Source organism: Haliotis asinina, chromosome 11 (assembly GCF_037392515.1).
Source record: "Haliotis asinina isolate JCU_RB_2024 chromosome 11, JCU_Hal_asi_v2, whole genome shotgun sequence".
NCBI classification, from domain to species: domain Eukaryota; kingdom Metazoa; phylum Mollusca; class Gastropoda; order Lepetellida; family Haliotidae; genus Haliotis; species Haliotis asinina.
Window position 1 is genome coordinate 9,286,312 of NC_090290.1, and position 72,089 is coordinate 9,358,400.

Sequence of the window (72,089 nt, forward strand, 5' to 3'; positions counted from 1 at the left end):
GAAGTGTTTTAATTCATGTCGATGGAAACATGTTGATTATGATAAGCAGCCTTTGTCATTGACAAAACTCAATGTCTGTTGTATTGACACCTGTGTGTCTGCCTACCGGTCTTCTAATGACAATATACAATGCACAACTTCGAATTCAATCATTGATCACATGCAGTTTGCAATAACACCTATCTGACTATACACCATAATAGCACCTGCGCCTGAGTTGTCTGTGTCACATTATGTAATAACACATACATGCAGATGTGACACTTGTACACGTGACATGTTATGGTGTCAGTTGATTGCAAACAAACTGCATCCATTTTACTCGGATGACTGGATCGGATGGAAACCCATGCAAAATCAGATTGTCACTTTCAGGTTCTGCCCTGTACTTGGACAGACGACATTTTCCAACCAAAAAGTCTCAGTATTTGTTGACAGGATCGACCTCAAATGCAGACAAAAAGGAGCACATATCAACAAAACCCATCATATCTATGTACACACACCTGAGCGTGCAGACAAATGAACAAGCCAGTGAAAGTCTCCTTTACACTTGAAAATCACGCCCACCCGCTCTGAGTGGGTTCGCTATCCTGGATACTTCGTTTCGAGGGTAGAAAACCCAAGTACAAAATATTGCACTCATGATTTGCAATTGTACGCTCATAATTTTGTATATTTGTTTTTTTATATAATATGAAATGTATATCACATGTCATGAATAAATTATGACTGTGATTTAATTCCATTTGTTTTGTGATTGCATGTAACGTTTAAGAGACGATTTAAGTTTTAAGAGTGGACGTATGAGTATTTTAAGATATCTTTAAATAGAGTAAGAAATAGGTATGCCTTTCGGTTCATCAAGCACTGAGCCCTTTCCAGAGCGGTTGGCTGTATATATTAGATATAAATGTTAAATTTAGACCCATGTTATTTCTTATACTCGTGAAAGTGTCATTACTGCACATACGTGGATCATCAACTTGTTTCATACCAGCGAAACTCATTATTAAATCCATATTGCATCGTTCCATCTGGAACCGTAATCCGGTAGCGTGAACTGCGCATGAACGTGTCATGTTATGTATTCCTCAGATAAGTCGTCCACAAAGACGGGTATCCTACTAAAAAGGTTCCCGTGTACAGAAAGAGATGAATTCAGATCAGACAAACGCTTTGTATTCAGCCAAATATCCCTATTTACCAAGCGAAAGGGTTAATTTTAAAGCTGGTCCACATCCTCCGCGGCGCTCAATACGAGATCGTGATCTGAAGCATGCCGACATCACCATATCAAGGCCCTTATATAATACTAACAATTGTGTTCCAGCTTGTCTGCTACAACTGTAAGACGCGCTCTAGTCATCCCCGGAAATCCTCTTCTACTGGAAACAGGAAGACCAGCGGAGACAGTTAGCTAATCTCAAGTCCGGAAAATATGTCCCTCAGATACGAGACCAATCGTTTTACAATAGATACGCTCCGAAGCTCGCCTGCTACGGCAATGGCACTGGCCCCAATGGTATCAGTCGGCCCCGTGTTTGCTTTGTGGCTTCACATCCTAAGTCCTATTGGAAAGATTTGAGATTGATAGAAGCAACCACATAAACGAATGATTAATACGAAAGGCAAAAAGTCATAACCGGGGGAAGCGCTTCTTTGACGCCGGTTCCAGACCAGCGCTCAAAATATTGAGTTTGAAGGCGTCTCGGCTCCGGCGACTTAGGAATTTGTGTGACATTTTTGATTGTGCAAATATCATATCCGCTCATGGCTGGCGCCTTTCCCGCCATCATTTGTAGCGGCAGACGTGTTTTACAAATGTAATAACGGAATAACAATACTAGTGCCTCTCCCCTACGTAGCCAAATCCTGCCCTCTGATTGGCTAATTGTATTACATTTGTCGCGTGCTATTGATTAGCAATTTGTCGTCTGCAATTGATCCCCTTGCTTATATGTAGGTGGCGGGAAAAGGTCGGACCATGAGGCTTAAATCATTCTTCTCCGACACCAGTTACCTCCCTCCTGTATATACATACATGATAGAGAAGGGCTTTAGTGGTTGGGTTTATTCGGGTTGGTAGTTACGTCATCCCGTCCAGTCCACAGGCCCATATCCAGACGCCGCATTACAAGAAATAAAAGGACAATGATGTTTACTGTATGACACAATAAATAAAAAGCCCATTAGGGTAAAACTCCGTAACCTGCCGTACTTCGTCTATCCATAATCGATCACGTTCTTGGGGCCAATAAATGTAGTAGTACTATTGATTAAGAGAGAGTATATTAACATCAGGAGATGGACGCCGAGAAAAATAACAATTATCTCTGGATTTAGGAGGTCATTAATTCGAATGGGGAAGTAACGTAATCAATGTAAATCTATTTCATTCCGCCATTTGTTATAATGAAATAGCATTTCCATTAACATTTGAGCATCGAAGCCAAAAGTTATTTACAATAGAATTACATGCCTTTCCCAGTCCGAACACACTGATACTCACGTGCTGAAAAAACGATACCAAGCAAAACAGGGAACACGTGGTAAAGCACCTAGGCAGAGGTATCTGGAAATTGTTGTGTTTTATCAATTTGTTTTCGTCTGAGAACAATCTAACTAACTTAGGAGCGATGGTAGTCTAGCGGGTAAAGCGTTCTCTCGTTAAGCCGAATACCCAGGTTCGATTTTCACAAACTCAAATGTAAGTGATGGTCGTGGCTCGTGTATGTAGAGATTTCAGGTTAAAACAAGACAATGTCTTGTTGTAAGAGATGACCAGATGGATCCGGTGGTCTGGTTGCCTGACACGGCGGAGTGGTTGCCATCGTAACAGCATCGCCTGAAGTGTTGTTCACAGTATCAATCACTGGGTCGAGTGACCTAGGCTCGACGCCGTCAGGTAACAAATATTGGTGAGGGCGACAACAAACAACGTTTAAGAAATACAGTTCGCTCTACAACCATGTACAGTATAATTGACCCAATTTCTCCCTGAACTACTTTAGTTAAAACACGAGGACGGTGGTTGTATTCCTTTTCTAAGATGCTAAATTTAATACTTACAGACTACATATGTAAGGCAGTAAACAAACAGAAAAGCGACCGTGTCGTTGACCTAAATTAACAGTCCAGGACTCCGTTTCACAAAGATCTCGTAACTTTTCTCCTAGCATTTGCATCTCCTATGTTACAGTATACCAGGTACAAACGATGTTAGGATTACGAGAGTATTGTGAAATGGGTCCTGGGCTGACTGACACGCTGTTCTGTTGACTCATCTGATCCCTGCGTTAAAGTGCACGTATCAGAAAAAAAACAAGTGATAAACATTTTTATGAGGGTGCAGGGTTAGGTTAAGTATCTTCTGTAAATTATTCTGCTTACACCTGTGATTAGTGAGTGAGTGAGTGAGTTTAATTTTACGCCGCACTCAGCAATATGCCAGCTACATGACGGTGGTCTGTTAATAATCGAGTCTGGTCCAGACAACCCAGTGATCAACAACATGAGCATCTGCGCTATTGGGAACTGATGACATGTGTCAACCAAGTCAATGAACCTGACCACCCGATCCCGTTAGTCGCCTCTTACGACAAGCACAGTCGTCTTTTATGGCAGGCATGGGTTGCTGAAGACCTATTCTAACCCTGGGACCTTCACAGGTCACACCTGTGATTAACTTAAACCATATGATGCAATATGAGCGTTGCATTTCTACTACTTCTAAGTGTAGATCAGTGCCCTTGTAGCTGTTTCAATTGTGTAAGTCGAACAGAGACGTTTTATCTGTGGGGAAATGTCCTCGACGAAACAGTATTTATTTTCATAGATTTTTCTTATAAATCAACATAATGAAATTGTTCGAAATTCAAAAGATCCGGGTGTGAATGCAGTCATCGGTTAAGGGAACTTAGTCCAGATTGAATCAATGTAAACCGATGCTTAGAGCTCATGTCACAAATCAATTGGAGCTAAGCAAAATTTTGCCCGATGAGCACTTGGATGATCTTGTTTGGCAGACTGACTCCCGAGAGTTTCAAGCAATTCAGTCTAGCCCCAGAACGAAGCACATGTGATACAGTCCCCTGTTCACCCAGCAGAAAGTGGGTACCCGGCGGGTTAAGTCACCGTGGCTATCAACCTTCTAGCGAATCACAGTTTATTCGACTAATAATACTCAGCTTGTTGGCGTATTGACCAGGATATGAAGCCTGGAAATATATTCTTAATTGACTGATTATTAAACCCGTTCACTCAATCTCTAACTCAATCATACGAGAACTTTTGATGTAAGTTAGACATCAAGCTAAGACTCAATTTAAAAAAAAACATTAAAAAAGCAACGGCTTTGAAGAATGTGATTCTCTTATCCAACAAAGCAATCAATCTGCCGTGTATCGAGTAGCTTACGCTAAAAACACTGGAGATTTTTTTTAATTTACCATTTCTACGATACTGAAAATTGGGAAAAGGGCGGCAATTTTTTCCCGAAATCCCACTTATCTGTGATTTGATGAAATTCTGCTACTACAGAAACAATTTCCTGTGTAAATAATTACTTTCTAGGGTACTGAGAAAGAATTCCATTTTGACATTAATTCTGTCTAAAAAGATGTGAAACTTCGATTGTCGATTCCAAATAGAGGCCTAGGTGTGTTTATTTATTTATAAAGTGTATCCAGCTGCAGAAAACATTTGTTAGTGCATTATGTGTTGCAAATCCCAACCTCAGCACACCGGGGAATAAAAAGCATTTTTCAGCAAATAGTTGTACAGTACTTAGGATTGAATCCAATTGATTTTTATCAGCTCATTCCCTGTATATTGCTAAAAAGTTGTAAAATATTGTGTAATTTTGTTTCGAGTACATTTGGAGAAAGAAGACGGAGATAGCGACTGGATGGCGACCAAATGACGCCTTCGGATAGTAGATGTGCACGGTGATTGACACATGTGATTGATCTTTTAACTCCAACGCACAACAGTTTAGAAGATAGATCGAGTACAATGGGTTTTTTTTATTTATTTAAATAAATGTCGCAATTCAACCGAAGGCGTTTGTCACATCCTCGAGGTCGTTCTCGTGCACATGTTCCTCACATAGAAAAATTGTTCAGCGAGAAGCGCCAGTGTATACAAGTAGAACACACAGGTCGTGAATGATAACTAGGGGTCATTTCGAGTAGACGTGAATGTTGCATGGTTTATACGATTAAGTTTAGACAGCTAGTTCAAAATATTGGCCATCTTGAGTCTTGTTATAGGAAGCTGTGCATCCTCAAGAATTCATGCCTCCTTTACTACGCCTTGGTTGTACACGTGTGAAATAGTACACCTTGGTTGTACACGTGTGGATTGATACAGTTTGATCCTACATGTGTGTATGTACTAATACAACTTGGTTCTACATGTGTGGACTGATACACCTTTGTTCTACATGTGTGTATGTACTAATACAACTTGGTTCTACATGTGTGGACTGATACACCTTTGTTCTACATGTGTGTATGTACCAATACAACTTGATTCTGCATGTGAGAACTAGTACACCTTGGGTGTACACGTGTGTTATAATACCCCTTGGTTATACATATGTGAACTAATTCACCACGATTCTACACGTGTGCCCTAATACACTTTGGTTCTACATGTGTATTATAATACACCTTGGGTCTACATGTGTGAACAAATACACCTTGACTCTACATATGTGAACAAATACAACTTGGCTCTACATATGTGAACTGATACACCTTGGTTCTAAATGTGTAGATCGATATACCTTGGTTCTAAATGTGTAGATCGATACACCTTGGTTCTAAATGTGTAGATCGATACACCTTGGTTCTAAATGTGTAGATCGATACACCTTGGTTCTAAATGTGTAGATCGATACACCTTGGTTCTAAATGTGTAGATCGATACACCTTGGTTCTAAATATGTAGATCGATACACCTTGGTTCTAAATGTGTAGATCGATACACCTTGGTTCTAAATGTGTAGATCGATACACCTTGGTTCTAAATGTGTAGATCGATACACCTTGGTTCTAAATGTGTAGATCGATACACCTTGGTTCTAAATATGTAGATCGATACACCTTGGTTCTAAATGTGTAGATCGATATACCTTGGTTCTTTATGTGTGTTATAAAACACCTTGGTTTTAAACGTGTAGATTGATACACATTTGTTCTACATGTGTTTTATAAAGACATCTTGGTTCCACATGTATGTTATAATACAGCTTGGTTCCACATGTGTGAACTTATAAACCTTGGTTCTACATGTGTGTTATAAAACACATTGGTTTTACATGTTTGCTGTAATGCACCTTGGTTCTAAATGTGCAGATCGATATACATTGGTTCTACATGTGTATCATAAAACACCTTGGCTCTACATGTATGTTATAATACAGATTGGTTCCACATGTGTGAATGGTTTTACATGTGCAGACCGAAACACCTTGGTTCTACCTGTGTGTTGTAATACACCTTGGTTCTACGTGTGTACTAATAAAGATTAGTTCCACGTGTGTGGACGTGTACACCTTGGTTCTACACTTGTAGACTAATACACTTTTGTTTGTCATGTGTGTTCTAATATGAATTGGTTCTACATGTGTGCGGTGGTGTTTGGTCCTGTACATAGACCTCTTGTCACATAGACCTCGATGGGCGCCGAGGGTTATTTAATGGGTGCTTGACAGCTTGACGCTTTAGAGTTTCAAGGACTTCAGTCCTGCCCCGCCAAGAAGCACATGTGATACATGTGGTCTCATCTTAGGCAAATGAATTAGTTCAAATTGCCTCTGTCCACACAGCAGTAGATAGGTGACCGGTGGGATAAGTCATATGACCATTACATGACTATTAACCTTCCATTTGTCGTTCTGCATGTAATATACCTTGGATCTGACCCGTGAAGGTCCGGGGTAGGACGGGCCATCAGCAACCTATGCTTGTCGCAAAAGGCAACTCTACTTGTCGTTAGAGGCGACTAACGGGATCGGGTGGTCAGGCTCGCTGACTTATTTGACACATGCCGTAAGTTTCCAATTGCGCAGAACGATGCTAATATTGTTGAACACTGGAATGTCTGGTGCACACTCGATTTATTTACAGACCGCCACCAAAGAACTGGAATATTGCTGAGTGGGACGTAACATTGAACTCACTCACTCACCTTGGATCTAATTCTCGTGTGTCCTAATACACCTTGCTTGTCCTTGTGTCTATCAGTACACCTAGGTTTGTACTAGTGTGTATGAATATACCTTGGTTCTGTTCGTCGCATGTCACATCCATGTCCTGCTTGGCAAAGGTGCAAGAATGTGCAACGAAAGGTCACACTCACGAAAAGAACACTTGATAATAATAACCTTCCAGCATCGCAAGTACCGTCTGCAGTGGTCATCACTACGTTGCTGATAATTGTTACAATGTCATTTTGCTGATAAAACACGTGTACTGCAATGTGCTTCAACATGCATTTTCCATGACATCAAAATGTCTTGCTATTTTCATCTTATTGGAAGAAACTCAACCTGAGCGCTTTCTTTTGCTCGTAAGTTTAATTTGTTATTATTGCACCCAACATGTTTGGGTTTTTTTGTGTGTAAAGAAGTAGTGTAACACTCTCCTCGGCAACAGCAGGTTGCAGCGTCCCCAATGACCTAACAGGTCTGATCACCTGCCTGCGCAACCTGTGTCCAGTGAGGAGCTGTTGCGGGATGAGGGGGGGCTGGGGTAGGGGACAAAATGTCCACTCGTGCAGACCGCCTCCGTGGTGTAGTGGTTAGCGCATCCGCAAGGTCGCGGATTTGATTCCCCGAAAGACGTTAAAATATGGCACTTGTTGGTCCCTGGCGCTCGGCATTCATTGGGCACAACAAGGACTGGTCGGTTTGGAGTCAGTATAATGATCTGAGTGAGGTATTCATGCTTATCTCAGTGAGCTAGCACTGTAAAACCAGCTCAAGTCTGGGCTAGTACAAGCTGCCACACATACACAGGAATGCATGTCGTCTTATTAGTAAAATATTATGCGACGTTAAACCCGAGTTCACCTCACATCTCGTGTACGAACTGACTGCAAAGTCGTTAGAGATGACCTCGCCTGACTCAAAGTCGCTGAACCGTATTATATAGCCCTCTCTGCAACGCTAAAAGCTCGAAATGAAGCCAGTCTAGGTTTCAGTTTAATTGGGTTTGTCTGTTACCATCAAATTATATATACACACACACACACACACACACACACACACACACACACACACACATATACATATAAATATAGATATAAAATGTGTATGTATGGATGTGTGTGTGTGTATATATATATATATATGTATGTGTGTGTGTATATATATATATATATACACACACACACATATAAATATAGATATAAAATGTGTATGTATGGATGTGTGTGTGTGTGCGTGTGTGCGTGTGTGTGTGTGTGTGTGTGTGTGTGTAATTCTGATGGTAACAGACAGACAACTTGTTGGTCCCTATATATTCAGGGACTAAGCGTTAATCTAGTGGTGAACCAGCGGTGCCACGATCCCATGTATGAGGCTGGTCAGTCTTCACCCTGATCATGACCCCGGTCTGTCAATGTTATACACGTGCATGTGGAGTCTATCGAAGTTAACTCCCACTTAACCCGGAAATTAAAATCAGTATCGAAAGTTCAAGGTTGGAAATAGTTGCCAAACAGCTTCAGACTTAATCCAAAAGACACATATGCTACGCATGTCAAAACGATCAACAGCACACAAAGTCAGCCACCTAGCCCGCTCAGCCACCACGACTTTGTGTGCTGGCGATTAGGTGCCTGACTCTGAGGGTTCGGGTTCGAATCCCAGATGGCACTCAACCAAAAAAGTACTAGAATTTGTACTTTACTAATAAAGTGAAATCCCAAATATGACATATGTTACATCTGACCACTTTCAATGGCATTGCGCACTCACTCACTCACTCACTCACTCACTCACTCACATGCCCGTGTCTTGTACAAGTCACACAGTTCACCCCTGGCAGAGAGACAGTTCGCTGGTTTTGGACTTGAATCCCAAATTTGTCTCGATTATGATATATGGTTTCATACTATTCACGAAAAGAGACACTGTATTCGTGTTCCGCAATATGAACAGGATTCTTATCCCATACGATTCAGTCGTGTCCACACATCCCATGAACTAATCATGTCGACCGTATTCTATGAAAGCCAGTGTGATATGATTCAGCCGCGCGCTGTGTCCGCACATCCCATGAACAAACAGAAACAACAACAACAACAACAACAACAACAACAACAAAACCCACAAAAAAAAACACTTACACAAATTTTATGTTTATTTCAGGATGACATTATACATACAACATTATTTAAAATGTGAGCATCAACTTCAAATTGCATTGAAATTGAGTGCTGAAATTGACACGTGTGTCATGTAGCACTAGGGGATGTCAATTTCACGTTGACACGTGAGAAAATGCGAGATTTACAACATTATGGAATATGTACACCAGGGGGCGCCACGGCTTAATGACGGACATCACAGGTGCCCTGAAAAAATTGCAGATCATCCGAAAAAGAAACAAATGAACTGACAAATCATGAAAAGTAGTATACCAAAAAACACCTACTTTATTATATATACACAACATCGCAGGGCAACGAAATGCGCCTTCAATATCGGGAAAAGTGAAAGAAGGAGTCCTTATGTGTTGTGTAAGAATAATAAAGTAGTTATCCATTACAAACGTGATCGTGATTACATCAACTTCTAACTGCTTGTAAAGATCTAAGCATAAGAAGCACAGAAGACCATCTCTATTGCATTTATCCTTTAAATCCGAAAGTGATAAGTTAATATTACTAAAGATTAATAACGCATGTTTCGTAAATAGTGAATTCTTAACAGGCGATTAAGACTATGAAAGAAAGGTGTTGGCAAGAGAGTGGTTGAACCACGCCTCGTACTCGTACAGTTGAGTGAGTAAAGCTACTCATATATATTACGAGACATTATTTCTAAAATACACCACTGTATGTTTTTGCACGCCAAATGGAATCAGTTTTGACGTTATCTGACGTTATTCCGGTGTTGGCGATCCATATCTATACAACATATAAAATGTTGATAAAGCAAGCGCGATGGAACTGAAGAACAAAAAACGGCGCGTCTAGTACAAGCAGTTGATTTTGACGCATAAGAAGATTTGCTAATGATGCTTGTTTCTTTAAAAATATATCAGTGGAAATGAGGCAAATTCAGTCGTTTTTTGCAAAAATAAGTCATATTCAAATTATTGAATTAAATTAAACTATTTTGATGAATACCGTCTGATCAGTACGAGAAGGTCTTCACGTCAGTTCGTTTTCGAATATGTAAACGACAGGTGTGAAAAAAGGTCTACAACACAAAGCCTTTCCGAAACATCACAGAATACCTTCACTATGGCACCGTGGATAAAGACAGCATACGATTGCATAGATATAATGAAATATATGCGACTGTCTAAACGATATGACATTTCCAATACGGCTCACGTCTTTTTTTATAACCATAACCTTTCCACGACATCAGACAATCATTCGTCTGTCGCCAGTGGATAAGCTTTTGGAGACAAAATATTATTAACGAGGGCAATTTGTCAAATCGTTTCGACATTTCCTACAAAATTGATTTCATATTTCTTATATCCGAGAACAAAATGCCAAGGAGAGGTTTGTGTAAAGATAGAAATAGACACATTGGGCTGACAAGACGACCTTCCGATTGAAAATGTCCCAAAACATGAATAATGGAAACCCTATCGTGGAATCATTTAGCATATTTGTCATGAACATAATACATTAGTGTTTCCACTGTAGGGGACTATTACCTAATGGTTCCGTTTTAAATACTGTACACATTCTAACGCCAGTATGCATGCTCATAATTTTTCTTCCAGATATGATCCAGCGTACGTGCCGTGACATTTATACCAGTTCTCAAAAAACTCGCATATCGTATCAAAACGAGAATTGACAAACAGATGATATATACAATATCGGTGAAGCTATTTACAAAGTTGTAGCACTGTCAGTGTGATGGGGAACATGATACTGTACTTTCTTCTACACATGTCAATGATATGTTTGATATGACCATTTTAATCACAAAAACTATGCTATAAAAGGTGAAATATTGGCATACAACGTTCGGCAAGGAGGTATACACGCTTTCGTGCACCGTAAGACTACATTCAAAAGACAGTATCCATGCCAACAATAGACAAAGCTTGATTCAACAAATGTACCGTTGAATCATTAGCTCACGAACGTTAACGTCAGGTTTTCAACAATGTTCTGTTTGAGCAAACGCATGCCTTTAGGCAAACTAATACTTGAGCTAAAATTGTTGCGAAACGTTTTCGGGTTTCCTTCACATCACCTCTCTCAAATATTTTCGAAAACTGATATGGTATCGATCAGTGGGGAAATCAACCAAAATCATAAACATAAACAAAACGTGAAGCTTTCTTCCGGTAAGAATCACACCGCGTTTCCGGTTCCGGTGTTTCAAACACTTCCTTAAGTTTTATTTTGACTCCTCTTAACCAAAACAAAAACAATCCAGCAGATAGAATCTGAGACGATGTGAAGGGAATCTTTACGATATTGGAATGATTTCTGGCAGTGTAATCTTCAGTTTCGGGAGGGAATACACATTGCCCTCATGACAGAAAATGGCGAAATATACACAATGGAGACGTCCATGTAATGTACATTGAGTAATTAGTTCGATACAAAACTTGTACACACACTCACAAATCACTTGAATACGTGGAACGCCGGTGCTGAAATATTCTACATATCCTCCTTTGTTTCAAATGTGAAAGATTTCATTTACTTTGATTGTATGGCATTTTCGTAAAAGAATCACAGTGAAACATTCAAAGCACCTAGTTGTTACTATACAAAATTATGGCACTTCATTCACTATTTTCAGAATTGTGGCACTAAACTTAATTTCAGTTTCTTCAAGTCATTTGATCGAATTTGTTTCTTGTGATCCAATAAGGTCTGCTTCGTGGTTTCGGTTAAAGTAATGGAATTTTAAACTTTACTTGAAACGTCAATCTCTAGCTTAAAGCTGAAATGCAAAGATTATAAATCAAATGTTGGCTTGATCCACTTTGTCCTGAGCACTGATTGTCTCTCCAGTATATTTCTTCACAAATGACAAAAACCCCGCGTCTCACTACGCTCCAAATACGCATGAATCATTCGTAAGCTTCGTTCATACTCTCGCGAGATCTCGTCCATTCACACGCGACCACACTCATCCGTCCTCGACTGTCCTGCAGTTCAATATTTCACAATAAATTACTCGTAGCATTAGATCCACACTGATGACAACACGCCTCTCTTTCAGACCTGCAAAAACAATTTTGTTTCACTCCCTGAGGAAGAACGTTCGCTGTCCGTACACCGGTTAACTTTCCCACAACTACTGCAGGTAGTTGGCGCTGCCTTCCGAGGGTCGCACTGTTTCTGGTGTAGCGCGGGGACATGTTCGTGATAATGATACCCTTCATAGTAGTCATTCCGCCTCCTTAACAAGTACATCGCGAATATGATGAGGGCCAGAAGCACACAAACGCCGGCAACTGGGACTGCGATGTAGATGGGGTTGATGATTTTGGCTCCGTCAGCGTTAGTCCGGAATAATGGATCTGAATCCGGGTTGCTGCATCTAGAGGGCGCTTCGTCTATTTCCGGTTCCGTTTTCTGCGTGATGACTTCTTTCTCCTCTGCAAAAATATAACTCTTGCTACAGAGAGTCAAGATAGATGTAATTGTGATTACTTAGAAAAATGATGACATACATTTGAGACTGATATGTTGTTTTAGGTGTCATGTTAATTCACAAATCAATATCGAAGCCTCATCAAACAGACATTTGTATTGAGCGCGCTACGTGATTAACACTAATTCGTGCATTCAATAAATGTAATGGGATACATCACATTTAGTTATGCAATCTGTACAAAATCGGTTAATTTATCTCATCGAACAGTGTACTGGTGAATTTAAACTCTTCGTTTATCATTTAACAGTGTTCTGATAAGTTTGAAGTCATTTATCTTCCACAGGAACCTTCTGCAGAGATATCACGCATGGTCGCCCAGAAGATATCGCCACAATTAAACAACATGACAATGTTGGAAAACGTCATTGGTTACCATGACACCAAAACGAAGGAATATCTTTGTCACTGAAATATATCAGTCAATACCTTTTACACACGAGGCACATATTATAACGTCTCACGAAATGAGAAAGTCGAATGATTTGGGATACCAATTACAATTTATAATAGCTTAATATCACAGATATGAATATCTGAATGGATGTGTTCGAATTGAATACATTTAATGGACAATAATATCGCCCACTGGGACCATTGTATGACGTAATTTATTCAGTTTTACAGATAATATGTAGAGTAAACATGTAATGAAATTCAAATTACTACACTCAGTATTTCAGCATAAAGCATAACCATACTTACTTTATACATATCATTTCCATCATTTAATGCGTTTTTGAGATTTCAGAGGAAAATGTTGTCCACAGTGAGAAGACCAAGTTCCAGATGATCCCCCATTACATTTTACGTACGCTTTAAGCAGATTCACGCTCTCAATAAAAAATGTAAACGAAATTCAGTGTATTCACTCATAGAATATTATTCGTAGAATGGGAACGCAATTCTTTTTTCACCTGACACGATATTTTGCCTTGAAATCCACCGTACTTTATACAGATGCACTACCGTCCAAAACAAAGTTCTCCTGGAACGTAACGTAGCGCGGCCTCGGGGAAGACTGTTTGCGCTCATTTTGACCAAACAGACGCAGTGGTATACACATAATCGCGACCGGTTGCGATCGAGGGAATATTTTGTTTTGGAAAGCAGTATACGAACCCCTATCAGTTTTTAACTATAAGAGAAAGGAAGGTTTACCTGTATCGGATGGCAACGTTGGAAGGACGTTCCTGTTGCAATCTTCACCTTTGCAGCAGTACATCACGGGCCATGGGGTGTTGGGAAGATTTGTCGGCTTACGATTGCCACAGTTAAGCGGGGTTGGGCTGTCAATGCATCCCCTGGTCAGAACGTCATGGAGATATTCGACGTAACAAAAGTGTTCCGCGAAGCAAGACGTCTCTCCTTCCATTCGACATTCTTCTGTGTTGCACTGGCATCGAAACGATGCTGAAAATAGAAACACTCCGGTTAGACTAACATGAAGCATCGAATCAACAGCGAATACGTGAGTCGTATCAACAACGAGTGAGTGAGTACGGTTTTACCCTTATCCCAACGATATCATGGTTGGGGATGCTGAAATGGACTTTATACGTTGTACCCCTGCACTGAATCCCACCGCTCTAAACACAAGGACTAGTAGCTAAGGTAGTACCTTAGCTGACACAAACGCTGCAAGGTGTCCCCTGTTGGTCGTGGAAACATACGCAACAAATACGTCCTTTAAATTCATGTGTTCGAGCCTAGCACTTGCATAACGCGTTTTTCTGCCCTTGGTGCAACAGTCGCTATATTTTTGGGTGGCGTTGTATTTGTCTTTTTTATTTTTATCTCTTACACAGTGAATGTGTAGTCATTATAGAAAACATTGCATTTTCTGAAAAGGCGTCTGAACATAGCTGGAACGCTGGATGTTGGAACTAGTTGTTTAGAAAATGTAACAGTAAAGTATTTGCAGTAAGTGATCTCCGATACTATCTGATGCCTGGTGTGAGCAAACCGGTAGCGGGAACTTTTCCAGGGCCCTGTTTTTACAGCCCCAACCATGAATACAATAATTATAGACGATCTGCTACACACATCCGTCTCATGGGCACAAAGTGCTAAATCTGGCTCTGATCTTTGGGAAGTGATTTTATTGGAAGATCGGATAAGTACGACTTTTATTTCCCGTGTTCAAACTGACAAGTTACATTGCAGCGGAGAACGTTGCCGGATCGCGTAATCAATAAAACCATGTACATTGCAGAAATCAACAAGATTATCCCAGCTTTAAATGACAGCACTTCGACCATGTGAAAATATCAAGCTAAAATGGACGGGGAATGACGTGTACATTTCACAAGCGATAAGTGTGTTTACAACCAATCGAAACATGGCGGGTGTTCGTCTAGGATCAAATTGATGAGCTTAACCGAAAATAGACGAGCTTGGTATACAGCTCATCCACTTAAGATATGACGGTGATTTCGCCACGAGGTAAACATGCTCGAACACTGCCCTGCGGATTGATTATCAATAGAACACGGTACCATTGGGAACATACAACAGTGACCTTTCCTATCTCGGATATAAGTCATAACTAGTGCTCGATACACCGTGAATGATAGGTATGCTGAGCGTTAAACGTCAACTATCTGCTTGTTTAGGGTTCATTGAGAAAATACACCGTGTTTCAAATCAAATTTAAATCGTACGAGCTTGCTGTGCTTGGAAATGCAACCTTTGACCTCATTCGGGGAATCTATATACAAATAGGATTATCCTCGCGGCTTTAACACGATTACTTATTCACGGTCGGTAAGATTACAGAGGAAAAATAAACAGGAGGCTGTGTGGAAATATGATACCCTGCTTGTTCAACAGCTTGTCTACTTCCCGACTGGAGCAGTACATTTCATCTGATCATACTGAGAGTGAGGAAGGGAGACATGTTTACTCAGGTTGGCCTGGGTCGCCATGCCACTTATGCGATTATCCTACTCAGATGCGTGGAAGTGTTCGACAAATTAATTGACAGTTGTAAATGTATTCTCGAAATACAAGGAAACAATACACACGTCCTCATTTGTCCACTGTTTCCGCGTTTCCGTCTACTGTTGATCGATTGAACCATCTACACTGTTTTAATATATACCACTTAACTTGGACTAAAACAATCCTTGACATAAACAGCATAGAGAAAAAAATAATACATGATGTAAAGGAACCCTGAAACGTACTTTATGTTTAGCCTGCAGTTGTGGAAATCTAGACAATGTTTAGACGTTGGTGGGCTTTCTGGGATATATTTGTTTCCGGGTCTGCATGACTTTATCGTTTACAACGTCGTGTACATCGCTTGAATCATCTCTTTTGTGTACTGACCCCAGTGTATTCACCGTGATCTCAAAGTGCCCCTACGAAGCACTAATCGAAGAGCGATTAACATGGAACCTCTTTGTGACTCAACCTTGCTGACCCGGAAGTGACGCACTTGACGTTGACTTCCTGTTGCTGATAGGCGCGTCGGAATTGAACCGAGCAGTAAAATTGATATGTTCGTTTACTTACACCATCAGCATATCAACTTTGATAAGCGCTGTATACACGTGATAGCCGCTGGTATGTATTCTCATCTTTCATCTCAAAACATTTGATTACATTTTTAGCTTCACTTCATCTGTTTTTGTTATAAAACAAAATTATACCAAATGAATCGTTCAAAGCATGTATGTAACACAAAATGTCAAAACACTCGATGGTAACCCATCTGTGTAGGTAATGTTATCTCCGACGGATAACTCCTCTATAAGGCGCCACGAATCATGGCAAACTCGTCTGAAATACGATATATACCCACTGATAGTATGCGCCAAGCATCATAATATTCAATATAAATATTAGTGTATTACCGGTATATGAGAATACAGTGTAAACTCAGCACTTCGGGGGGTTGCAGGAATTAGCATAAATGTTTGGAAACGTGACACCGTCTCGGTCAACGATGAGGTGGATGAAGTCTTCCCGGCTAAAATATGGATGAAACTAAGATAAAACTACGATAAAACGCGTTCGACCTGCTGACCACTTAGCTGAACGATTGTTTGTCCAGTGAATACTTAGACGCCGGTTCAAGAGATAAAGACTTTGAGTACTTGGTGTATGGGTAACTCTAGATTTTGCTCATAAATGCTGTCAGTTATCCCTCTGATCTCCATATTGAAATGTTAGATGTTAGGATTCTTTGAAATCCTACCAATATAGCTTGACTCGGCCTTTCTTGACCCGTGTTTGTTTAATCTTCGAAATTGTTGTCGGGAATATTTTTGGCATAGCGCTCAACGCCGTACACCAACCACATTCTCCTAAACCTCTCTGTCCCTCACATAATCCACACCCATCCACTCACATAATCACACCCACTCAATCACCCAGCCACACTCATTCACTCACTCACCTTACCCAGCGACAACTCATTCACTCACTCACCTTACCCAGCGACAATTCATTCACTCACTCACCTTATCCAGCGACAATTCATTCATCCACTCACCTTACCCAGCGACAACATATTCATCCACTCACTCACCTTACCCAGCGACAACTCATTCATCCACTCATTCATTCTCCAAAATCTTCCTGAATCTCATTCCTATTTATTTGCAAAACATACATTCAAGTTAAATCCCGAGTACAAATGTATCATTCTTAAAGCGCATTTCTTTTAGAGCGTCAATAATAAAAATACAAACTTCTTTTACACAGATCATTAACTCATGCAGCTACTCATTCAATACATATATAATGCATCTTCCGCAGCCCATCCTCCGAAAAAATCTCCATCCTAATCTCTACCAGAATCCCACCGTTCCCATCCCTTCACCGACCCCACAACTACACGCCCTCCCATCACCCCTAGTCAACTTGTTCGCCATCCAGCTCCAACAATCAGATAATAATGGAGATTGGGTCGTGTTTAAAGTTAACATCTCACATTGCAGGATTCAAACCCAGCAACCCCGACGGCAAAGAGACACTGTCAGGGCCAATCCATCAGCACAGCGCCATCTAGACTGGTCGAACATAGGAACTTCACTTCCAGACCGAGTCACCGGTAAACTGCACCATATATTCCGCTCGGCGGGACGGGTCAATTTAGATGGTGGGATTAAATTTGTCCTCCAATTTACCATTCCTATATCACGTAATTTCAAGATTCCGATCACGCGACAGCACGGCGAAGAAAACCAATATTTAAGATTCCGTTTGTAAGTATAGATCAGCCTATCGATCAGTGTATATGTGCAATTATGCTCAAAATCAATATTAGATTATTCTTTGGAACGTATATTATGGTTCTGTTTCATTCACAAAACCCAATAACATACAGAAATATCCTGTTATCTTTGTCCGGAACATCTTCTAGCTGTAACGCTAGATTAGCATTAAAACAGTCTGAGCAAACACAGCATCCCTCGGTTGACAAAAACACAAGCATCATTCAATACACTTCTCCTGACATTAGACATCATTACACCATTTGCCAGCCTCCTTCAAATGGTTCTCAAACACACACTTTCTTAGCTACGTTGAACACACTACCAAATCAACCCATCAGATGAGTTCCGAGGATCAAGAAACTGCCCAGGCAGACCTCGAGGAGGCAAACACCGCTTATGTCTAGCATACATTCTCTTTGCCCTGTCAAAACACGAGATCACAATTCACAGTCTGAACCAGGATAGCAAGTTCTCTTCCAAGCAATCCAATTTGCGCAAGACCCCGCCACATTTGGAACGTTGGTCGTTCTAATCTTTCCTCAAATTGACCCTGAACATAAAAATCAGTTCCTTTTCAGACATCGCAGCGCCCTCTACCGGCCAGGCTGTCTCGGATACTTATTGCTGTTCATTGTAAATCTCACTCTCTCAGACAAAGTACGTTTTTCAGTAATAGGCTTTTATGGAGGCCGCTTTCGTGTCTACCCTGTCTTGCCCGGGCAATCCCTTATAGAAATATATACGGCGTTCAAAGCAAAATAGCTCTCAGTTATTATGGTGGTTTTGTTTCGGCCTATAGCGAATCTGTGTTCTTAACGCTAATAACATAACAAGTTTTTAAAGTTGTGATTTATAACATACGTCTGATATGACACTGTTGGGTGTATTTTCCATCGATCATAATTCTCGGAGACGGAAAGGTGTAATACTATATATGTCTTTCTTTATACCGATACTTTATCATGCACATCGTCTGAATATTTTTAACACGTCTTGTTCTTCCCTGGTGTAATTTTGTTTGTGCTCTCTGTGGATTCATTTATAACAGTCTCACTGTATGTGCCCCCGACGCCGTTTCCGTGACGACCGTGGCACTACGACGTTGTATGTCTATGTTAACATACAGGATACGATCTCTTTGTACAACGAAGCCCTTCGCAGAACAGGATAAATACATGGATGCTGTTTCTTGAATTTGTTCAGAGAGCAAACTGCAAATATATGGACAGCAAATGTGATACGTTGGTGCATGGTTGAAAGGTCCATGTACCCGCTTGTTCTGGGTTCGACTCACAGATTCAATCATATTATGATTCGTGACACATCAGGTCTGGCGATCGTTCGTTTTCTACGGTCTACGTTTATTCCTTTGCATTATTGTTTGTTGTTTAAAACTGCTCTAAGAAATATTCCCGCAATGGGACGGTGCTTTTAAAACAGCAGAGTCCAGCCCTAAATGTGGCGATTGATATCATGAGCACCGAACGGAAAAAATGGAGGCAAACAGCCACTTGGACAGCCAGACGACCCGATCCTGTTAGTCCCCTCTGACAGCAAGCATGGGCTGGTGGGTCCCCGAGAATGTACATGGAATTCTGACAGGTTTCATACATATATATTTACGGCGGACTACCACGAGTCACAGTCTGTAAACCACATTGGCGGTGGCGTAGCTTAGTGTTTAAAGCGATCGATCGTCACCTCGAAGGTGCGGGTTCGGTTCCGCACATGGGTATAATGTGTGCAACCCATTCCTGGTGTCCACCGCCCTGATATTGCTTGAATATTGTCACAGGCGGCGGACATTCTCACTGACTCGGTAGAAAAACGTCATTGCATCTTCGTAAGGCAAATAGACATAATCACAGTTGTGATCAGTGTCTCTGTATCTGTGTTGTTCAATATAAACTCGGTAAGCATATGGTAGACCGTGATCCAAGCGGCTATGACTACGAATGCCTCGAAACTCGTGAAGAAACGGGGTAGAATAGATCTTCAGCAAACCATGCTTGCCACAAAATACGACTATGCTTGCCGTAAGGGGTAACTAACGGGATCGGATGGTCAGGGTCGCTGACTTGATTAACACATGTCGTCGGATCTCACTTGCGCAGATTGATGCTCGTGATGTAGATCACTACGTTCTCAGGTCCAGACTCGGTTATTTATAGACCGACGCCACATAGTGGGAATATTGCTGAGTGCGGCTTAAACCTAAACTCACTCACTCACCAGTGCCTCGAATCTCGTTCCATTAAGCTGCCGTACAGCGACATCAAAACCAACTCACTCACTCACTCAGCCACAGTTTCAAACATTGGGTCATTCAGAACAGTGGGTGAGTTTAGGGATCAACAGCATGAGCATCGATTTACACAATTGGGATAAGATGACATGTGTCAGCTCAGTAAGCGAGTCTGACCACATGATCCCGTTTGTCGTCTTTTACGACAATAATGAGTTACTGAAGATCAATTCTAACCCGGATCTTCATGGGTGGTCATCCAGAATAAATATGTATAACTGAACAGCATATATATAGTAGACGTGTACCCTACCGTTGTGTTTTCAGATAAAATCGTCGAACTACAACAGAGAACAAATGCTTAGCAGTCAATTACAAACCAGTTTAAACATCCGTCCAGTATCAGACCTAATGTTTGGCTCATATAAACAGTGTGAAGACAGGCACACTTGAACACAAAAAGGAATTGATCACAGCGATCACGTGCAACGCATGCCCTCGTTATGCGCCAGCGTGTTGCCCGGTAATCTTCTAAAGTGTGTGAACAAATGACGTGCCTTAAAACTGGTGTTTGAAATCTATCCTTTCGAAGCAATTTTAATCTCTTTCACGATAAACCTGCAATTTTAGATCCCAATCTGACACTTTTTAATAAATCGAAATTTAATAACAATATTAGTTAGGTTACCCGAACGGACATATTCTCCGACAGTGAATTTGTTTGGACAACTGCATGCTGTTCAAAAGGTATGATTAAGCGGAATAAAACAACACAGGTCACCGGTATTCTAACTCCAAACACTATTAATAACATCTATAAAGAACAATATATACATATTTCGTGTGTGTATAACCTGGCTGATGAGGAAATCGGAAACACGTTTCCATGCTTCCCATAGAAGAGAAACGCCTCTTAAATTGAAAACTGATATTCTAGAAAATATCAACGTGCACACATAAATGTTAGCGTTTGCAAGATGACAGCATTAACGTAAGAAAAAACCGCGGCATTTTACCGTTTTCGGAGCCAAACCGTGACCCTTGAGTCCATTACAGACAAGCGCTAGGCTGAAACTGCTCGGGCAATCCTCTGGTAGTGTTTATGCGTTTCCACTGCATGTTTGTCTATGTTTATCTCAATGATTGACATGTGTATCAAGTGTAGCGATACCTGCCTCCTCTGAACCTATTTGAAATGCACACCACCGGTGTTGAACCAAACAGAACCCCGGATACTTAAAAACGTGAGAAAATGTCCCTACTCCAGACTTTCATGGAATATACACATAACTTCGTTGATATGAACACGGGCGTATCCACGGCTATTTCGATTGCAGAATCAGTGTAAACAGGTAAATAAACCCCCCGGTGCGAAAGGAAAAGGTATGGGGATAAAATTCACGGGAAATCCGGTTATATGTCTGTGATACTTTTAGCAGGCTTATGCCACCTACGTAGATGAAACGTGGTTAGATTCCTAATCTGATAGGATTGTAATCATTGTATGTAAACATGCCATATTATTGTTCTCAGACTGAGTAAAAAAACAAAAATAGTCTTGCATGTCAGAAACATATCACTCTATTTATCCTGAGTATAACGTTTGCTGAAGGTTTACAGCGTGTCCTACTATTCAAAACACCACAACAAGATTCCAGGTCTATTTGTCTATCTCTTCGCATCAACACCGGGGTCGTTTGTCGTCGCTTACTTCAAGCAGCTCGCTAATAAGTCCCGGATGTAGCTGTGAGAAGCACTTGCTTCTCTACGGCCTACCTTCATTGCACGACAACTGACGTCAACCTTGACGGAATACGGCAGCTGTCGTAAAAATTCCATCCCACAATAGTTGCCGCTTTTCGCCACGAACCCATTTCTGTTTATTTGCACTGGTTTCTTACAAGTGCTATAACACGGCACATGTTTTCTTATGTAGTTATTCAAAAGCTTAACATTTCTGAATGAGACCGATGAAATGATGCCTTGCAAAAATATTTTCTGCTTTCCACTACATTATGTATGATACACAGGACGTTATGGGTGGGCATAGAGTAAACGATGTGTCAACATTAAATTTTTAATGTCGTAAAACGCGATTAAAAGTCTCATTAAACTTTTATTCAAATTCAAATTCTCGGCGTGAAGATCTGTGGGCATGGGCTAGTCACAACGTTCGCTCTGTACGCCGAATTTCCTTACAAACAGAGGTAGTGTCGATGAAGATGATGCGATATTCATGTGATTGGTTGTTGTTTAGCGCCGCATCAACCAATATTCCAGCATGTTAGGAGGACAGGTTTATATCATGTGTATATGATATAGTCGCGTACCAAACAGAAGCCGACTGAAGGGCTGAGAAGGGGAGGGGTGAGGGTTGGGGGCGGAAGGAGAATGGAGGGGGAGAATAAAAAAAAAACAACTCTCGTTCCAACTCCAAGACTCAGGTTCGATATCCCCCAAGTGCACAATAAATAAAGTCTATTTCAGGTGTTTCCCGATGGGATATTGCCAAAACCGGCGTAAAACTAAACTCACTCTCCGTGAATTTCCTGACGAACACAGGTTGTGTCGATGAAGATGATGCGATATTCATGTGATTGGTTGTTGTTTAGCGCCGCACCAACTAATCACCGAAGACCTGGGTTCAATTCTCAGATGAGCTAAACATTCACATTTAGTAATACTGGCAATAACACAGCTCCCCAGACAAGGGAGAATACTACTCCCTTTGACATTTCTTGTAGCCAATAAGGCCAATTTTCTTGCGAAAAACCCGCACAAAATAAGCCTGCTCCGTAACTAAACAATTTGCTCAGAAATTCCTCTTCGCTCCACCGTATCATAATCATTAAAACCGCCGTACCCTAAAAGCTACAGAGATTTTTTTCTTAGCGCAACGGCAATAAACTGATGGGCAACGTTATAAAATATTGGGATGTTGGTCGCGTACCAAACAGAAGCCGATTGAAGAGCTGAGAAGGGGAGGGGTGAGGGTGGGGGAGGAAGGCGAACGGAGGGGGAGAATAGAAAAAACCCTCTCATTCCAGTCCAACTCCAAGATCATATTTTCCTGATAACAAATCTCAACGCAGATCATAAACCTCGCATGGGATTTTATCGGAGATCTTGAAACTCCCCGTGTCTGTCATAATAAGTTCCGATCCCGGCTTCAGCATATTCAAACAGTTATCAGGAATACAGTCTCAAGCCTCTCAGAGTTATCAAGATTCTGATAAAGCAACTGTCTGCTTCAATACATCACTCTCTGACAGAGGGGTGACAATATGTCGTTAGCGAACTGGTATTTGTCTTTGTGATAATATCACTTGTGCGCAATTGGGGAATTTTAAAAGCTTTAGAACGTGGAAAAAGCTTGGTTCGTGTTAAAATTAGACACTCATTAAGATTTTTATTGTAGATAGCTGATGACACACGGCCACAAATAATTACTCTAAGACCCAGTGTTACCATTGGTTAGCACAGAAACTGCAAATACACTTTGTGATAAAGATGGCTGAACGCTAGGGATAGTGCTTATCAGCAAATAATTAACATTTCTTGCATAAAATCATCCATAAAAATGAACGGATTTTCATGCGAACACATTTTGGAAACAGTTTCACCACACTTTGCCAAAATATATGCGAAATTATGTGCTTCGAGATTTGTAGACATGATAACGCATGCTTTCCTTCCAAACTATACCATTGCACGTGTCCCTAGAATTTATCAATCAAATGTGAGTGAGAGTGCTGGTGGAGAGTGAGTGAGGGAGGGAGGGAGGGAGTCAGAGAGCGACTGAGTGGAGATTTGTTCCTTTGTAACCTTTAAGTCAGTTCATCTTGGAAGTTGAAACTACAAATTCATGTTCCATCATTCAGAGATACGATTAAGTTTCTTAAAAGAACTGTTTTTGTTCAGTAATCTTTCTTGGTCTGGATAAGCTGAAAGTAGTTCCAGCTGTTTGGAAATAGTTCCGCCGCAAAACTGTTTTATACTCCGAGAAAATATGTCATTGCTTTTCAGATGAATATTAAATATGTCAACATCAAATATACATGTAATAAACAGAAACTATGAAAAAGCAATGAGGCACTATTCTAAAGCAACATTGTCTCCCTGTTACAATGCAAATCGTGAAATGCAAATCTACACTTTATCTGTAATAGTATTCTAATAACATCGTCTTTTATTGAATAGACCCTTGCATGTAATTTTCCTGAAGCTCAGCATCTGTGTGTCACGTGGATTTGATTCAAAACAAGTGGAACAGCGGGGTATATGCTTGAAATGACCCATGGCCCATTCTGTGGAAATTTTATGCAAATTTAGTCAGAGATGCAGTTTTTTTCGTTTAAATCTAGTCCTCACATGCCGCGTGTAACAATTACATTACACAAAATAGATTTCCCGTATAAATATTAGATGCATCGGCTATGGTTGGAATTCTAAAACAAAGACAGTAAAAGTCTCGTTGAGTCAGTACATGGAACTATTTACGCGCATAAATCGGTCATAACATGACCGATAAACTGCGTATGGATACGACATCCTTCCGGTTCATGTAGGGAGTCTCGCTGGACAAAGAGTGTATGTATAAACCCATTGTGACTGATGGTTAATCAACCCATAATACAGTCTGGCTCATATACAGTTTCCAGAATTTTATTTAATGTTTTTAATGGGATGGCGCGGCAACAGGGGGTTGGGTGTGCACGCGACTGAAATTTAAAAGGGGTTGGTCCGTGCAAGATGGAATCATAACCATCTGTTTGATTGTTGAACATACTCATATCTTTGAGAAGTTGGGTTATCTTAGATATCTGGATACTTGAGAATTCTCAAGTCAGTTAAGTATACTCAGGTCTCAAGTTGGAAGGGTATATTCAAACCTCTAGATAGTTAACTACATTCAAATCCCCAGAGAGTTAAGTACATTCATTTCTCCAGTTAGTTAAGCACACTCAGATCTCCGGTGAGTTGAGTATATTCAGACCTCTAGATTGTTAAGTATACTCAGATCTCCAGATAGGTAAGTATACTCAGGACTCTAGACAATGAAGTATATCAAAATCTCCAGATAGTTAAGTATACTCAGATCCCTAGATAGTTAAGTATTCTCAGACCTCTAGTTAGTTAAGTATATTCAGATCTCTAGATAGTTAAGTATTCTCAGATCTCTAGATAGTTAAGTATTCTCAGACCTCCAGTTAGTTAAGTATATTCAGATCTCTAGATAGTTAAGTATTCTCAGACCTCTAGTTAGTTAAGTATATTCAGATCTCTAGATAGTTAAGTATTCTCAGACCTCCAGTTAGTTAAGTATATTCAGATGTCTAGATAGTTAAGTATTCTCAGACCTCTAGTTCGTTAACTGTACTCAGATCTATAGATAGTTAAGCATACTATGACTTCCAGTTAGTTAAGTATATTCAGATTTCTAGATAGTTAAGTATTCTCAGACCTCTAGTTAGTTAAGTATACTCGGATCTCTAGATAGTTAAGTATACCATGATTTCCAGTTAGTTTAGTATATTCACATCTCTAGATCTCTAGTGCAGTAGACTCTTATCTTTACAGGGCTGAGTAAGCCCAGTTCACAGGACAGTTGAGTATCCTTCAACTTCTGCAGGATTAGGTATATTCAGATCTCTACAGAGCTGGGGAATGCTCACCCTTCTGAATAGTAAAGTATACTTAGATCACCTGAGTATGCTCAGATCTCTGAATAGTTGAGTATCGTCAGATCTCTGGATAGTTATGCATGCTCAGATCTCAGTAAAGCATATACACCTAATCATTTGAAAGAAATACAGATCATGAAACTCGCGCCAAGTGATTTCATAACCCTGTTCGTTGATGAACGCGCGAGTCAGTAATGACATCACTCATGATCAGTCCGTATCTGACTGGTAAACAAACTAAATAGCGTCCATAGGACTTCAATAAAGAGCCTCTTTATATAATTCAAAAACATGGATTTGGTAAACACCAGGTATAATAACCCTCGGTTATGTGACGAAGTGGTTATCATTGGGCATTAAAGATAAAATAATGTTGACCATTACTTCAATGAATCTTTAGACATCAGAGCTAACACTATGTACTCGCGAAACTTGTATGAATGGCCTACTATACAAAGTAATTCAAACCTTGTGCATGCCATTTCACAATCGCAGTTAGATCACACAAAATCTATCTTCCGCGAGGCATATGAAACCAAATTACTACTCAAAGAAAATTAGATTTTGGAAACACTGATTGATAATCGACTTTTCAAAGCTACCAGAAGTAGAGCCTGACAAACAAAACAGTTGAAAACAAACTCGTTTAAATAGTTCTTAGGAAACTATTATCTGGGTCAGCGAAAAGCTTAGGAGCCATTCCAAGACGTCAAGGCGGAGAGAAGCTTGGGGAAGGGATCAGTCAGTGGGGCGGGGTTCACTCATCGGGAAATCCACGCTCAACATACAGGAGAAAATGCTTGGGTGTCAATGCACCTCACTCAAAGAGGAAACACGAGAACTGTCTGTGGTATCCCCGGCAGTAGAAGCGGCCATGATGATCGAAGCTGACCAGGATTTGACATGTTCGTTTCTGAACGATCGGAGAGGTACAGCGCCTTACCATGATCTGATACCCTGTCGCAGTTTAGCAGTGTTGTGGTTCGACAGCCGTGGAAGTCAAATAAATGTTGCACAACCTCATTTATGGTTAGACCACACAATATGACAAAATGCCCCTCTTATTTCCGGATGTGTGCTACAGCGGTTACTTCCCCTTGAAAACAAAACCCCCACACGCTTTTCATCATGTCTGTTGAGTTCATCTTATTTTTTTATTCTTTCCTTATTTTTTACAAAAAATATTGTGATAATGTTCGGATCTGTATCTTTCTGTAAGTAACAAGATTCTATTATAAGAGTGTGAGACCGTTATTCAAAGGTGGAAACTGGCCAGTTGTGATTTGTAACTGTTGATGTGTAACACGTGCAATTAATATGCAATTTACTTGCTGATTCTAAAATACTGACTTTTGGAGCATTCTATCATCTGGTCAGGAACTTTCACGAAATAGAAGTCGAGCCCGCATAGGACGAACCAGAACGAGCCGCGATAGCCACGAGCAGGCGGGCAAACCCGCCAGGTCAAAACCACGTGAGTGAGTGAATTGAGTTTTAACCAGAAAGGGGACACTAGAAATGGAACTTCACACATTGTACCCATGTGGGGAATCGAACCCGAGCCTTCGGCGTTACGGGCGAACACTTTAACCACTTGGCTACCCAACTGCCTCCCAAAACAACAGATCTGTGGGCCCTAGCGACATCATTTGAAAACACAATACACGTAAAGGGGACATTTCCGTTTGAGGGGTGAAGGGTTGTCATGGCGTTCCCTACAAACGTTGTGACGAGTAACACCTACTGGGAGCGCCCAAACTGAACGTCGCCGGCAAAACGTGCGCACTACCGTACAACATTTTCATGTGGGGCCGTGACGCCTGCGCTATTCAGGCCGTGATTACCGCCATCTGAATACACACACCCAACACCATCTCATGGCCTGATGATGAGCGAACGCTGTATCCTTAGGAAGCTATTACACCAACACACGTGCTCTACATTGTTCCGATAGTTGCCATACACATTTTCAGGAAGCAAGAAATATATTTACACTGGGGCATGTTCTGTGAGCTTGCTTGCCTAGAGGGAACCGAATACGTTAGCACAAGGGGAGACGGCTCACACTATCGTGTCCGCACGGTGTGAACGTGGTGCGTTGATACTGACGGGGCAGCGAGACTACGTCGGGGTTAGCACGAGCATTGGGAGCCAGTGGAGAATATGGATGGCGTCTATAGGCCCAATATTGACACACTTTATGGGTACCAGCTCGTATTTCGAGCAGATTCTTGTAGCTTTGTCAAGCTGGAATGAGCCAAACTGTCAAAAGTCTGGAAACATTTTGAGATTATTTTTTCTCGAATTTCTCTCCTGGGATCATCAGAAGAATCACAGACTAAACTTTGAACTGCGTTGACGAAAACATCCACCTGAACGTGTGGAGGACTTTCCACAGGAGCGTGTCTCGCTTAGAATCAGTGTTAGAAAGACATATAGTAGACTAACAGCTAGTCTCTGAAATGAACATATTTTACTGAAAAACGTTCATAGGGAAAAAAATAATATAATGAAATGGAGTCCTGAGACTTTCTTCATTTTCAGAAGCTATGAAAATCTAGATTTGCCACATTTTCTAGACTTGCTTGGGCTCTCTTGGATATATATACTTCAGGGTCTGTACGACAAACTAGACATATAGGTGAATAGACCCTTTCTTGGTACTATATGCAAACCCACCCTTGCTGCCACTCACGTAACTATCGACATCCACCTCACCTCATCACAACCTTCATATACATACACCAAGCCCACTTCGATTCCCCCACCCCCAGACCATGCACTTCATGTACTCCCCCTTCTCCAGTTCCGAGACCTACACTCCAAACATGAAGAATACGTCATTGTTCGCTCCACGGCTTTCTCCCGCAAATTCCCACAACGCTCCTACAGACAACCTCTGTAAACTGGTCTGTATTTCACACGGAGGTGCACGAGGTTCCCTTTCCCATTTCTTAAAGCTATATTTACAACCCATAATTGAGAATAGATTTAAATGAGATCAAATGAAAGAAACTGCGGTAATGTTTCAAACGGTGAACCAATGACGCACTCGCCGTGAGATTATCAGACACGAAAGGATGGTATCTCTCTGAAAATCAGGCACCACCAGAAGATACCATCGTTCCCAAGACGCTCTTTACTACTCAAAGCACTTATCTCACGTCGGGAGATAACATTGCCTGGCTCCAAAGTGATTAAGATTGAAACGCACAACAGTTGCCGGTGGTAAGTATTGGACACAATCGGGCAAGTGTTAGATACACTTTGTAATTAAAAACGTTTGAAAATGCCAAAATGGAACGGAAATTGTTATCAAAAACTGTAATTACCGTCTCGCAATCATGCCGTTTCCTTGTTTATCCTCTTGTGAAAAAATTAACATGCGAAATATACTTTTGAATCTTTGGTTGTGCCAAGGTGAGTCATATTGAAATATTGAATCTGACTGTTTTGATCACGTGCCACTGAGTGAGGTAGGCAGTCACGTGATGATGAGAGGGATTAACGTGTTGTAGTAGTTTCTAGTCGTAACAGTTCACAGCCCATGTCCCGTGCACGACATTCAGTATGCTGTAAAAGTGAATATTTGGGAATTGATGACAATATGTTTATTTATTATATAGATACACAAATCAAGACACGGTGTACAAGTAAGTATCTTATAAACACGAAGAACACACAACATAGATACTACACAGCCTGTGAACATACTCAAGCATATCTGAACAGACATACACCACACCCACAAATAATGTACACATAGACACACCCACAAATACACACACAAAAAATGACACAATGCATATACAAGTGCACTCACCTACACCACCAATAATCCACACACAGGTACTCCCACAAATACACAGTATACCCCCAAAGCATATACATGTACATGTGCACACAGCACCCACCCGAACCTCCATCCCCAATTAATCTAAACACTGGCACACTCACAAATACACCCCCTCTTCCCCCCCCCCCCCTCCCCACACACACACACACACAGAGGCACACACACAAACACACAAACTACACACACACTCTTAAAATCCGTTTCCTTCAATACTGCCTCCCTGACAACTAACCCAAGGAAACGGGACGCTCAGTTGAACCAGAAATTAAGACTAAAGTCTGCCTGTAATCTAAGGCCATTTACAAAGAACAGATATTGGCACCAAGAAACATTCTCACAAAGACCATGTTTCGGCACCAAAAACAGATCTCCACAAAAGCTGTGAAGAGGTCACGCATTTCCTGGAAGGCGGAATTTTAGCGGCTCTGACAGAACCAAATAACGCATCCTAGACACACAAATGACAAAGGAGACAAGGGTCTGCTCGGCAATATTGCTTTACGGTGTTCAACTAATCCGTGGCCCAGCCTTAATGGTTGTCTCGGATCCGGAATGTGATGGGCTCTCAACAACAGGGATAGCAATGCCCCATGGTGCTAGACTTCCAGAGCTTGGATCCCGTCCTAATCCGTTGGCCTTGCAAGACGTGTTCACAGAATTACCTCACACAAATGCATTTGGGAACTAATTTTACGACTTGGTCGTTTTTATCACACTTTTTCGTGTCGGTGAGGAATACAGGGTTCGGGGGCATGTTGTGTTATTGTCCGTTATCGTATTAAGACTAGTAGCTGGCATGCTGCACCATATTTCTCAGTCTCTCTGTCTGAATGTTGAGAGAGCGATTCAGGGGAGTGAACTCTGGGTGTGATAAAACCAAAGGTTCGTTAAACTACAACCTTAATAACAACATTCCATAAAAAAACCAAAACAAAACACAAAACAGGGAGCACTCCATCGTATGTTGATATTATTTTCATGAAGAGGGGTGGGTTTGGGGTGGAATTTGGAATTCGATAAAAAAAAACTAACAAAATCTATACGTTTCTGTTTTTTCTAATAATGGAGGTTATTCAATTTCCAAAGAGGCAGAAAGGGGAGATAATCCCAGTTAGGTTACTCAACCTTCATCTGCAGAACGTACCTCTATACTACGCTTATGTGCAATAGTAAGGACAAGTTGTATATCTTTTTTCACATTTCCCAATTGGCCAAGGTCAAGAATAACATAGCATATACCTTCTAAATATTACGTTTGAGATAATGTCCTCCAACCATAACCTACTGACGGATCCATCATGCAAATTATGAAATTTCTTATATGAATAATAAATGGAACGCTAAACCTCGGTCTCCCATGAGCGCCAAGAGATTCTGCGAGATTCCACGGTGCCTGGAGGAGAATTCCCTGTCTATCACCTTTGCCAAGGTCAATTAGCAGTCGGGTTCAATCTGGTCCAGGGGGAACTTGCCATCAAGGCGTGAAACGAAATCCCATACCATGGGGATCCCTCTTGCGATTACAAGGGTTCTGCTGACGACATGCTAATCACATAACACATTAAATCGACGCAGTGGCCGTCTGCGCATAATTTCTGACAAGTGCATTCTTCAGAAAAGATTACACGCGGGCGGATAGACATTTCAAAAGTAATTTTCCTATTAATGTGTGAAGGAACGTATTTGAACAAGCGTTTTCCTGGCGACCGGGCACCGTGTGCTGCATTAGTTGAAATACGGAACAAAGATGTGAGGGCAACAAGGATTTATACACACTCGGGGGAGAAAAATCATTCTTTGCGCGACGTCAGCCCTGACTGTCGTGGTTATAGCATCATAGAGAAATTCAGTCCATAATAAATGTTCACACCAATAGCAGGACATCGTCTTGGCTCCCTACTGAAACATCGGTAACAAATAACGCTTTTCCGATTGACGGTTTTTTTCAAAAGTGTAAGTTAAATGTAGACAACACGTGACTGTGCATGCAGCTTTTGGGTATGTATGATATTTTCTAAAGTCCCAGTCTCTGAAAATTTAAAAAGTTTATAAACCCGTTGTTATACATTATAAAGATAATTTAACAAATGCTTTTGTTGATTTAATATTATGATTTCAGGGCAAAGATGTCACTGTAGTCATTACTTTTCCCATCATTTTGTGGGTTACCAAGTAAACAAGTTGTTGGGAATATACTTGTAAAACTGGTTCGTGACCACAAAGGGTATAAGTATAACGCGCAGAACCAGTCAAAGTGGTGGCTACATTTCTATTCGATCTGGACGTCGGTCTTGGGTTACTCGGCGCCGAATCCCTTGTCACTCGACGATAAGTTTAACGCCTACTTCCCTCGATCATTAGTCAATTAAAAGACAACCATCTATTAAAAGTAAATTATTGGCTGTTTTTTAAGCTTTCGTCTCTCTTCTACATACAACCGCCATAGCCTTGGCCGTATCGCTTACTCTACCATCTCCCGAGAACAGACAATCCAAACTGCGCCTACCAGCACCGCGACATGGGGAGACTTTATTCCACAACAATAGAATGTCCGCGGACCTTTTCTATACCGGGAATCATTCACTGACAGCGCGATCCCCCTCAAAGGAGGATGAAATATCACCTTAAAAATTACGAGGCCTTTTCGCAGTCGGGCTGGGGCAAGGCGCAATTATAACTTCCCGCTACATTCTTAAACGTCATCTAGAAAACGGGTGACATGAAAAGTGCGGGCAGAGCGGGTCGGTCCCGACAAAAGGTTTTGTTTGTTTTTGACAGAATGACAGCTTTAAAGAACCATGCCCCCAGACGTCGTCGAAAGGAACTCTGATGCGTTCGGTCGACAACAACAGAATTTTATTGCAAACATGTCACCTAACAAACCAATTTATAGACGTGAGATTTGTCTGCAAAACTATTATGCGCCATTGTGTAAAAAGAAAACACAGACGGACCTAGACCTCAGTCGGTCAACAATAATTATGTAATTTGAACGTTTTTAACCAAATGCTTAAAAACGAACTCTCACAAAGTAGTAAAATATCGACCGCCAAAACGCAACCATGGCTAAAGCTTCACAAAACACTAGCCTACAACGCTGTCTGTGTTTAAATCATCTTGTCTGTGACATTAATTACAAAAATTGCTTTCCTTACACACGTCACAGTTTAGAATCTTTAACTTTTGAAAAGTTTGTGACAGACAATGACGGTTACCTTGGAAACAGATTTTAGCCGAAATAGATGGCTGTATGTGAGTTAGGATGGGCGAGGGCGTGGGGGTGGGGGTGGGGGTTAAGGGACGTAGATATAATCCTTCCAGTCCTGGTATACAGTGTAAAGGACACTATGTGGTATTAAGAACGTTACACTCGTGGTCTGTTTGTTTGAAGCGGGTATGAATATTTTAAATGAATTATCCTTACACATTTGAACTAAAACAAGCACTATAATCGCTCATTCAATTTAAGACACCCATGCAAAGTTCATCCAAAGTGACTGTCAATGCTAAGGCATCAACGAAAAACATAAATTTGGTTAACAGATTCCCATTAAAATTCCACATTAAATGCAATGGCGCATCCATGTCTTGTGCCTTGACGCCCATATCCACCGACATCCCATTCCATAGAAGAACCTGTTATTTCGCATAACTATTATCAAATTAGGATATTATGGAAATTGATTGTTGAATTAGCATACGCAAGCTAAAATTGAAAAAGAGGGTCGACAAAACACGTCCGATCACCGAAACAAATTAGATAGCTGGTGGCGAACCCCGTTAGTTGGGGGGCTGAAATTGGCAACTCTAGTTCTACCTGTCAATCAACCCCGGATATGAACAACCCTCTCTTTTGACTAAAAAACAACAAAAAAGATCACTTTTCTTTAGACAACAGTGTTCTTTCTGACTCATGGAGGAAATTGCCATGCGCGTGTATTATGATGTTAATTGTGAATTTGATCCGAGACACTATCCAAATTAACGTCTAAGTTTTGACAAGCCACTTGGAATTAAACACGGAATAACATTATGGCGAAAATTGGCCTTTTTGTAAAAAGCGGTCAAGTGTTTGATATTAGTTTCTGAGAAGCAGGGAAGTGTATCTATGAAATCAATGCTGGATCCACATTAAGTTTAATTTTTGAAAGGTTGACTACATTTCTTGTCAGTGTAACTGTATTTTTCCCCACTCAAATTCATTGACTGTCGCAGTTTTCTCTTGCATTGCAGGAAAAAGAGAGCCACGATTATGTGTACACTACTACAAAGACGTTTTAGTGAGTCGTGTTTATTCAATACTATATCGTACACGTGTGTTGATCAAACAGTGACTGTTACCTTTCCTTACTGACCTCTATCTCTTCACCTCTGACCCTTAACTCTCGCTACTTCTCCCCATGCGACAGGGGAACCTGCCTCGCTCTCACACAAACATTTACCAACCTTCTAACCATAGGACACCATTCTGAGCAGAAAAAAATCTTTCTTACATTTGTTCAGCAATACATCATCCTAGAGATCGTTACCATGGAAACGGCGGGGCTGAGAGAAAAACTACTTCCCCTAAAACTGTTAATCACAATTATCAGCACCAAGCGGACTTGACACGGCAGTCGAAGAGGGAGGTTGCCTGTGGGGAAGTTGTATTTTTTTGTCGGCTGCTTTCAGGAAGATAGCATCTAAACTTATCACGGCTTAGCTCGTTCATTACATTGTCTTCATCCGAGGAACTACGAGAAATGTTTCGCAATTTAGCCATTCCAAAGTTCCAGTTGATAATTCCGTTTGATATAGTAACGAAATATTCAGATATTTCTGTACCATAAAACTGTTCCTGTCATGTTCTCACAATGAGTTCATTTTATCATTCCCGTTCCGTTCTTTTATCATTCCTATTCCGTTCATGGCGTCAGTACCGCAGAGAAGCACGTGAAAACGGTGTGTAAATGTTTCCCGACAAGAGCAAAGCGTTTACAGCTAACCGCTACTGTCATTGCCTCGGCCGGCGGTTTGGAAACGGAGCCTGAAGTCTTATCAGTTAAGCTTTTTGGCAATGTAAACTTTCCTTTCCCCTCCATTAAGGAACCCATATGTTTATCTGGCCCGCTCTCACCGTGTCGGTCCCCAGCGGTCGACGTACAAACGGGCGATAAAACGCCTTAGCATTATTGATGTAGACGAAATTATCAAGCGATATTAGAAGGCTGAAAGCGGTACTAACTGTTAGTGCTTGTTATTAAGTGTCTGCGGATCCTTGGAGTGAGGGGTGGGTGGGGGTGGTGTAGGAGGGGAGCCTAGGAGCAGAGAAAGGATGTGGTAAGATATGGTATAGGTAGAGCGATGGGATCATGCGGCGAGTTGTGCGGCGGGGGTTGACCGTAAGGGCCGGAGATGGGGGTTGTTAGGAAGAGTCGAATGAGCGTTATATTGCGTTGGAGATGAAGTGACAAAGGCTATAGTCAACTTACAATTATCAGACAATAACACAGTCCTAAATATTGCCATACAAACAGACGTCTAAATACATCAGAATCGTGAAAGAAATAATCTCCAAGCTGAAAAGGCACCCGGGCAAGCGAGCGAGCGAGTTTAGTTTTACGTCGCACTTAGCAATATTCCAGCTATATGGCGACGGTCTGTAAATAATCGAGTCTGGACCAGACAATCCAGTGATCAACAACATGAGCATCGATCTGCGCAATTGGGAACCGATGACATGTGTCAACCAAGCCAGCTAGTCTGACCACCCGATCCCGTTAGTCGCCTCTTACGACAAGCATAGTCACCTTTTATGGCAAGCATGGATTGCTGAAGGCCTATTCTACCCCGGGACCTTCACGGGTTGAAAAGGCACCCGACGTCACAAAACTTTTCCAAAACATCTACGCTCAATGAACAGCGCACGAAACACATATTGCTGTATCTTCACCCTACTCAAGAAGTGATATACGACAATTTAAAAAAATGAGAAGAAAATTAATTATTTGCTCACTGTCAAACATGCTACCAAACGCTAATGAAGTACGCATTACTCGCAGCCATTGCTGCAATCAGGTGCTATGGCAACAACCAGACTGTTGACACATCGCGGAAAGCGCCCAGATTGCTGATTTCAAGCTCGTTATGAAAGCTAAGCGAGTGTTTATAGGCATGCAAAATGAAGCATTCCCCCATGTTTATTTTGAGGAAAAGGAAGCGGCATAATAATAATAAATACACACGTGAGAAAAACACACTAAACAAACATGCAGACCGCCCCGTTGTGGAGATGTTGTTAACACGGAGCATGATATCGTGCATCGAAGCAGGGTAATAAATTTCACTAATTGTTTTGAAGAACGTGATTCTTTCTCGGGTATTGAAGAATTCTGAAAACTCTAGTGAGTGAGTGAGTTTAGTTTTACGCCGCACTCAGCAATATTCCAGCTATATGACGGCAGTCTGTAAATAATCGAGTCTGGACCAGACAATCCTGTGATCAACAACATGAGCATCGATCCACGCAATTGGGAACCGATGACATGTGGCAACCAAGTCAGAAAGCCTGACAACCCGATCCCGTTAGTCGCCTCTTACGACAAGCATGGTCGCCTTTTATGGCAAGCATGGGTTGCTGAAGACCTATTCTACCCTGGGACCTTCACGGGTCTTGAAAAACTCTAAATATATAGGAAGGGATAATGTTATTTGAAGGCTTGACTCTGCTCTGTTTAACAATTCAGAAAGATGGTGTCCTTCATTGGAAACGTCGCTCCTCGTTCCATTTAAACGATGCATTTAAAATATAATCATGAATGTGCATTACAAAAACGTTTCCTTATATCGCCAGGGTGTTATTAGTGTGTAAAAAGAGTGCAATACTTTGTGGATATTGTAATATAATCACAATGTTTTCATGCCAGGACCCACATGAATATATTCACCTATACCCAGCTGATTTGCTCTGTCTCATTCTTACTTTCATCGGACCCATCCACTTTCATGTAGCCGACCCAACATATCCCCTTTCCACCTCACCCCAAATAAGTCTGCCCTATCTCAGATTCACATCCTGTCTCGTCTCGTCATCTACCCCCACCCCACCCATCGCTCTGGGGTGTAAGTGCAATCAGTTTATAAATATGTAAAGATCAATATCACCGTCGTCGTTATCGTTCGACAGAATATAAAATAAATACTTTGTAGACTGAAGTAGGTATGTGTTATTAGAAATATACCTTGGTAATAATATTGGTTTATTATTCCATCAATAAATGTGTGAACTGATTCATTTTTCCGGTTTCGTTCTTTTTCGAGCAAAATTTTATATTTTTTTTAATTCTGTTTTTTTCTGGTGCCTTTTTTCCGGTTACTGACATCGTCATCAGCAGCATTGTGGTCATCGTTGCTGCTTTTACCTCTCTCTCCTTGACCACATTCAACAAGATTTAAACGCTCAATAAAAGCAATTGCTGTAACTGATGATTACAAACTGCGCCTCGTATGGAAAACACAAAATGGAGCCAAATATTGATGTTCCAGTAACACAAATTATTCCACGTATCAGGCACTGCTACCTCTAAGATTTTCCCCAAGCTTGCACGTTTTTAAGCAAACATATCATTATCCAAGTGTTTTCCGGGCTTGTTGAACCTACATCGAATAACAAAAAGGATGGCACTTCATGTTTCACCTAAAAAGATTGACCCAAAACAATATTGATAGCTCAAAGCGTTGTCATAGGAAATAATAGTTTCGTTTCGTTTGTACAAGCCGGTGTTTGCTTTAGTAATCGCCGCCCCTAACGGAAACGAAACGAAACGAAACGAAAAGTCAATATTTTTACTCTACCCACAGAAGCGTGGCTTTCAACATCGAGTTACACATGTTTCTTCATTTCATTCAGAAAACATCGGCAAACGAAGCGGAGGGGATGTAATTCCGATTGCTCTACACTTCACGGGTGACTGGGGCTTAATGTACAGACCATACTGATGAACCCCATGCTTTAATCAGTGCTGTGGAAGGTTGTTTTGCAAAACACATCAGAAATAACTGACAAACAAAGCATCGTGTGTGGTGTCAATGCCCATAGACACAGTATGAGATTTCAGACAAACAAAATACAATAAAATTGATTATTGAGGATTGTTACGAAGGGAAATATTAAAAGCTGTTTCAGGTTTCTGTCTTAGATATTGCGTGGTAAGATGAGTGAGTTCAGTTTTACGCCGCTTTCACCAATATTCCAGCAATATCACGGTGGAGGACGCCAGAAATGGGCTTCACATGTAGTACCCCTGTGGGGAATCGAACCCAGGTATTCGATGTGACGAGCGAACGCAGTGACCACTAGGCTACCCCACCGTCCTGTGTGGTTAACCGATTGTTCAGTTCAAATGATTTGGAGTGAGTGAATGAATTGTGTTTCAACAATATTCCAGAATTACCAGTTTAAGGGTGGGCACCAGAAATTTCCTTCACGCATTGTATTCATGTGGAGAATTGAACCAGCAAACGTTTCAGCCATTCAGCCTCCCCCACCCCCCACCCCCCACCCCCCCTCAGCCAGAGATTCCTTCGAAACACTGAATGCAACATGCAAATTGAAATGTCTGGCTTTCATGTAGAGCGAGAGACGTTTCCGTCTTTAGTTGATGTCACCACTCATTTTCAGTTTTCCACTACAGCTGTCACTAGGTGTTGCCTTCCAAACTGAGTTATAACCGTTTCGGCAGAAATTGAGACTTTGATTTTTCTCCAGCTATTCCGATTTCTCGACAAGTCTACACTGATTTCCATGAGCTAACAAACGACTTGACAAGATGAATCTGGAGTCTGTAACATCACACAAGTTACCATGCTTGCCATTCAAGTAGACTCTACTTGTCGTAAGAGGCGACTAAGAGGATCGGGTGGTCAGGCTCGCTGACTTGGTTGACACATGTCATCGGTTCCCAATCGCGCAGATCGATACTCACTGGATTGTCTGGTCCAGACGCGATTGTTTACAGATAGCCGCCATACAGCTGGAATGTTGCCGAGTGCGGCGTAAAACTCAACTCACTCACTCACACAAGTTAGAAGTCACACACCAGGAGACTAATGCACAGACAAGCGGATTAATGATGCTAGCAATCTAAATAGCGACAAAGCATACAGAAATAAACAAAATCTTACCAATAAACGTTTGAAGATTTAAATTAAGTACAAATAATAACAAAAAACGAAATAAATATAACCCAACAATTTCAAAATATCCTTTAGAAGTTGAAGAGCATCGGCTCTTTCATTTTATTTTTATCGCAGTTAACCTGTCGTGCTATGGGAGATTGACTACAGTAATATGTCAAAATATGGAGTTCTTAACATCTTTTTGTGACATATACTAGTATACAAAGCTAGAAACGTACATTTGGCAGCAAAAATTGAAACGTTTATAGGGCCATAATCTGTTCACAAACTTCAAGGAAACAATTGACTCTAAGATAATATTTTCGCAATTCAGAAGCCAGCCATTTGAGTCATGGACTTTGTTGTTGGGGCGACCGGGACTGGATGGATGGGACACGGTGGATGGTCATATTCAATTCAGCCTAAACAGAGTAGTGAGATGATGACAATACGACAGTCATGGATAACAGGCTTCGTTGTTAATGTTTATTTAATACAGAAGACGGAATGGGAACAGGGGACAGCTTTATGTAGAGCTACAGAAACTACTTTGGCTTTTAAAAGACCTAAATGCACATCTGCAGAACACACTTTCGCTTTTTACAAAAGCTCTCGCGTCAGGGACCAATCTGAACCCAAATCAATTATCGCTTATGTTGTTGGTAATTGGGTAAATGTGAGCATGTATGTCAATATTGATAGGCCTGAAGTTTCGGACTTGACACATCGTAGCTTTATTAAGTAGTGTAGAGTGTGTTTGAGACACAATAGATATTGTCTGAAATAGTGAGAGAAAGAGAGAGAGAGAGAGAGAGAGAGAGAGAGAGAGAGAGAGAGAGCGAGGGAAAGAGAGAGAGAGAGAGAGAGGAGGACAAACCACACAGACACAAACACCCACCACTGAGAGACAGACATGCACAAACACACGCACACACGCACGCACGCACGCACGCAGATAAACAATCATACACACGGGTATAACCGCCACCCCGTACCATGTGGCTCCTCCAAATCCACCCTTATTACCTACTAAATAATAAGTAACTACCGCAACCAACACCACCTCTACACACTATCACAACAGAGTGAGCCTGTGATTGCTTGGGCTTAATTTTGTTGGTACGAGACTTCTCAGGTATTGTTTGATTGACATTTTTATCGTGTAAAAACAAGATGCGTCTTAATCATCAGCCATTAAGCTAACAGCGTCAACTAGCAATATGCAAGATGAATGCCGCATAGATTTGTTCAGGTATGTCCGGGGCTGTTCCCGATATGTGCACATCGTCAGGCGAGTCCGTTTCCGGAATGTGTTCTCCCAACCCAGCGTAGCATCCATCCTAGTTTCACTAAAGAAAAATGGTGAGTGAGAACACAGGTGAGTTTTGGCGAGTTGAAAAGAGTTCCCGACTTTCTGTATCCGTCATTCACCCACCTTACTTCATGCCCTGTGAACTCATCGGATACAATATATTCCTACTTTAGTAAACAAGTTTAAAAATATATTTCATTAGAAACAAAATGATGAAACGACTCCTAACGAATTAAATACCCTTTGAAACAAGGCGCTGATTATCATTGCCATAACGCAACCGAATTTTTGCAAAACTCATAGAGGCAGTCATGCGCAGACTGACGACAGTTTTGCTGCGGGATCGGCGTCAATATGGCGTCAAAAGACGTTTTATAATACAGCCGCAGCGAGGGGTCCGTGCCGGGGTCTATTCTCTCATGCACAGCTAATTCTGAGTGAATAGCCCTATCGAAAGCCTGGAAAATTAGCCCTCTTTATAACCCACTTGATTTGAAGGTGTATCGACGGGCTAGTCCAGCTAACGGGCCAAGTGACAAGGCGAAGGATGTCTGTTTGTTGTCACAGATGAATAAGCACCGCCAAATGAACATTCACTGTTGACTTGCTTTACAAGAACATCGCTTTGTGGAAACAAAGAAGAGACCTGGCCAATATTTAACACCATCAACAAAACACACTTTCTGTGTGTTTTTAAACAACGTGTTAGAGCTTTTAAATCTTCACAAACCTATTTTTATACAAACATTACCTTTAAACCTATAGGGCTTTATATGGCGGCGCGTTTGTTAAACGTGTTTCACTTCAGGAATATCTGAATGTGCCCATTAGTAGCAAAATGTAGGTAGATCATCTTTTAAATGTGGCAGTCTCTAGAACAAGTGTCGATAACACTTTGCGTTTCGATGTAGGGTGATGGCGAGGGGGATGGGGGTGTTGGGGGCGGCTACGGCAGTCCCGTGGAATAATAGCGCCATAAATTCCAGTGAAGTGTTAGAAAATATCATGGAGGATTTTATGAAATGTTCACAGAACACATAGCTTGAATAATCACGAGAACAATGCTAATGTCGCTTTTTCTCGTGCAAAAATACATCAATGGGACCGCCGTGACGAATCTTGTAGCCATGTCACGCTACAGCAAACAAACCAGCCGCAGTGGTCAACAAGACGCGGCTAAAGTAAACAAACCGCTGACCCTTGTAATAATTCAGGTCATTAACTCCACAATGGGCACCGAGATTTTAAGGCACTGATACGCCAAACGGACACAGACTCTTTTGAATAGTACAATTTAATGTCCATCAAATGAGTCGATTAATGAAATAGAATGTCAATATGCAGATTTTGTTTGAAATTTCTTTTCTTTCAGTTTTTCTTTCTTTCTTAGCTCAGTGACTATTCGTAATCAAGGCTTCGTGTAAACGTTGAACCGTTTTCAGGAAAACTAGATACGGCAAGTTAATGATACGTAAGACTGATTGCAGTTACGTTTATTTGTTATGTATTGTTTCCCGCGAGAATGCTCAAATAAAACCAGAATCTGTTATCACTTGAAACGAATTTCTTCATGTGGAATTATGAAAGCTAATGCAAGCAATTGATGTTGAACACGGAATCGCGGACCAGGAATATCAAACAGCACAATTTCCATGCAAGAGCTCTATGGCGTGTACGGAGGCTATACGTGGGCACTGGCTTGTGATGACTCAATACGTATATATCACACGGTTCATAACTGTCCATTCATACGTATGCGAGTGGTTCGGTTTCCATTTCCAATCTAAGGGAACAGAAATCGCCATTTAGGATAATATCCCTTGAAGGGCACCATGCATATCAATGTCACGTCAACTCATGTTTTGATCGTTGTAGTATTGCTGATGCTGTGATGAAAACAATACGCGTTGCAAGGAACGTTGAAGTGTTTACAATATTGGTTCGCTCCTCTGTGTAGTCCGTGCTGTTTTTCTTTTAGAGGTAAGTGTTCACAGACGGATCCACACACCATCACTACAAACGCACATGTGTACAGGTCATATTGGTAACGTCAAGAATTACACGACCATAAATTCACAATATTTTTCCAGGGGGATAATAAACTTTGCAGTCAACATCTATATCCATTTCTGTATCTTTGCACCTTTTATATTTCTGTTTGTAGTTTATAGAATATTGCACTATTCCTTAATGGAATGTTATGCAATAAAATATCTTATCTTATCTTATCACACGACATTAAACATACTAACTGCATTTACCTGAAAATTATGTGGGTATTATACATTACTGCACTAAAACTAACAATGTTTCTATTGTTTATCGAATTTCTATTATTTGCCATATCTTCTATTGTTGCTGCGACAATGTTCTGTAAATGCACACGCCTTACACAAATGTCTTTTGAGTCCATCTCGATTATCAAACTTTCACAAGTTTCGCCCCGTCAAATTATATATGTTTGTGAGAAAATCTGTTGGACTTAGGCGCGAACAATTATAATTTCTTTATATACGTCTAATTGTCCAACTCAGTACGTTTATCTCCATTCTGCCATAACCTTGTTATTCAGATTTCAAACAAATACATAATGTGTTGGAAAATCAGAGGTATATGACGTGATTGAATGATTAACCAATCACAATCCAGTATTTACTGAAGTCATGGTAGAATGTGGTTTTACGCCTCACGGTTACGGTCGCATGACGTCGGGTACATAAAAAAAATGGGCTTCAAACATTGCACTGATGTGGGGAATCCAACCCAGATCTTCGGTGTGACAAGCCAACGCCTTAACCACGCGGCTGCACCACCGGTCCTGGAAAGATGGAGTTGACGACAGGATTTCCAAATGAACCAATGGTACCCAGTAGGATATTTCATATGAAACAACGAAAATCAATACCCTTGATAAAGGAAGAGATATTTTCAATACAAATAACATTTATCGGAACTCAAACTTGAAAGTACATCAGTGATAAAATATCCGTGATAACAAAATTGCAGCACATTTGAAGTTGCATTGAATATCTCAATAGCCGATTGCAAGTTTAAATATATCTGTTTCAGGCAGATGACATAGCATCAATGGAGGAAATATCGGAGGTTATGCATCCCTAAACACTAACTGCCCCATGATAGTGAACAGCAATACACGAAACTCTGACATTTGTAGTGCAAGTCAATCCGTTGATTGTAGATTCTAAATTCCCTCTAAGCTGGCCGACGTCCATTAGTCGCTATGCTGGTGACGTTTTTCACGTCGGTACACAGGAGCGCCCTTCCACCAACGTGAGAATAGCGAGGCACCAAGCTATCAAACTCCTAATAGGCGCCACTGGCAAATATTATTTAATTAGACAAGGGTACTTCAGTGGATTTCATAATATTGATAAAGATCTCTAGACTGAATTATAGCACAACCGAGTCAAGATGGCGGCGTTTCCGGTCTGAATTATCGTCTGCTCTTCCGAATTCAGCCAAGCACAGGCGCGGTAACTGTAGGCAGACGTTGGCGATCTTATCTTGCCAATATGTTTTAGTACAGAATGTCAAATTTGCCCGAGGTACAATGCAAGTGGCGCCATTGAGTTGCACAATACCATGTAATTGCTGAGAAAATACGAAAATAGTAGAAATTATCTGTCAGAGGATGACTGCTCCCGCCTTGAGGCTGTGGGCGCTTTTACCGGGCTGTTAGTCACATGTTTGGTACACGCTTATCTAATAACATATCACCCACCTCTCAGTCAACGGCGTTAGCAAACCAGTTAAATTTTGATAGGTTGAAATGCGTATTGAGTGGCTTTTAGTGTCGCGTCCTGCTAACATTGGTTAACAGTTCGCCTGCTAACATTGGTTAAGAGTTCGCGAGGAGCAGTGCTGAAGAAATTCGTTCACTGATAGTAGTAATACTGAATGATGATAGATCCACATCGCCAGGCCACATTGTCGAATTACACCCTAATATAGTCCATAGTGTAATCAGGCTCATCATCGTCTTGAACAACATCCGCATCGACAGAAACCACGATCCGATTTACACGTTTTAAATTTCATTGATACACGAAATTACGTTGGTTAATGTCACAACGTGAAGTTTTCACACTTTTCTTTACAAAGTCACTTGTGACAACCAGATTTACAATCAGTCTGTTATAACAGTCTCGCGCTGTCAGTGGTTGGTGCCGCATGGTCTACCAGCCTTATTAATATAGGCATTACTGTGACACCTATCACCTACAACATCGTATGTTCAATCATGACAAACACGGCCACTCAATCATTGTTCACCTTCGTATATTGAAATACACATGCCATTAAACACATGAACATAATTATATCAGGAGTCGTTTGTACTAGCGTCTAATCTCTGAATATATATAATTTTGATAGAACAAACAAACCCATTGTAATTGAAAGGGAGCTCGTGGGAGATAAGAGATTCGAACCTGAGGAAATCTAGACTTGCTTTTAAGGTTTTAGCATTGCAGAGAGGGCTTGGCAGTGGGGTAAATAAGGTGGTTCAGGGACTGTGTTAGAGACTTGTCATTTCGTAGTAAAAGCTTCTGACAGCATTCTGTTCAATGAGTCGGCCTCCTGAAACACTCGCGACCGAGAATTCTCGTCTAACAATCAATGTTAATATACTTACATGACGGGTTAACGGCCAGTGTATCCACAGCCGGTAAAATAATTATGGTCAAACCACTGCCGATTTGGGTGCATAGTCGACATTAGCAAGAGTAGAAAACATAAAGAAATTTGTCAGGCAGATCCCAATTGAGTTTTATTGCCCTCATTATCATTACGTCTCCCCGGGGGGAAATTATGTCCACTGCACGACCAAACATATGTATCAGTTTGTTTAGCGCTGTTTGTTTCATGATCGCTCGGGGCGGGTTTAGATTAGACCCGAAGAACAGACAGTCGATGTTCATGCCATATAACCGTCTGATGTTTATGTTTATTTTTCTGTCCGAGAAATGAAGCATTTAAGCATAATGTAGGTGAAATGTGAATCTAACCCATTTTCGCCTAGCTAATGAAATGTGAAAGCGTGGAAATTGATTTAATACCGTTATAGGTTATTTGTGATCCGTGTACACTGAACCCCGGTTTAAACAGACGGTATTATTCTCAGTAAAATCGTCAAGTTTCACAATCCCCGGCTAAAGGAATCAATTTTCTCCATACTCTCTGACACACTCTGGGATAATTGGTCAGTACAGATACAGATTAATCCAGAGATTGTGAGGTTTCTAGACAAGTGTACGGATTATAGAGCTTACAGTGTATTAGATTGATAACTCGGTCAGAACAAAACAATTCACGAAAATAAATTCATGGTAGCTTGTAATGGAAGTCTTAACCGCTTACAGAACCTGTCACAAAAATAGCGGTTAATATTCCAGAAAAGGTAGGTCTCTCTCACAATCCCTGAACCGTAGAATTTTCCCTAATGCCTCCACCCGCAAAATCGTCAAGTAACTGGAATATTGCTGAGTGCAACAACAATTCAACTTCAAAAATGTACATTGATGCAAAATCGGAGAACCACTGATTTCCTATCTATGAAGAAGCACAGTTAGGTGGTGTCTGTTTTAATGACATCATAAGTTGAACGATGTGCAAGCACCGCTATTCGGATATGTCAGCTGCAGGTTTCTTAACCGCATACAGTCTAACCCTGTTAATCCGTACTCCTGTTCATACAGGCTTTACGAAGGTAAAACAATCCCAAAACGTATCTAGAAACATCTATCTAGTTTTTGTTATACACTAACTTGTATGTATTCTTATTTAGAAGGGGCCCGTTTCACAGACCGGTCGTATTTTAAAGTGTAGGAGTTACGATTATCTTAGCGCTATGATAGCTTTGGTCCCACGATAAGAAATGTCGATATTTCATTTGACCCGAGCACCCAACTGTACTGTGACAAACCTTGTGGGTCAATATCTTAATTAGAGAGAGTTCCCACTGTCTGTTGCAATATTGCTAAAGAGGCATCTACAGGCCCCTCATAATTTAATCCAGTTTAAGTTCACTCGAACGCTAATGGGCAACTGGCTATTGTTCAACAGAGACAACAATGCTTAACTGTTTTTTTCCGTTTGCAAATTGATAGATGAGAGGCGCGCCATTTCGACGACCGTGTTGAATGAAAACGCCACATGTACTCAAACGACTTCAAATGTCTACACGGCTACAATTCAGCTTGACAATATTCTGGAAATGAAATGGCTATCGTAATCCCGATGTACATAATTAAACCGTCTAATAGAGGCATACGTATCCCCCTGTCGATCCTCCGTCAAGTACACGCTGCTGGGAAAGGGAGACTCATATAAACCATTATAATTGAGATCAAATGTCGACTCTGCAACAGGGTCTGCTCACTACCACTGAACCGTGGAGGTAAAATTAGGGACGTGTGAGGAAAATGAGAAGACAGAGGCACTGGGGATAGTAACAGTGAATGGAGGTAGCCTGTAAATGTAGGCATCGTTGTGCGCCGGTCGGATCGGGCTACAGCTCGACTTACTTGAAAGAGTATAAAAAATGTAGAAAACGTATTAAATCAATTTGTTTGCTATTTTGTACAACCAGGAAAGCCACTCAGACAATATCGCACTTACGTCGAGGGGAAAGCATTAAAAATATCTCAAATCCAATATTAGATTTGATCTTGTTCCTACTCTCGAGTCATTTCCGCAGCCGTGGCTCCAACTATACACCTATTTACAGCCATTAATCTCAGCTGTGACAGCTATTTACAAATCTGATTTGAGGAGAAGTGTATTGACTTGGCGTTAAAGCGAAGCCCCATGTCCATATGCCTCTCAATAGGTCCGTATTGTAAGTCAACAAGCAGTCTACCACGTCCCAGTGAATGAAACGACAGAGGACGCCACGAACACGATCTACTCGCCATGTCCATTTCACAAAGTGGTGAAATACGTACCTTCAGTCGCCATATACAACGCTAATTGCCAGACGGGAAACACGCCACGGTGGAAGTGTCTTTCACAATGGGACTTTCTTAGGAAGGAATAGCCGTCGTCGAGCTATTTCAGATCAGAAAGGTGTACACTGACGTTTTACCAACTGAAGGAATGCAAATATTTGCCCTGAATGTAAAAACCTATTAACAAGGGCGCTGAGATCCATCACTGAAATTGACAAGCAATTAACAACGTACACATGATCACATCTTGCAGTGAGTGAGTGAGGTTTACAGCAATATTTAGGCAATATCACAGTGGAGGACACCAGAAATAATTGGCCTCATACATTGTACCCATGTGGGGAATCGAACTCAGTTCTTAGGCATGACGAGATCACGAATAACCATCAAACTACCCCACCGCCCCGTCAGATGTTACACACTGCTCATTGGCTTCGTGTGAAACAGACATAGAACTTCGTAACGATATGGTCCTTTGAACATACAACAGTTGATAATGAACATTTCACTGACAACATCTTTACAAAACTGACTGCCTTTTCTTCTCACGTTCGTTCACAATGGGTCACAAGAAATAATATACAAAGTTACCACTTTTTATAAAAAAAACCTGTCTGTTTGGAGGATTCTCAACAGATTTACAATATTTGAAAAATAATTCTCAACATGTAAATGGTCATATAACAACATGTCAGTCTAACCATGCAATTTACACAAGCCAGTTGCTATAACCGTCAGCGTTTGAACTTTATTTCTATTTAACAATGTACTTAATCACTAATAGCGTCTCAACCGCTCAGGCCGATAAAACTAATATTTGCTGTCGTTTTTTTCTGTAAGATCAACAAACCTTTCATCTCATCACTTAACAAACAATAATCCTTTTTACATTCTAAAAAAATGTTTTAAGGAATCCTACCCAAATTGAGCATTTAGTTTTCAAACATTAAACGCACACCGTTGTGAGCAAATTGATCAGTTGAATATGTCCCTGACTCTACAATACATGTTTCCTGGCAACTCTTTATTACACCACCATCGGTCGTGAATGAAGTGTGTTTATCCTGTCATTACAGTGTTTAGGCAGTGTTTTCGGTTCCATTATTCTCAAGCCTTTACTCCCAACCCTTTCCCCCTTTGTTACAAGGTTTCCGAGCCATAGCTACTATTTTCCTTCCATACTTGGCAATTTGGCAGTTTATTTCAGCGTGGCAAATTATTTCAGACACGCAAACGCGGCTAATAAGCGCTTCTAGGTTCGACCCAGCTCCGGTGTTAAACAAAAGGCTTGAGATTGTTCGACAAGATTAGTATATCTCATGACGCTAGTCTGGCCGTGGTTAGGTTCTAGGGGATGGCAGTTGTCACTAACGTAATAGCATAGATTTTCTATGGTGATGTGTTCGCGTTCGATTTCTTGTGTTTATGCAAAAAAACGTAGCTAATTTTCAAAGATAAAACTTGTATCAAACATAAAATAACATTGTGGTCATATTATGCAGATATTTCAGTTTCAAATCACTATGGAATTACGCAGGGTAAAATTGGTTTCATCCCAAAGTCAAACTTTTTATGAATCAATAATCAACAAAGCGTGAATGTTTGTATGTTTTGTCCAAGTTTGGGAGATTAGTATCCACAAACAAAACACTTCTGTGACACGCACTAACCGTGAGAATACTATATGTATACATATGTACATACACATACGTATATCAGAGGTACTCCGTATTACAAGTGTAATGAGAGTAGCAGACAAACATCTTGTCTTGGAACATATTCCACATAAAAAACAGTAGTTATATTATAATCATAAAATATAATAGAAAGGAACACAGAAACTATCTGTATTATTAGAAAGAGGGGATGTCTATACATGCCTTGTAATCTAGACTTGCATGGGCTTCTTGGATATATTTGTTTGAAGGTCTGTACGTAAGTCTACGAGATTACTTAAGTGAGCTAGATTCGATGGCGATCCACTTCATGGGACCTTGCTCTGACTATCAGCCACTAGGTTACCTGGCTCAGACAGGATACAGACCATGTGATATACCGTTATATCGACCAGGTCATAATGGTAAATATAACCTCCAACTCATAATATGTGATACTGCTTAAACTGATATCAAAGGGGGTTAAATATTGCACCGTATTATACCCGATTGCCGCGTGGGAACTCATAAAGCTCTGGGTCTGACGGAGTAGGGCATGTGTTTCACCATCAGAGATTCGGCTCATAAAAAGTAGAAGCGACGAATATAATCTGGGAAATCTGTATAAAACCTCCATGTGTTCTCGTACGGAATGATACAGCGCATTGTTTCGTCGTCTCACAGTCTTCTGGCGTGCGTCAGTGTTCACATTTTTGTGCTAATAAATTTTTCAAGAAAACAGCTGATAAGAAATAGCTGCTGAAAAATTGAAATAGGTTATGTGGTACAAATACGTCTTGCAAAATGAAATAGTTCATGGAAATATATCGGATCTTTTTAAACAGTTGTATCATGAGCTATTTAAATTTGAAACTTAAACTGTTAACCGCGTGTCCAGTTCGTTTTTTACGCAAGTAAAAACAATCGTGTTGAAAGGATATGATAAACAAATACATGAGTCACGGAGTATTTTCAATAAAAAGTCGTTTTTATAGTGCCATCAGTAACATAAAAGCTTTCTAGTACAATAATTGTTCAGACGCTCATATTTAATAGATTGACTTCACGAGTGTTGCATCCTTTGGGACGGTGTAGAACGAATATTTCTGCATCGCTTCAGAACTCCTGCTAATCTGTCTCAGGGCCCACAGTCAGCAGCTTACAGATAGAATAAAGCTATATTTATACTAAAATCGATATCCCGAAGAGAACTTGTGTTTTAGGCATGAACAACATTGGGCGAGTTGACAGGCCTCCCGTTGTGTGTGATATGTACATACTTCATCTCAATCAATGTCACACACATCTCTGTCGGAAGCGCTGACTTGAGACATAAACCTAATTGAAATTCCCGACACACACCATATATCAGTTTTTAAATAAATATATTATCTTATTGTATACCTTAACTGCAAGTGAGACGGCGACATTTCGCACTAAAATGAGATCCAAGATGTGGATTTACAAACTGTTTTGAAATCATAAACCGTGGGGAATTGTATGTTGTCAATTGTATATAACGAGCTAGTAACATCCATGGGCCGATCGCATTTAGTAATATAATTTACAGACTATAAGAGGCTAACTCTTAGAGGAAACTGGAATACTTATAAATCGCTGGAACACATATGCTCACTGCCGCTCCTATTTCAATTTTGGTTTAACTCAATCTTGTTCGGAGTATTTCTTGAGTAGGTACAATAATTAAGGTATAAACATGTTTTTAGAAACAATTATTGTAACAAATTCGTTTGTCAGTCACAGGTAGATGCAGTGGGAATGTTCCGATCGATACATGGCTGAAGGCGGACAAGAAATAGACCCCGTTTTCCAACAATCGATGACGATCGGGAGCATGGGGACAGAAATAGACATGAAGTACACAGGAACTGATGACATTCTTCGTTTCGACATGCATCGTTGTTGAAATAGACAAGGTGAAAACAAGCCCTTGTGTCGGGAAACCACGGTCACCGAGAAAAAACAAACGCGAACCTGACACTGGTGCAAAGTAGGCATAGACAATAGAGAAAGGCTGTTATATGTATAGCGGGTATTGTTAGTGTGTTATCAGGGTTGGCCATCTCGGACGGAGGGAGGTTCGGGGGTTCTATCTCCTTAGCCTAGACGTTCAGCCGTAGCAGTTAGAGCAAAGCGCAAGAAATGAACAAGGTTTTACATGGGCGATATAAAGATTGGCGTCGGTAGCAGCACGTTCCCTATCCCCAAAACAAACAGAGCTCTAAACTCTTTACTGTCCTTCGCGTCCCTGGGCTAAAAGCCTCCCTGACTTTCCGCTGTCCTTTGTGAGTCGGCACGACTTTTTGTTAGACATACGGCACATTACGAACGGAAAATTGATAGGACGGGTTACTGTAAACAACACAAGGTGTTTGAGAATATACGCTCTGACTCCAGACCCCCGGGCTTGAAGGGAGGGGGACGCGAGCCATGCACGTGATCTCGCCCTGTCCCACCCCAGAATCAACCCCAGACATGAGTAGGGTCAGCACCCATCTTGACCGTGGTCACATATACGATATGTTTTGTACACATGTAGGTCAGTTCACAGACAACGTGACTAACCCGGGATTATAGGCGGTGTCAATTTCCGAAATCTACAACCCCCATAAATCAAAATGACAACATGATCAATCCGCAGTCCGTGACAGACCGGTTCGGTTTCTAACGAAAACACCTGTATTTTGTGCTTCCTGTGCTATTCAAATAGGAATGTAAAGATGAATTAGTTTGTGTGGATTCTTCCCATTAAGCTTGAATCAATAGTACGTTGTAAATGAACATCAGTCAAAACAGTATAGCTCCCGTTGCCCGCACCGACGAACGACTCCTACACCATTACCGACATCTATGTACATGGCACGCTTGTCAAGACCCTTCACTCAATTTGTAGAGTCACCTCATCAAAATCTAATTTCTAGCAATTCATTTAAACGTTACTGTAAACCAACAAAGACCTACAGACGGCAGAACACACGCCGGTGTATTAACAACCTCAACAGAATGGCCCGTCTTAGCAAACAACACAAGTCAAGCAGAAACTGCCCCGCACCAAGTCTCATCGTCTACTACACAGAAACCATACTTACCTCTGCATACGACGTAGAGTAAACTTCCATGGAGAAACAGAATCAAAATCTTTCTCCACACATTCATCGCTGTAGTAGTCGCTCACAACACCGATGCTGTTTCAACGTTGCCGGTGTGTTGATATTGAACGTCGGTTAACTCCGTGAGTCTAGCGAAGCCTTCTTTCGTCTTACACCGGGCGAGTCGAGCGCCGTTCCAATCCGTGACTGCGGCTTGACTGAGCGAGCGATCTCTCTCGCTAGGCCCGTAAAGCTCAAATCGGCAACCTGATACTTCGGCATTATGATCTGCTAGCAAGTTTTCTGGGGTGCTATTGGCTGGCGACTAACCTCCCGTGGAAAGGGACTTGTTTACATATTTAATGAGTTTTCAGAAAACTATGTAACTGGCATGCTTCAGTAGAGGCGCCCCTTATTGAAGAGAAAGAAATCAAATGGCCTCTGTTACGCGTATTGTGATGCTGTTTATGACGGGAAAACACATGTTTGTCAAGCTCTAAAGGGGCATGTAGACAGTTTGATTTGTTTGTTTTGAGCTGGAAAATTAAACATTTTGTTCAACTAAAACAAACACGTAATGTATGGTATTTGCTTTGGCTTGTTATAACACAACCGCAGGTTGGGGTCAAGTATCAACTCCTCAAATGGCCTTTATTGTATTCGAGAAACATTTTGTTGATTATACACCAGTTGTTTGTGGGTGGGTCGTAAATGTCTTGGGTAGCTCCCGGGGGTTCTGGGTGGACCTGTGGTACAACGTACATGCCACTGATGTTGTCTTTTTCCTTTGTTAGTTTTTCACGAGGACTAAATCTCCATCACCACCATCATATAGATAAGATCATTATGAGCCTTGTCTTTGACGCGATCATCATCATCATCATCATCATCATCATCATCGTCGTCGTCGTCGTCGTTGTCATCGTCATCGACAATTTCCGTAATTGTTCTCGTCATCGCCATCGTTGCCAAGAGCATCGTCAACAGCATTACAATCATCATCACGATCATCGTCGTCTATTGTTATTCCATTAACATTGTCATCTAGATCAGGAAAGGAAAAAAAGGAAAACAAACTTATACACATTTAGATGAGATGTACGATTTTCACCTCTGAAACATAAACAGTGTTTACTGTAAATACTTCTTACACTAGGCTGCAACACTACCCGTTTTCTCCCACCGCTTCAACGAGTGTGTTAATTAGTGATGATGTCCCCTATATTCCCACGTCAGGAGCTAGTGTGTCAGTAAAGGTGTTTACTTTATTACCACAGAAGGAGCGAGAGCGGTAGATAAGATGACCCCTATTTTTAAACGTTAGGGGCGAAAGCGTCAGTGAAGGCGTCCCCTATTTTCCCACGTCAAGAGCGATTGTTGTAGTGAAGGTGTCCCCTATTTAAATAGTACCAGAAGCGAGTGTTATAGTGAAGGTGTCCCCTATTTTCCCACGTCAGGGGCGAGAGTGGTAGTTAATGTGTCCCCTATTTTCTCACACCAGGCGCGAGTGTGTTAGTGAAGGTGTCGCTAGTGTCCCACGTGAGGAGCTAGTGTTTCAGTGGAGGGGTCCCCTGTTTTTCCAGATCAGGGGCGAGAGTGGTAGTTAAGGCGTCCCCTATTTTCTCACACCAGGAGCGAGAGTGTTATTGAAGGTGTCCCCTGTATTCTCACGTCAGGAGCTAGTGTTTTAGTGAAGGTGTCCCCTATTTAAATAGACCAGACGCGAGTGTGTTAGTAAAGGTTTTCCCTATTTTCCCACGTTAGGAACTAAGATGTCAGAGAAGATGTCCCCTATTTCAACACACCAGAAGCAAGAGTGTTAGTGAAGGTGTCTCCTATTTTCCCACGTCAGGAGTTAATGTTTTAGTGAAGGTGTCCTCTATTTTCCCACGTCAGGAGTTAATGTTTTAGTGAAGGTGTCCTCTATTTTCCCACGTCAGGAGCTAGTGTTTTAGTGAGGATGACCCCTATTTTCCCACGTCAGGAGCTAGTGTTTTAGTGAGGATGACCCCTATTTTCCCACGCCAGGAGCTAGTGTTTTAGTGAGGATGCCCCCTATTTTCCCACGTCAGGAGCTAATGTTTTAGTGAAGGTGTCCTCTATTTTCCCACGTCAGGAGCTAGTGTTTTAGTGAAGGTGTCCTCTATTTTCCCACGTCAGGAGCTGGTGTTTTAGTAAAGGTGTCCTCTATTTTCCCACGTCAGCTAGTGTTTTAGTAAAGATGCTCCCTATTGTCCGTCGTCAGGAGCTAGTGTTTTTAGTGAAGGTGTCCTCGATTTTCCCACGTCAGGAGCTAGTGTTTTAGTGAAGGTGTCCTCGATTTTCCCACGTCAGGAGCTAGTGTTTTAGTGAAGGTGTCTTCTATTTTCCCACGTCAGGAGCTAGTGTTTTAGTGAAGGTGTCCCCTATTTTCCTACGTCAGGAACGAGAATGCTGTATTCAATCAGTAAGACTTAAAGATACAGTATGAATGCTTGGCCATGAAAGAAGCAACAAAGCACCCATGAATAAACCATCCCCCATACACAAATATATTTTCCTTTTGTCCGTGGCGTAATTTATCAACTGTCAGCCATTAAATGAGAGTTATTCAACTTGGAAGGAAGACAGTCCTGTTTTATAATGTGCCACAATTCACCAGTAAAATATCTTACTCGGCGAATTTCTTGACATGATCCGTCCCCGTCAGCTTCAGCATATCCATGGATTAACCCTCCAGCTGATGACTGTCACATCTTGAGTTGTTTGGCATATATACAGCTTGTTGTTTTACAGAATCTTTAAGGCAGTCCAACACATTGCTGGAGAAAATGAAAATTATTCCGACTCTTAAAAGAAAAAGCTATATTTAAACGCGAGTATATATCTTTCACAACACAACTTTAGTCTAGTTTTGCTTTCAACTAATCCTGCTGTGCTGAAATTTGAAAACGATCAAACCTCTCTATAAGATGAGTGAGTGAGTGAGTGAGTGAGTTTCTCAAAGTACACATTTCTTTAAATATTTTTCGCAAATAAAGAATAGGGAGCAAAAGCGAAATTGTAACCCATCTGCATAAGTTGCAATTTATACTAGAAACCACTCTCTCTCAAATACTTCACAATGAGGTGCTCACTGATGATGAAAGAGTTGCAGAGTGATGACGACGAGGACGACGACGACGACGACGACGACGATGATGATGATGATGGAATACTCACGATGATTTTTATGTTATGACGGGATAACGATAACGTTTATGATGAGAAGGTGGTGGTGTTTTTGATGATAACGATCATGTCGTTCATGATAGTGACATGTAGGGAAATTAATAACTGTACATTTTTATGTCGGAACCCAGAATTCGTGTTACATACTAAGTGTTGAATTAAAATCGTTATCATGTTGATGGTGATGCTGCTGATGATTGTGCTTATGATGGTGACGGTGATGTCGTTTATGATGGTGATGTTGTTAATGATGGTGACGATGTTGTTTATGATGGTGACGATCACATCGTTTATGGTGGTGATGTTGTTAATGATGGTGACGATGTTGTTTATAATAGTGACGATCACATCGTTTATGATGGTGACGATGTTGTTTATGATGGTGACGATCACATCGTTTATGGTGGTGATGTTGTTTATGATGGTGACGATGTTGTTTATGATGGTGACGATCACATCGTTTATGATGGTGATGTTGTTTATGATGGGACGTTGTTTATGATGGTGATGTTGTTTATGATAGTGACGATCACATCGTTTATGATGGTGATGTTGTTTATGATGGTGATGATGGTGACGATCACATCGTTTATGATGGTGATGTTGTTTATGATGGTGACGATGTCATTTATGTTGGTGCTGATGACGGTGATAATACACCCTTCAAAAGAAAAAAAAAGAAACTCGTAGACTTGGGTGGTGTAAATACCGCCCCCTTCACCAACACAACAGGGAAAGTGATACACGCTAGCACACACAGGAACATAATGACCCTGTTTATTACGGATGAAAAATATTCGTATCTTTCACCCCGATTTCATTCACCAGCCGAGGCTTGTAAATGAACTCAAGGATCACCGCTGCTTTCTGAAGTCAAGCACTCGGAAGAGGGACGTTACGTCTGTGGCTTCAAAGGCCACCGCTAGTAATGGCTAAACAAATGTCTACCAGCCTGTGGTGTTTTAACCCCCTTATCCCCAAGCCGTCGCAGGGGACCCGAACAATGCTACGGGGCCTAGAGGGGGATGTGGAAACCTTTATCCAGTAGATAGATATAGGGAAAACATACTGCTACCTTTAAACCAGAAGGGTGGGAGGGGATGTTGGAATTCAAATGGACTTTGAGATGAATGCACTATTAAGATTTGTTGAATGTTCTTCGGGTGACTGGTAGTCATTTAAAGGATCTATCGTGTCGCATTAAACGGTCGTAATGTATGTTTGCTTATGATAAGTATAAACAGTGACTACGATGAAACACAACTAAAATGTTGAAATAAATTATCTATGACGCTGCGTCACACCGGGGTACCCGGTAGTTAAAGTAATAAAAATAAAGGAACAAAATAGAAATACAGATAAGGATTGTAATTGAATGAGGAGGTAGAATAGCGTTTTTATGTGTGCGAGATTAAATCGATTGAATTAAAAACGAAACTTCAGAATAATCATCCCGTATGGGTGATGACTTTATTTGTAGGTAGTTTCCAAACAACTGGTGTAGAAATGAAAATAGAAAGCACATAGACATCAAAGTAATAAGCATGGAGTGAGTGAGTATAGTTTTACGCTGCTTTTATGACAGCGGGGGACTAAAGGAAACTGGCTTCACACGTTGTACACATGTAGGGAATCGAACCCGGGTCTTCCGCGTGAAGAGGGAACGCTTTAACCACCAGGCTATCCCACCGCCCCTGTGGATAGGGGCGCGTCAAGGTCAAGGCAACCTGCACAGATGGACAGTTATCAGACAGAACATGGGTTAGCATGGATGACATATGGAAACTGAGTTTGTATCCATGGAATGGAAGGATGTGTCCACGAGGGATCATACAGAGAAAGCTGTCAACACCGGCTTCTGTCCAGTCAGGCAAGTCGTCAACAGTTGTCAAAATCTCAATCCCGTTTGTGGCTTGTAAATTTATCATCAGCTCTATAATGCGGTACATCATTAAAACCGGATTATGTCTTCAGTCTCAAAGGGTGCCGGTTTAGACAGCTGCCACTGTATATATCTTTCTGAGTTTAAGATATTCAGTCAGGATTGTTGATATGTCAAGATTATATATTTATATGTTTACTGATACGCACATATGAATAGGAAATGTATACATACACATGGGAACCATACGTAAGATGGTTGAAACAATATATTTATATATGCAGATACAATACATTATTGTGAATGAATGGGATTTATAGAACCTATAATATGTTAGTATGTCCACGGCTTGCCGTAGTCCGACTCGCTGACATGGTTGACACATGTCATCGGTTCCCAATTGCGTAGATGGACGCTCATGCTGTTGATCACTGGACTATCTGGTCCAGACTCGATTACTTACAGACCGCATGCAATAGCTGACGTTTAGGCATCAGATATACATGCATTTACTGGCGTTTTAGTATCAGATATCCATGCATTAGCTGAGAGTTTCAGCATCAGATAATTGAAACGTTGATGAAACATAATGTCAGACGACCTGTTATTACTGAGTTATCTTTACGCACAAAACAGTTTATTACAGATCGACGTCGATAAGAGGCTAAATATAAACAAAATGACCCAATACAAAACACACCAGTGTACAGGTCGACCCCGACTTGTCGTCAGTGATACACTGACATGATGGACTGAACATCCTGACTTCTTATCCGTTCATTAAGCAAGTTCTGCATTAACACGACATTGTCGCCTCATCCTACATTGGGTTAAACCATGTTCCCAAAGCCGTGATGAAATCAACGCTAATGCCCCACCAAGTCCCATCCTGTAATGGATAGGCCGATAATTCCAGTATCATCCTCCCGACATCGTTACCAAACTGTGATACAGTTAGTTCTAAAATGGCAGACTGAACATGAGAAATACCACGCAGTTTACCTCGGTTTTACATGCTTTTAGATTCAAGCATCATTAATCCCTGTCCCATTGTCCTGGTTATCTGTTGCAAATAGCCCCGTCATTACTGTCCATGCAGCACCACGGGACGGAGTAATCCATGGAGCGAGCTTGGGAAGGTGCGCAGCTTGGTAAAAACACACACCAGTGATTGACGGACTGAACATGCATACAGTTGGGAAATGAGGTGAATGAAACTGTACACGCTGACTGAACGAGATAACTGAGGTTATAGATTGTGGTTGAATGTGAAACCTGGGCCCGATTTCTCGAAACAAACTTAAGTTATAACTCAAATCTCAAACTGACTTTGACAATTTGAAACAGCTGAATTTTTTTTTATCTCAGCTCCATTTTTAAGCTAAAATGTCCAAACAACTAAAGAAATCTGTCCACCAAATTCAGATTATCTACTATGTTTGAACTGGATACCAATTTCCTTTCATTCTGGAAAATGCATGTTCCTGCATTTTCTCAAATTTGAGCAAAAGCTTGAACTTAAGTTAAAACTTATGCTTAAATTTGTTTCGAGAAATCCGGCCCTGAGGGTATGGGGAGTAGTTGAATGAGATCATTGGGATTATATATAGTCAGTGATTGAATGTGACTTAAGTTTGGTTCGAGAAATCGGGGCCTGAGGGTATGGGAAGTAGCTGAATGAGATCATTGGGATTATATATAGTCAGTGGTTGGACGTGAAAAATGAGGGTATGGTGAGTAGTTGAATGAGATCATTGGGATTATATATATTCAGTGGTTGAATGTGAAACCTGAGGGCATGGTAAGTAGTTGAATGAGATCACTGGGATTATATATAGTCAGTGGTTGGACGTGAACACTGAAGGTGTATATAGACAGTGGCTTAATGAGACGATTAAGTAATCAGACACTGGCTGAAAGATGTGACAGAAGGTGCAAAAGTATACAGGCATAAACAGTGGTTGAATGGGTTGACCGAGGGTGTGGACAGTGGTTGACTGAGTTGACAGAGTGTGTGGACAATGGTTCAATAAAATGAATGGAGATGAAGAAAGTAGGTGAGCGTGACGATTGCAGACACAAGGAGTGGCTGAATGAGTTGACTATAGGTGAGGACAATAATTGAATGACTGATAGTGTGGGCTGTGACTGAAAGAGTTGACTGGAGGTATGGACAGTGGTTGAATGAAATGGCTGAGGCTGTGGGCTGTGATTGAATGAGTTGACTATAGGTGAGGACAGTGGTTGAATGAAATGACTGATAGTGTGGGCTGTGACTGAAAGAGTTGACTGGAGGTGCGGACAGTGGTTGAATGAAATGACTGAGGCTGTGGGCTGTGATTGAATGAGTTGACTATAGGTGAGGACAGTGGTTGAATGAAACGACTGATAGTGTGGGCTGTGACTGAAAGAGATGACTGGAGGTGTGGACAGTGGTTGAATGAAATGACTGAGGCTGTGAGCTGTGGTTGAATGAAAAGACTGAGAGTGTGGGCAATGGTTCAATAAAATGAATGGAGATGAAGAAAGTAGGTGAGCGTGACGATTGCAGACACAAGGAGTGGCTGAATGAGTTGACTATAGGTGAGGACAATAATTGAATGAAATGACTGATAGTGTGGGCTGTGACTGAAAGAGTTGACTGGAGGTATGGACAGTGGTTGAATGAAATGGCTGAGGCTGTGGGCTGTGATTGAATGAGTTGACTATAGGTGAGGACAGTGGTTGAATGAAATGACTGATAGTGTGGGCTGTGACTGAAAGAGTTGACTGGAGGTGCGGACAGTGGTTGAATGAAATGACTGAGGCTGTGGGCTGTGATTGAATGAGTTGACTATAGGTGAGGACAGTGGTTGAATGAAACGACTGATAGTGTGGGCTGTGACTGAAAGAGATGACTGGAGGTGTGGACAGTGGTTGAATGAAATGACTGAGGCTGTGAGCTGTGGTTGAATGACAAGACTGAGAGTGTGGGCTGTGGTTGAATGCGATTACTGAGGATGTGGACCGTGGTTGAATGAGTTGACAGGAGTTGTAGACAGTGGATGAATGAAATGACTGAGGATGTGAACAGTTGTTCAATGAAATGACTAAGAGAAGGAGCAGAGGTTGAATGAGTTGGCTGGACTTGTGGACAGTGGCTAAATGAAGATGGTTTGGCCAGGGGATACACTATGTAAATGTCTCATTTTGGAGGAACAACCCTCTGAAGAACCTGTGCTAGTCATGAGAGACTGATCAAATGCGTGTCAGGATTTATCAGATCTAGGCAGTGAACGATTTTTCTTCCGAACAAATCAACCCAAGCTGTCATGGACGGAGGACCAATTCTGTGACTGATCGATGGAGAACCGATCCTGTGATGTATCGATGGAGGACCGATCCTGTGAAATATCGACGGAGGACCGACCCTCTGAACGTCCCATTGCGAAGGACGATTTCGCGCTTGAGGACGTGTATGAATGAAGAGGACCCAGACAACGATCCACAAGAGGAAATGAACGAAACAATTTCCGTTCTAAAGTCAACTTATTGCGTGACGCTACTTGGAGGAAATCGATCCATTTCTCATCTGCGCAATTGGCGATATTAATTATTCACAATATGCGCCGCGTGTGTCACAGCGAGTCTCGTGTTAGCTCCGCTTTAACCTGCATAATTGTCCTGAAACAACATATAACGAACCTCCCCATTCACAATGTTGAATGACAATTTGATGCGGAAAACTGGCCATAAAAGGTCGCAGCTTTTATTATCGTGAAATCTAAAATTATTCGTTTGATTTTTTTCTATATTACGTGCAAAGAAGCAAAAACGCATCATCGTTCGTCGAATTATCTCACGCAATGGATGTGCGGGATACCTCATCCTGACATTTAGTCTAGGAAATAAAAAATCAGGCGAAAACAAAATGTCGGAAGATCAAAGAGGAAGTAATGCACCTACTTATAGCAACAATCCTGCATCATTGGCATCTGATTTGCTGTGATTTGCAGGAGGTTCTCAGACGGTTTCACTTGATCAATGACACTACATTCTGTATTTTTTCTTTCCACTTTACTGAGAAGAAATTAGATACAAAGTTACAAAAAGCAAAGTCAAGCAAATCTTGGCAACCTGTTCAAAATAATGTATTCGAATTCACATTCCATTGTATTTGATTATTTTTAAAAACATTTAACTGTGTTTGAAATTCGAAACCTTCACCTAGAACTTGCTCAGTTAATATTGATTAGTTGTGGAAGAGTGTTTGAAATTCAAAACCTTCACCTGGAACTTGCTCAGCAAATATCGCAGTCCTCCTCAGGTCAGATCCTTCAGCATGCAACTGACCCTACCTACTAACGGTATTTCCCTACCCTCAACTCCCATTACTCCAGTCTACTCCTCAAGACCCATTCTAACCCTGCCTACTCCACCTACACCCACTCAAACCTGCCTACTTCACCTAAACTCTCACTACTCCAGTCTACAACACCGGGCCCAACCCACTGTAACCCTGCCTACTTCACCTAAACACTCACTACTCCAGTCTACAACACCGGGCCCAACCCATTGTAACCCTGCCTACTTCACCTAAACTCTCACTACTCCAGTCTACAACACCGGGCCCAACCCACTGTAACCCTGCCTACTTCACCTAAACTCTCACTACTCCAGTCTACAACACCGGGCTCAACCCACTGTAACCCTGCCTACTTCACCTAAACTCTCACTACTCCAGTCTACAACACCGGGCCCAACCCACTGTAACCCTGCCTACTTCACCTAAACTCTCACTACTCCAGTCTACAACACCGGGCCCAACCCACTGTAACCCTGCCTACTTCACCTAAACACTCACTACTCCAGTCTACAACACCGGGCCCAACCCACTGTAACCCTGCCTACCCCACCCTCAACCCTCACTACTCCATTGTACTCCTGCCATCCCACTCTAACCATGCCTCACTCTTCCCCTCCCCCGGCCCCACTCCCACCCCTTCAACCCTCACTACTCCAGTCTACTCCTCCCAGGCCAAACTATCCCGCCTACTCCCACCGATACTCCTCTCTACCACACAGGCGCCAACCCACTCCACTCCAGTCTACACTACCCAACCCACTCTACGCCAGCGTACAATACTTAACTCACTCTACTCCAGCCTACAATACCGAACACACTCTACTCCATCCTACGCCACCCAACCACTCCACTCCTGCCTACCCTACCCAAACCCACTCACTCCAGCCTCCACCACCTAAATCCACTCTACTCCGGGGTACACCACCCATCCACTACTCTCCAGCCTACACCACCCAAACAACACTACTCCAGCCTATACCACCAAACCAGTCTACTCCAGGATACACCACCAAACCCTTTCTACTCCAGCCTCCACCACCCAAACCCACTCTACTCCGGGGTACACCACCCAACCACTCCACTCCAGCCTACACCACCGAAACCACACTACTCCAGCCTACACCACCAAACCAGTCTACTCCAGGACACACCACCCAACCCACTCTACTCCAACCTACCCCACCCAAATCCACTCTCCTTTAGCCTTCCCCACCCAAACCCTACCACGCCTGCCGCAACCCATTCTACACCAGTCTACCCACCCTAACTCGAACGGAACTCACTCTACTCAAGTCAACTCCACCGTACTCTCTCTACGCCTCTCCACTTCAAGCCTATTTAGTTTCTATTTGCAAGAATCAGAGGGACAATGAGCCCTCCAAATCGTCCCAAACTAAAACATACAACCATGTATCATCGCTCATCCCAGTCGCTATACCGCTGTTAAAAGACCAAATTATAGTATTTCAATCTTTTTAGTGTGGCGCTATTTCAATGGGCCAGAATTCTCTTTATGACAGATATCAATGTTGAATTTTATGCTTTAATTGCATTGTGAAATTCCCATGGAGAATATAAATCCAACTATTGGGGATCAGTGTCACGCTGACAAAATTAACACGAGTATACTTGCAGGCACATCCACGAAGTACATAGGAGGACAATGGCAGTGACTGAAGTGGTTTTACCATCTTTACATGGGAAAACGAAAACAGCGACTGAAGCGGTTTCACCCTGATTACCAGGGAAGACGATGGCAGTGACTGAAGTGTCTTAATGCACTATGAAGTTCACGGGAAGATTGTGACAGTGCATGAAGCGGTTTCACCATGATAACCCGGGAGGACGACGACAGTGGCTGAAACGTTTTCACCATGAAGTACATGGAAAGACAACAACTGGCAAACATTACTAAATTAGTTCACACGTACAGTGGCGTGCACTCCCGTGTGTGTGCGACTGAGTTTACTGGCGTTCTTCGTGCTCAACAACATACATTACGCTATATCTACATGTCTGGCGAAACAAGTAGCATCTTCCTCACATTCACCTCGCAAAGGACGAAAAATGCTTATGGGTTCTATATGGGCTCTTTTCAGAAATGTCCTAACAAGCGATGTGATTCCAGATACTTAGTTATCAATAACAGAAATTCATTTAGAAAACAACTACAACACAAAACAAACATACACACGTACATACACGTACTTACACGAACACATGTCACATACACATACATATACGCAAACGAGAACACAGATACTTGTCTGTCTCACAGTCCCTGAACCATGTTACTTTCCCTGCTGGCAAGAACTCTCTGCAATGCTAAATTTGGTTCCCAAGGTTTTAGGATCTCGGGTGTCCATGGGGCTCTTTTCCAATTTTATCAGTTACAATCAAAATCATATATACTAGTATATTCAGGGACTATTATAGTGTAGTACGTACCCAAACACACACACGCACACACGCAAACACGCACGCACGCACATGTACACGTACAAACACATACAACGACATCAGACGTGGATGTTATTAGGATGAGACATCTTCTTCGTTCTTGGGTCTTGGCGTGTGAAATGAATCCTTTTAACCAAGAGATCTGATTATCCATTAACTTCCATCTTGGCGAAAATCAGTTCACGCAAATAGTGTCATGCATTCAAAACAAATGATTCACACACAGGCTGTAAAAGAGGCTCTGACCTATCCTTGTAGAATTAGCTTATCTTTGTTCATCTTAAACTGATACTTCTCCTAAGATGCGCAGCCGCGGGATATTTAAACACAATACATCAACTGATTTAATCCCACATCAGCACTTCCTGTTACCCCGGGATGAATGTTTCGTATTCACCGCGGGACAGCCGGAAGTTGTTGCCATGACCGCAATGTGATTCGCCTTTTCACTTAGGACTGTGCACTGCAATTTCCCCCTAGTTCCCTGCCATCTCTTCTCCATCACCAGGCCCATTACCAACCCTTTAAACTAGTTGAGTAAATCACGATAAAGATGTTATCTCTGATATTTATCAGTGTGAACGGTTGCTGTTTATGAATTCCCAAGTACACTCACTTGCTCCTGAATTAGGATATTCATCCTATATCTTGTTATATCTCACACCAGCTGGGACTCGGCACTCCCTAATGATGTCCAACGTACATCGCAGCTTATTCACTCACTCACTCAAAACCCACTCAATCACTCGCCTCAAAACTCACTGACTGGGTTAGCAAGCCAGTTTGTTCGTTTGATTGGATGCAAAGCGTTTTATGTAGACAGTTTGGAGGTCTTGTCAAATTGCAACCTTTTCAGTCTGTAAGCACTGGCTTTCTATAATGGGAGCTACGCCCCTGGTTCTCATCTCACCTCTAATTGCACCGTTTGTCATACCATTCAACCCAAACTCACCCAACTCTCGTACTACATTCACACTTCCATGTCGTTAAGTACGATGTTGTAAGATAGATAAGATAAGATAAGATATTTTTATTGCGCAAACGTTCCAAGCAGAAATAGTGACAATATTCTATAAACTACATAAACAAAATATATAATCAGAGTAGCCAAATGTATATAACAATGGCCCCATGACAATCTAGAGATCATCTAGATTTGTTTCAAGTTGTACACATGGTAGCAGATTATTTCTATACCATTTGGCTATTTTTGTGCAAACAGGGGATTAAACATTTATGTAGTAGTAAGGCTTTGAAAGTTGTTAATGTGAGAGGAAAGGGATTAAATAAGGAATATCGTACACCTAAACATTTAGTACACGACATAAAACAGATTTTGTATCCTCAAGGACCAAGCAGTGGTCACAGAGGCTTTGAAAGTTATTACTTTGAGGGGAAAGAGAACTACATAAAGACTGTCTTGCATCTAAATATTTAGTGCAAGACATAAAACAGATTTCTTTATCCTCAAGGGCCGAGCATTGGTCACAGAGGCTCTGAAATTAGTAATTAATTAATTTGAGCGGAAAGAGAACTACATAAAGAATGTTTTACATCTGAATATTTAGCACAAGACATGAAAGAGGTTTCTTCATCCTCAAGGACACAGAGACTGTCCTCCAATTTTGTAGGTGCCAAGTACAAGCAGTGTACGTATCAGTTCTAGAACAAAGGTGTTGAGGTGGCGTTCCGATTCTCTCGAACGAATAGAAATACTATCAAACCTTCCGTTGCCACCAGCCTCCTAAAACAGGATTGCTGAACGATTCACTCAGTGATGAAACCAGTTGTTCGCAAAAAGGGGAGCTCATCCTCTCCCAAAGTTGGCATCGCACACAAACACGCCAAGTCAAGAACTAATTAAATAAAGCTTCCTTACATTATCTCAGGTCTACCGTATCCATGGATATTGTGGAACCGTGAACATCCGGGTCCAGTAATCCATGCTTGTCGTATGAGACGACTGGTATCCGGTGGTCAGGACTCGCTGGCCTGGTTGACTCTTGTCACCTGTTCCCAACTGCGCACATCGATCCTCATGTTGTTGATCACTTGATTGTCTGGTCCAGATTCACTTATGTGCAGCCATGCAGCTGGAATATTGCTGATTGTGGCGTAAAACTTAACACACTCACTCAACCCATGGATTGTGTTTGACCCACATCACTACTGCACCCATTTATGCGAATACCCTGTTAATAACCTACTTTCATCCCAAACACCCCCACCCCCAACACTTCCACCCCTCGCCCCCCATAACGTCCCTTACCGCCATCAGAAAAGTGGGATATTTAAAGTCGCACTCTAACACCCACCTGCCTCTTTCTTAATTCCAAACATTAATATTTCAAACATATCACACACACTATAACCTTCTGTAAATACTCCTATAACCACCCTCCCCACCCTCCTACCACCCCTCTTCTGCCTCCCCACACCCAAGAGTTACCCTGCTCCAGTTTACACGTATTCCCGCTCCCAGTAAGTCAGCCCGCCATGTACTGATGCCTATCTCTCCCCGTCTCTCGCCCGCTACACTCATCTAACTTCTCCGGTGTCGTCCAATGGACGTTCTTATACCGGATCGGTTCCGCTTATGTTAGCCCAGCGGGCGAGTGTGGGTTCTCCTTCAGATGAGTTGCTTAGAAAATAGCTCTCGGCGCAGCAAAGCCGCTGAGTCAAACACGGTAAAACCCACACTCAACGGGAGTCAATCGTTTTTGCATACTTTCGTATGCCTTTTATTATGTTGGAGCCGATACGATGTTTTGGCGGAGGTCGGCCGAGGCCGGCGCGGTTGCATACCACTAAAAACACCGCCGGGGCAACGTTTTCATCCATTTAGGCGATGTTAAATAACGATTGTTTATTATCAAATTTGGTGAACTCTTCCATGCCAGATTAGTTATGGGCAAACACATTAGCTTACATGGTAATGGGTGTTTGTTTCTTGACATTAATGTAGCAAAGTTTCAGATACATGAATGAAATCATGTTTTTGATCAATAAAAAGTGAAACCGATTCTTTCCGGTTAACTGGGGATGGTTATGAGGCTGCATCCTGGCGGCACTGGACACTCTAACAACTAGTCTCTGAAATGAATATATTTTACGGAAGGAAATGATCATAGTGAAAATAAGTAAAATGTAAGGGAATAAAATGAAAGGGAACCCTTAGGCATTTTCATTCCTGAAGTTATTGAAATCTACACTTCCCACATTTTTCTAGACTTTCGTGGGTTTTCTTGACTATGATTCCTTTAGGGTCGGTATTAAACGTTTTAATTCTGAACACTCAAAAAGTCATTTATTAATGTACATTGGTTTATCTCTAATGTTTTCCGTCTGATCTTTGGAGTTCATAGTATTTCTTGTTATAAAACAAACTTGTAATAGACGTTATTTTATTATTTGACGCAACGACCCGTGAGGGTCCGGGGTAGAATGGGTCTTCAGCAACCCATAAAGGCGAGTATGTAAGAGGTGACTTACGGGATCAGGTGGTCAGGCTCGCTGATTTGGTTGACACCTGTCATCGGTTCGCAATTGCGCAGATTGATGCTCATTCTGTTGAATACTGGATTGGTTCAGACCCTATTATTTACAGACCGCCGCCATATAGATGGAATATTGCAGAAAGCAGCATGCAAATAAACTCACTCACTCACTATTTAACGTAACGTTTAACACTATCCCAGCTACCTGTAGGTGGTCTGTAAATAATCGCTACTCTCATTGAAGCATCATGTTGAGGACGCTGGTAAAAATTGTACAGTTTGTTCTATTGTATTTTTAATGCCATACCAGATCTTTTCTTTAAATACAGATTCTTAAATTTCTATTTATAAAGCTTAAAGACTAGTTTTCACTGTCTCATCGCTCAACGTTTGCAAAAATTGCGTCATAGATACGGTGCATATTGTATCTTGGATTATAAAAGAGGCCCCGAGGCTGGAGGGAAAATAGAGTGGTTCAGGGACTGTGAGACGGACCATATTGTCCGTACTCGACATACAGAGCTACTAAATGAAAGTAGGCACATCAGTTACTTTCAGCATGCAATCCATAGACCCAACAGCAGTAGAGATACAAGTATTATACGCCTAGTGACTGTACAGTAAGGTAGGACGTACAGATATTGAACAATTAACATAATATCAAACGTAAATGAGAGCATAACGTGAGGGGATCGTTAATGTACTTGGCACATGATTACAAGGCTTCCGAGTTGTGTAGTAATTTTTAGAAAAGGTATTCAGTGTACAAAAAGTAGTGTCTTGGGATATAAACCGGGTACACTTACATAAATCACATATTAGTCTATCTTATTTTCCCTACAGCCTAGCCCTCACTACAATGCTAAAGCCCTTAATGAGAGCACGTCTGTATTCCCTACAGCCTAGCCCTCCCTACAGTGCTAAAGCCCTAAATGAGAGCACGTCTGTATTCCTTGCAGCCTAGCCTCCCTACAATCCTAAAGCTCTAAATGAGAGCACATCTGTATTCCCTGCAGTCTAGCCTCCCTACAATCCTAAAGCTCTAACTGGAGCAAGTCTATATCCCCTGCAGCCTAGCCTTCCCTACAATGCTAAAGCTCTACATGAGAGCATGTCTGTATTCCATATAGCCTAGCCCTCCCTGCAATGCTAAAGCCCTAAATGGAACAAGTCTATATTCCCTCAGTTCACTGAGGCTAGATGGACAATAGTATAAAGACTCAGTCGGTGTGAACGAGGGAATGATGTTCAACGCTGCACTTAATCACAGTCGACCTAAACCTGCATCGGATACTTTCTGGGGTTTTATGGTCGATCGTTTGATATTCTGGAGAAGAAAGAGATGGTCAGACTTGTGTAATCTTTTGCTGGACATGTAACATGCACACAACAAATATCGTTTGTGGACATGTTGAATGAATGGAACATTCCTGATCATTCAACAGAGCAACGTTGCAGAAAAGAAAATGAAACCTCTGCAAACTTTCCGTGAAAATGTCGGTGGCACATTGGGTGTACCTGCAGTGTCATTTACCATGACAATTGATGAAATCGGATAAAACCTGAAACTCACATACAGGTCATTGTCCCATGCCAAATATTGAAACGATTGCGAGCAAATCTTTGAGAAAACCTACCGAAAACGTGAAATACAACTACAGGAAACTCTACCTCACTGTTCTTTATGCGCACGCGTGCCAGGTATCACCAGATCTCACTTACCCTTCATTCGAAGTGAACGGAGAATACATTTCGGCTTCGTCTTGCATCGGATTGGCTGTTGGATTGTCTGTTAGGTTTTCTTGTTTTCTGTTGGCTTGTATATCAGATTGTCTCTTAAACCAAGCGTTGAAGTTTGTGTCGGGTTGTATCGGATTGTCTTTTATGATTGTCTGTTGCGGTTTCTGCTCGATTATGTGTCGGGTTGTGTGTTTGATTGCCTGCCATATTGTCTGTTGGGTGTCCTCTTACAATTTGTTTCAAATTGTCATTTTGATTGTCTGTCAGATTGTCTGTTGGGATTTCTGTTGACCTATTATCAGATTGTCCCTTGAACTGCTTGTTCAGCTTGTGTCAGGATATCGCTTTGATTGTCTGTAAGATTGTATGTTGGGTTTTCTATTGTTTGTCTTTTTGACTGTATGCAAGATAATCTTGGATTTCCTTTATCAAGTTGTGGTTTTTATCGTCTGTTGTCTTTTTTTCTGGTTATTGTCTCTCATATTGTAGGCTGGAATTTTTCTGGATTGGTTTTTCTTTGTCAGACTGTCTTTTCGGTTGTGTCAGATTGTCAGTTGGAAGTTCTGTTGCACTATGTATCAGATTGTCTCTTGACCCGCGTGTTGAATTTTGTCTCAATTTGTAACTTTCTTTGTATGATCTGACCTGCAATGTCACTTTAGCCTAATCCCATTGAATATGTTTGAAAGTCGTGTTTATGGGCTCCATGGTCACCTTCAGGATTCGTATGACCTTGAGAAGGTGTTACAGAGGGAATGGCAGAACATTCCAAAACAGCACCTTTAAGGGATCATTTGGTAAATGCAAAGACCTGTAGAAGATTGCATTTCTTCTCATGGTCATACCCATCACTGGACACGGCCTCGCTCTCCAAAACTGACTTGAACTTAATGTTAACATTTAGCTCCATGAGTGCAGCACATTTTGGCCGATTGTCTCCTGGGTACATGCTTTTGTGATTTGTAAGTCTATTACTGTTCAAAACCATTTCATTAAATTTTGTTAATCGTGAGTACATATGTTTCATCTTTCTATTCCATGATTTGCAATTTCAATAAAATGAAACTGTAATCAGACTAAAAAATGTTGATTAACTTTTTGTGAGGAGTATGTTTTACAATATTTCTACATTATCTATCGCTTGTCAGTGCTCTTTTAACATTAACGATAATATCTCGGAATTACATTATTCATTTCACTCCTCGACATAAATCATCTTATTTAGTCGCAAGAATGTGTATCCATCACACTGAATGTTTATCATTTTCCGAATCGCAGACAAGAAACGTAAAAGGTATAACATAAGTAACCTTGTCGCTATTTTTCTAGTACAGAGACAAAGGGATGCTTTATTTGGCAGCTGCTTTATTTTGTCGCGGAACATCGTCATGCATACACACTCTACAATAACAAGAAACAACATAAATAAAGCACACCATTCTAAATCAAACACAAACAACTGTACAGGTTTCTTTTTCCGCCGTATCTAAAACTGCACATCTGGAAAATACTTTCTGCAACTTCTAAAAACTATCTTCCCTTTCATCCAAGACTATTTTATTGTCTCCAGTAACAGGAACATAAAAGTCATAACCCACAAACTGTTGCCATGGTGACGCGAAGGTGCTCATCTTTGCTCTTAAAAATCTGGACGGGCGAATGAAGAGCTCAAAGAAGACATGTCATTACTTCCGTGAATCATAAACCAGAAATACACGCCAGCATTTTGCTGATTTATCAGCTTAACGACATCGAAGACATGATTGCTCTGTCAATAAAACGACACACCCGTCAGCATGGAGGAATATCTAACAACCGCGAAAACTATCGTTCTTTGACATTTAAGTGTACGGACCCAAAGACCCTTGAAACATCCTGTTACCAAATCACAAAGATCAGCGGGTATACCACAAACAAGGCGATGCTCGTCGCCGAAAGGTCACGTGATAGCTTTGGTCATGTGACCTCGGTCAGTGCTGTGCTTTGAAGTTGCCGCTTTAAAACTTGTCTCGGAAATCTGTCGCGCAAATGTAATCAAAACGCCATATCATTTCCCAATAAGAGGATTTGTATTATTTTCCGTTGTATATAAATGGAAAAATGTTCGTTCATATAAATGATTTTCTAAGTCAAATTATCCATGGGGTCAAAGGGTTAAATTCCACTTGTAGAACATCATAAGAATGCAAAACCATTCTTCAAGAGTCGACAGTAGGAGAATGAATAATGAATAAGTTGTTCCTCATCCGTAAAACAATAACCCTCCACAATAAGTCATTTCCAGACATTATGACTCATATATAAAAAAATAAACTATTGGATTAGAGATACAAATTGATTAAAGGGGAGGATTGCGACGCTGCATAAAAACCGTGCGGTTTCTGGGAATTGATTTCTTTCGTAATAGTCCAGCAATATCTCTCTGTAACCGCGCAGTATCCGAACCGTGTTTCCGGTGTAACAGGTCCACGCACTACTTGGCGGGCCACCCCGCTATAGTGCTGAGGCGACATCGCGAAAAGTCACCTCGTCACTAAACTGGCAGTTGTAGCTTAGAGGCTAGCTTGGCTCCACGGTTGTACTGAACGCTAAGTCCATTACGTATAGTAATTCTATCACTGATTGGGTTAAAAATAATTAAATAAATAATTAATCGAAGAAAAGGATAGGGAATAAGACATGTTTGTACGTTAAATATGATTCTATCCTTTAATGAGGTCTGAGTCTGTATTGGCAGATAGTAACAAGGACCTATAATTCTATCATTTAATAAGGCAAGTCTAGATTGGCAGACCGTAAAAAGGACTTATAACTCTTTCATTTAATGAGGCGAGTCTAGATGAGCATACAGTACAAAGGAC

At 41.3% G+C, this 72,089-nt stretch overlaps 1 protein-coding gene across 1 annotated transcript; it reads right to left on the reverse strand.

Annotated features, from left to right (window-relative positions):
- Window positions 1–9,356: 9,356 nt before the first annotated feature.
- On the reverse strand, window positions 9,357–52,315 carry LOC137256487 (BMP and activin membrane-bound inhibitor homolog). Its single transcript, XM_067794324.1, has 3 exons — window positions 52,095–52,315; window positions 14,042–14,293; window positions 9,357–12,824 (listed from the first exon to the last, which is right to left on the reverse strand). Exons 1-3 carry the CDS (start codon window positions 52,159–52,161, stop codon window positions 12,442–12,444), a joined length of 702 nt encoding a protein of 233 aa, XP_067650425.1. The 5' UTR covers window positions 52,162–52,315; the 3' UTR covers window positions 9,357–12,441.
- Between the last annotated feature and the right edge of the window lie 19,774 nt (window positions 52,316–72,089).

Bases quoted from the DNA above. Each gene is read 5' to 3' on its own strand.
- LOC137256487 (XM_067794324.1), bottom strand. From the start codon at position 52,161: ATGAATGTGTGGAGAAAGATTTTGATTCTGTTTCTCCATGGAAGTTTA. The intron at 14,294-52,094 runs GTAAGTATGGTT...TTCTATTTTCAG, and splicing joins ACTCTACGTCGTATGCAGAG to CATCGTTTCGATGCCAGTGC. The intron at 12,825-14,041 runs GTAAACCTTCCT...ATATTTTTGCAG, and splicing joins AACGTTGCCATCCGATACAG to AGGAGAAAGAAGTCATCACG.